Source organism: Euprymna scolopes, chromosome 14, assembly GCF_053919585.1.
Source record: "Euprymna scolopes isolate OS-2025 chromosome 14, ASM5391958v1, whole genome shotgun sequence".
In the NCBI taxonomy this organism is placed as follows: domain Eukaryota; kingdom Metazoa; phylum Mollusca; class Cephalopoda; order Sepiida; family Sepiolidae; genus Euprymna; species Euprymna scolopes.
Window position 1 is genome coordinate 7,520,946 of NC_136495.1, and position 72,089 is coordinate 7,593,034.

Sequence of the window (72,089 nt, forward strand, 5' to 3'; positions counted from 1 at the left end):
GACGAACCGATAACAGCTAGAACACGAGAAGAAAAGGTCTAGAACATAAAGTTCCCTTTCTTTTTGTACGTTCAATTAGGTTGAACACAAATCAGAAACTCGTGAACAAGACACCGAGAATGATATCAACTGAACGATTGATCAAGAGAAAAGTCTTTTTTTGTGTGTGTATAAGTTTATCAGCAATTTTTTTTTATTAGATTATTTTAGTTTTTCAGTTTGAACTAAAATCAACTACTGACAAAAAAAATAAAGAATTATGAAGACGTGTTCATTTATGCGGTTAATGATGAAAAATGCAATTTCAAACGTAAGCAAAGTGATGTTTTACGAGCATATTCATGGATATTGTTACACTTGAAAAAAAAATAAAAATAAAAAATAGAGCAGGAAAATTAGGATAGGTTGATTTTATAATTTTTTCGTTCTTTTGTGACAAACTTTGGACAAGTTAAGATAGTTGGTGTTTAAGGATATAAAAAGTGGCACAAAATCTTAGTCCTAATTTTTACCATCATCTGAGGAAAAGTAATAGCAAAGAAAAAAAACTTTCAATACTGTAAATAATAAAATGTCTTTAAGATCCGTTAGAAAATGGTTTTGCTGCAACCATTTTAACAGAAACTTTTCCATTTCTTCTTTCCTAATCATAATTATGAACCATAATCTAACAAAGTTGTCCTATCACATTTCTAAAGTCAGACCCAAATAACATTTGACCTGACAAATTTGACTAGCCAATTTTCATTTGTTATTCTATCATGTTATAGACAATATAATAGTGTACTTTGCTATTTGTTTTGGAAATTAATCTGATCCAAATGATCATGAACACGAAAAAAAAAAAAGTTTTTTTTAATAATCACCTAAAATTAAAATCAAGGCAAATAATTCATTTTAAATTAAATAACAGTTGTTTGCATTAAATTTAAAAATAAAATAAAAATTCAAACGATTTCATTGCATTTGAGCCATGCACAACTACCAATATATAGATGCTATTTTATTAGTTGAATAACATGTTAATCATAATATACATACACTAATCATAATATACATACATTAATCATAATACAATCTCTAATCTTTCATTACACAGGGAAAAGGATTGCATTTCATTTGTTGCTAAAGACCGTTAGAGATTTTTGATAATTTTTCATTTTCTTTTAAATCAATGATTTTTAGATTACTAACTGTACCTACTCGGCGTTACCCAAAAGTCTTTGTACTTTTTAGTTTTGATTTGGATTAAAAAAAATCTATGTTGTTTTATTTTTTTTTTAATTAAATTTAATTATATTGTTTCATTATGAAATCAACAAAAATGTTATAAAACAATGACTAATTTTATTATGGTTATTATTGTTTTTTTGTTTATGTAACAAATGGTTATTATTGTTTGTTTGTTTATGTAACAAATTGAATTTAACAAACAGTTTCTAAAACTTTCAATCTTTTAATACATAAGGATTTGCTAAGAATTATAAAAGCTTCTAACAGAAGTTAGTCTTTGCGGTAAAAGATTATAATAAACAAAGGGAAAAATGTTTCTCTCTAAAGGTTTTCTTAACTGAAATAAATATTTTCAGAAACTGATGTAAAATAAATTACATATCTGTCAATAACTTAGCGGAAACAAGAAACAAAATAAGCGAGTTTAAATCATTTATTAATATATCAGATGGATTGCTATTATGATCAGACTTAGAAAAATGCACAAGTTCATTTTTATGTAAAATGATATAGTCTGCATGGACCATTGCATATAATTATATATATATATATATATATATATATATATATATATATATATATATATAGAGAGAGAGAGAGAGGGAGAGCAAAAGAAAGCTATCACAATACACAAAATATGTTGGTGTTGAGAAGGCCGAAAACAGAGTGATTTTTTTTCATATCAAATCTTATTTGTTTAGTCAATACTAGTGATATAAGATATTTGTTTAGTCAGTACTGGTGCAGAAAGTGATCCGGACGTAAATAATAACATTATTTAAAAAGCCATTCTTAACATGGGGAGGGGAGGGTGTTTTGTACCTATTCTTTACTTCAACCTTACAATTGAATAAAAAAAACAAAAAAAACTTTAATTAAACTTGGAAATACGATTTAAAAAATAGCGCGGATCACTCTCTGCACTAGCACCGCTTAATCAAAGCTTCTACCCAGTGATACAAGATGTGTGACCACGTTCCATATATTTCAATGTAAAGCCTCTTTATCAAACAGCGTTTCAAATTGTCCAAAACTCATGTAGCCTGATATACTAGATTTATTATTTAACAAAAAAATTCACTTTGTTTTCACCCCCCCCCCCTTTTCAACACTGACACATTTCCATTTTTTTTTTGTGATAGTTTTTTATATCTTTTCTAGATATAATTTTGTTTAAATCAATTCCTGTAAATGATGGTAAAAAGGTGAAAAATATTTAGTGCAAGTGTTTAGCATGTGCCAACAATCAAAACTTGTCACAGCAGGTGTTTCCAAAATCTAACCCATCCTATTGACCTGTCAAGTTTTTAAAATATTAAGATTTCTAAAGAAAAAATAAAATAAAAACAAAATAGTCTATCATAGACGTGAAAATATGCATCGAAAGAATCAATATCAAATGAATGATATGAAAACGAGAGAAAATATCAAGTTGACATATTTTTTGCCTTTTATTTGGTCATCAATTGCCATTTTTTTTTGTTGAGGACTGTGGAGGAGGGAATGGGGTATGATGACGGCACAACCCAATTACTGTACGGGTGCAGGTTTTTGTGCTAAGACCAAAGTTTGTAAGCTGTTCCCTACAGCTTCTAAGTTTGCTTGCCATTGGACCAGGCACTGACGAAGGGTCTGCCATTGAGAACGACCGAATGTCCGGTGGATGGTCGAACTAATCAGAACTTTCTTCTGCATCTGATCTATCTTGGCACGCACAGCTTTGGTCTTAAGAACTGCAAAGAAAAAAAGGAAAGTCATTTTACAAAAATGAAACAATATGTATTTTAAACCAGCAAGGTATTATTTAAAAAAGGGGGGTCATTTCCAATTGGAAAAAGGAGACCCCTACCTCTACCCCATTCACAAATTCTGTAATTTATTAAAAAGACATAATTTTCGATAGTTTTGCAGAATACAGCATATCTCAGGCAGGTTATGTAAATCGTCAAAAAGTGCAGAAACACTTTGCCAATAAAATCGCAGCAGATGCCAATTGGTAAACAATGTCTTTTGTTTATGAAATTGTTAGGTGAAAGTACAGAATAGTAAAAAAGCACTCTCTCCCCATGTTAAGAATGGCTTTTTGAATAACATTCCTACAGGTAAACTGCACAAGTACCTTTTTTCAGTGTTTTATATTATAATTGTTATTTTTCTTTAATTTTTAACTGTTTTTTTAGCATTTTAAACATTGGCCATTACAAAAAAAAACAAAAACAAAAAAAACACAAAGCTTTTGTTCCAACATCTTTCAGCGGTCTACATAACATAACCCATTACATAACCCATTTAGAATATGCCAACAATATCCCTAGTCTACATAAGCACCTAATTTTTAAATAACTATAGTAATTAATGCAAAAGAGAATGTGTCGAAGATAAAGATAAGCAATAACTTCCAAGATGCTTAATTCGTCCAGCTTTGTAGATGAAAATATGTGCACAAAAACCCATCAAAATCAAACCATTTTTAATGTTTATTCAGAAATTTTTCATGACATCGTTTACTCAAGAAATGAAAAAAAAAAAAAAAAAAAAAAAATGAAATAAAAATGGGGAAATTTACCTTCAATGATAAATTCTTCAACTTTCTCGCTATCAAGTTGCAATTCTTGTTGGATTGTGATGAAATCCAATTCTCGTCTGTTTTCACACATTTGCATGAAAGTGAGGAGACGCATTTTACGGATATTGTTTTCATGCGACAAACCTTCAAGAAAAAAGTATTGATCATAATGATTTGAAGATGGTTAAGAATTAAACATGCAATGTTAATGCAAAAAACTGAAATTTTTAAAGGATGGTTACTGTCATCAAAGTGCATCAGATTCATGCATCAAATTTTTTAAAATTGTAAGTTGAAATCTCAAAATTTTAACCATCACTAACTAAAGTTAAAGTCATACAAGATGCGCAACTTATTGGCTACAATATGGGTCAAATAGTAAATCTCTATGATGAACACAATTTAAAGTATGAATCACCTTTTGTGAACTTGATATCCCTAAATTAAATCAGTTTAAGTTAGACCATGACCAATATTTTGATTACAATTGGTTAAATGAGGTGGACGCTAAGCTGTACACAAAGTTACAAACCAACAAATATGACCAAAAACAATGTCCTTGATGAAGGTAAAAGTGAAATTTTAAAATAATTAAAAAGAATTTAAATAATAAAAAAAATCTTAATGGTTATTTTAAATTTAAGCTAATTAAAAAGATTTTTTTTATTAAAACATCACCCAATCTAAAATAGACATTTCTTCTGCTTTAGACACTCCACAAAAAGGGCAATTTTTTTTTACACCTAGTATTATTGAAGGGAAAATAAATATCTACAGAAATATGGTTTTGACAATGTGAAAGTATGCATCCAACTTTACATGGAGGAGGTGCCCAAACAAATATTCATGCCATGATTATATCCACAGGAAACTGTCAAATTTAAGAGGATGTTTAATGAGATAAAGGAAAAATTAAAAGTCAATCAAATTAAAGAAAACAGAAATTTCTAATCAACTCCTTTCCAGAGCAGAGTATTCCAGATAGTGATATTCTAGATTGTGGCAAAAAAAATAATTACTTTCGTATCACTAAATATGGTTAATATGGTGCAAATTTAAAAAAATTAAGGATTATATGTGAAATTTTTGCCTACAATATGTCACAATAGAAACTGGAACCCAAACCAATGATTAAAATAGTATACATGGGTGATAGAAGATTAGGTTGTCAATCTTCAGGTCTTTGCAAAGAGCAAAATAAATTTTCAAAATTTCCACAGCTTTGAAGTGTTAATTATTTATTCAGTATCCTAGAAATTGACAAAATTCTAGCAATTCAGAAGTTTTCGTTTTTGATTTTTTTAAGTAAAAAAAAAAAAAAGTTGGGCCCAAAAAGTAATGCATTTGTGTTTTTTTCTTGGGTGTTAATTTTCAGCAAAGTGCAGAGTTTAAACTTTTCAAAACCCCATTGATTCGTGGAAAACTTAGTAATTTTAGCAAAATTCATTTCAGAAATTTTTGTGAATTGAAATGATTTTACATTTGTCAGAAAAAATGATTTGGATCATGATTTAATGCGAAGATGATTTTAAAGATTACATCATTCCAAGATGAATTTTGAGTAACATGATTGAGAAAGTATAGAATTTTATTCATCAGTCGACGATAATTAGGGAGCAGACTACGTTTGGACAATAAAAATGCTATTTTGAATGTGATTAACCAAAATATTATTTCAATCAATCCATCATTTCCGAGTATATTCGGATCGATTTAACAAAGCATTTTTAGCACGAAATGAAACTGCATGTACTTACCAATTGAGTTAATAAATTCTGTGTTTTTGGCATAAAAAGCTTCATATTTCGTAAGCTTTTCTGTAACAAATATTGTCAGCAACTAAAAAAGAAAACAGATTTAAAAAGCGATTTTTCAAAACTTTCATAAATTTAACTCATTTTTCTTTCTGTCATATTTAAAATATTCCATTATGACGTATGAAATAGAAATATTGTGCATCACATTTCTACCTTCTAATGCTAACAGTAAAACTCCCAATTTTTTAATGTAAAAGAGAAAAATACTCTCCTTTCCAACCAATTAAAAAAAAAAAATCTCTGCATTTGCAGTTTGGTAAGCAATAAATATGAATACAATGTAATTGGTGTTATATTTCCCTTTATTTGCTGAGAAAATAAAATTTAGGTTATTGGATTATTCCCACCCACAACCACTTCAGTTGCTTTTGGCCTTGATGTAGCGATTCGTTAGAAAAAAAAAAAAAAAAAAAAAAAAAAAAAGAAAGCCTTTATCATTTGCAACTGATGAGAGGGCATATAAATAAGAGAGTGTGTGTGTGTGTGTGTGTGTCAAACAGGATACAGTTAGAAAGAAAGAACTTAAAGAGATGAATCACTTTGGAAGTTAATTGCAAATTATAATTACAATTAAGATGGATTTTTTTTTTTCAAAACAATTTAATCTGAAATTCCATTTTCATAGTTCGTTTTCTGATGAACTAACAGATCCATGACCGGGGAGAACAAATTTGTCAACAGAGAATGATGGTAAGAAATCATCGATATGGATGAAGTGATCGAAAGTTGACCATGAAATTTGGTTGAGTCCTATGCAAAGGATGTCTTCCGAAGATCTAAGGAAATTAGTTTCAGTTGATGTAGATGATTCATCAAATGTGGTTGGAAAAGTGCGAACATAAGCAAAAGGCAAAAATGACTTAAAAAGGAGAAAAGATTTTAATGAAACTTCAACTTAATGTGGATTTATTATATCAAATTGGAGTTAATCAACATTTGTTTCTCTAAAATAAGTTTCTGCACATATTTTAATCCCAGAAAAATATTAAAAAATATTTGGAGAAAAAAAAAAAAAAAAAAAAAAAAAAAAAAAAAAAATTTCAATTCGTCGTCATATTTGGTTTAATATCCATTTTAAATGCTGGCATCTGACGGCTTGAAGACTTTTTTTTTTTTTTTTTTTTTCCTCGTATATATGTTTATTTATCTACCGAGTTGATAGCAAAAATTACGAATTATACTCATTTTTAGTTCGTGTGAGGGGAATCTATCACCATACTTTCCCTTAAACACGTCTGTTGGACTTTTATTAAGTACAATACTTAATAGTTTTTTTTTTTTTTTTTTTTTTTTTTTTAATGGAGAGTAGAAAACGCATTGTGGATGCGTTATCGGCAGCTCCTGTTACTCTCGCTTCTTCTTTTTTGTCCCTCAGTCCTCATTTTTTAAATGAGTGATTTTTCGGACAAAGGGAGAAGAAAAAGCTGTTTTCTAGGTTGGCAGTATTTTTGCGAACAGTTTGCTGAGATGGAGGAAATTTTCTGTTTCTATGTCTATCCTTGTAGCCATGTCACTAGTAAGGGTGCTGGAGGTAAACGTTTTGTCTGGGCTGACGTTATCCGCCTGATAGTCAGGGACCCGAACCTTGGATTAACCACTAAGGAGGCCGTCCTATCAGCAGGTGCAAAGTACTGGGGCTGCTGTATTGCCATTTGGTGAATGGATTCTGGACCATGCAGTAGCTTCTGGTGGGGCCTCTCGATGCCATACTAGTGGGTAATTGTTACGGCTTTACCTTATCATTAGCTACAAATAAAAAAAAATTCTTCGTTTCTTTTTCTCTCTTAATTTCCCCTCTCTGCCCTGCTCTAAGTAAATCTGTCGACCTAGTCCACAAATTCCAAAATTTCATCATGACAAGTTTCAAGAAAAAATACACGATTAAACCCGGTTCTCCAACTTCCAACGTAGACCCCTACTACCATGTCTCCTTCTCCAACATCAGGGGTCTACGTTCTAACCTTCCAGAGGTTGAAACCCAATTACAGGAGACTAAACCAGACCTTTTATTTTTAAGTGAAACTGGCATTGGACAGGCTATTTCCCTAGATGAGTTTGCAATTTCAGGATACTCTAACTTAACTTCTAAAACTGACCCCCAAGATCGCCATGGGCATGGAATATGTGCCTATATTAAAGATAGCTTTCCATGTGGGAGGGACATCTCCAGGGAAGATCCTAACTTACCCTATATGTGCTTCCGGGTTGCTTTAGCTCACACTACTGCATTTATATTTACTCTCTATCGCCCCCACAACAGCGGAGTTACTATCTTTCAAAGCATATCTGAGAAAATTGACCAAGTCCTTTCTACTTATCCTTCAGCTAACATTCATATATGTGGAGACTTCAATGTTCACAACGTCGAATGGTTGACCCACTCAAACAAGACCGATGATGAGGGGAGGTTCTGTCATGATTTCTCCATTGCCTATGACCTCACTCAGATTGTTCAGGAACCTACCCGTGTGCCCGATAATGACGGCCAGTATGCGAGCCTACTAGACCTTTTTCTCACAACTTGCCCTGAACTATGTTCAGTTTCTGTTCTGTCGCCTCTTGGATCTTCCGACCACTCTGTTGTATCAATCAAGATAAAAATGAAATGTAATAAGTCCCCAGACGTACCTCTTCATCGTACAGTATATCGATACACTAAGGCTGACTGGGATAGCTTCCGTACATTTATATCTGATCTACCTCTGCATTCCATGTTTAAAAAGGATGTGTCCTCTATAGTATTAGACCTAACTGAATGGTTAATTGTAGGTATTGACCATTTCATACCCTCTAAAAAGTTTCAGCAAAAACCTAACAGCCAGCCATGGTTCTCTCCAGAATGTGCTGCTGCCATTGCGCACAGAAATCACTTTTTCCACTGCTTCAAACGTAATAGATGTATGGAAACTAAAGCCGTTTTCAGGACTGCCAGCAACCATTGTAAGAAAGTAATAAGGAACGCAAGAGTGTTGTATGCTCAATCTGTTAAGTCCAAAGTAGCTGAGCAGCGGCTTGGTTCCCACCAGTTTTGACAAATAGCAAACAGAATCCTGAACAGAAGCGTGTGCTCCATCCCAACTATTATCAATGGACCTGAGGTAATCTCGTCAGCATCAGACAAAGCCAAACTCTTTGTCAAGAACTTTGCAGCTAATTCTACCCTTTGCGACCAAGACCGCCAACCCCCAATATTTCCTCCTGTATCAGAAAACACGCTATGTGATATACGTATATCTGTATGTGATGTTGCGAAGCTAATCAAAAACCTTGATTCGAGTAAAGCAACTGGCCCTGACGGTATTCCAATTATAGTACTCAAAAAACTTCAACCTGAATTAGCGCCCATACTTACAAAACTGTTTAAACGTTGTCTTAAGGAGAATAGTTTCCCATCTCCGTGGAAAATCTCATCAGTATGCCCTGTATTTAAGAATTCAGGTGATCGCTCATCCCCCTCTCAGTACAGGCCAATAAGTCTCCTGTGCGTCATGAGTAAGTTGCTAGAATCTGTGTTAAATACAGAAGTAATCAAACATCTCAACAAAAATAACCTTCTTAGTGACACTCAATATGGTTTCCGTTCTGCTAGATCTACAGCAGATGTCCTTACAGTTATATCGCATAGGATTAGCAAATCTCTCGACGGTGGCAATCTTTCTAGGGCAATTGCTCTTGACATATCTAAAGCCTTTGATAGGGTATGGCATAAAGGTTTACTTCATAAGATCGCTAGCTATGGTATAGCTGGAAAAGTCTTCTCAATTATTAAATCATTTCTTTCTGATAGGTTCATAAGAGTAGTAGTTGAGGGGCAAAAATCAGAAGCTCACAGTATTAATGCCGGTGTCCCTCAGGGATCCATCCTGGGCCCAACTCTTTTCCTGATCTACATTAATGATCTTCCAAATCATATCCTTACATCATTTGTAGACATTTATGCTGACGACACTACCATTTATGGTAGCACATCTAAGACAGTAAATGACCAAGTTCTCTCCAATTCTCTCTCCTCTGATCTTGAGCACGTAGTACAATGGGGAAAGGAGTGGCTGGTTACTTTTAATGCATCTAAAACCAAGCTTCTCTCTTTACATCATCAACATTCTAATTCACATTTGTCATCAATTGAAATGAATGGCTCTCGTCTTCAGGAGGCCTCAAGTTTTGACAAGCTTCTGGGCTTGACCATTACTCCTGATCTTAAATGGAACACGTATATCAAATCTGTTGCCAAGGCCGCTGGAAAAATGGTGGGATCTTTCTATCGATCCAGTAGATATCTCACTGCTGATGCTATTCTCTACCTATATAAGAGCCAGGTACGTCCAAGGATGGAATACTGTTGCCACATCTGGGCAGGAGCTGCTAGAAAGGACTTGTCCTGCCTTGATAGAGTTCAAAATAGACTTCGTAGCCTCGTAGGAGATGTCCTTTTCTCCTCCTTGCAACCTCTATCTCACAGAAGAGATGTTGCGAGTTTGTCTCTGATGTATCGTTATTTTCATGGAAAGTGTTCAACTGAGCTTCAATCTATGGTCCCCCCTCGCCAAACTTTCACAAGAAACACTCGTCTAGCTGTAAACACTATCAATAATTTCCCCCACTCTTTATCTGTGCCTAAACCTAAACGTAGATTCCATGAACAAAGCTTCTTTCTTAGAACTGCACGCCTGTGGAATTGTCTTCCGTTTTCCTGCTTTCCGGCTGACTACAATATGGTTGTGTTCAAGTCTAAAGTAAATAAGTTCTTGATGAGCCGTTCCATATAAGTTATTAAATTTACCAAATTTTCATTACTAATGATTACTATATTGACCAATTTCTACTGTACACTCTTTAACCCTTATCCTTGAGTGGCCTCTGGGCCTTGATAATGTGGTGACGCCTGTGTAAAAAAAAAAAAAAAAAAAAAAAAAAAAAACTAATCTCTGGCCAGGCCGTTATCCTTCAGTTCTATTTTCATCACTTCCTGCCATGTTTTCCTTGTTATTCACCTGTGAACTGAACCTGCTACCTCAACTGTTCTACATCTAAAACAAGAATGCTCATCGATTCAACATGGCCATAACATCAAAGTCTACGCTTCTACACACCTCACTATATGTTCATTATATACTCATATAGTATACTAGCTGGATGCCCGGCGTTGCCCGGTCATAAAATACGCTTAAATCTATATTTTAATTTATGTAGATTGCATATATATTATTATAGAATCTATCTTCTATTGAATATTATATATTACGAGGAATAATTTGCCCGGTGGATTAATTCACAAAAAATTTTTTTTTTTTTTAAACAAAAAAATATAAACAATAATGTTGTTCATAAAATTCCGCCTTTGTTTGTTTATAATACCACGTCAGTTGATATTTGGGTTTGAGGATGAATACCCTGGAAAAGTCACTTCTGATCAATGTTTAGTTTTAAAAAATGCAGACGAAGAAATGATTTGTGGCAATTTAAATGGTACCTCTTATCAATTTGAACTCATTAAAAAAAAAAAAAAAAAAAAAAAAAGGCGAGGTAAACCCGGGCTTGAACAGGGCAGCATTTGATCTGTAGTCGAATACACTACCACTGAGTTATATCTCCAGATGACAATAGTTCTTTTTTTTTAAAGAAATGATTTGCAGAGAATTTAATCTTTGATTTGCTGGGAATTATATCCTTTGGCGATGTAACATACAAAAATTCTGTAAAAATTATTTTTTATCTACAAGAAAGACTATTTTTAGGATCGTTTTTTTTTTTTTTATTTTCAATATTTATCGGATGAATTTCAGTACAAAACATATCTAAGAACACTGCCAGACATATAAATTACTTTTGTGTTAAATTTGCAAAAAATAGGCTCAGCCGTTTCAGAACCTCATACACAAAAAGTGACTTTTATATGATAGTAGAGATACTAAACTATACGTTCACTATATACTGATATAGTATATATACTATGCTAGATGTTCAGCTTTCATCTTCCTCTGGGGTCATCAGAACTAAGCCTGTCTTTAAGATTCACATTACACATCTGTCATATCATTCACATATTTCTCTCCATGCAACACATGTCCTCAACCCTCATTGGCCAGATTTCACTTCCATACATTATCACACTGCATACACATGCTTGATAAACTATCCTTAATTGACTATGGTAATGCTCTGCTGGTTAGTAATGACAGAAGTTTGCTGGATTTAATCTAGTCACTTCTAACTCTTACAATAACACTAGCACCTGCTCCACCCTGTGCTGTAATGGTATCACCAAGTTAATCAACTACATATACTTTTCAACACCTCAATTCTTATCTCCATTATATTCCTTGGACACAAATTGGTCATCTGCTCTCAACTCAATAAGTCTGAATTTACAATTAACTCTTACGACACTCCTATATCTTTTTGATGCTCTCTCATTGTATTTTCTATAGACTTCTTGTCTATATTTCATACAATCTTATTTCTCCCTTTAGTCATGCTATCTGTTTAACAATCAAAGGTAAAGAAAAGAAATAATTTTAAAAATTGGAATAGTCCGTTATAGACAAAAAGGGAATATCACCAAAGGCAGTAATACTATTTAAGCTGTACAAAAATTAACTAAGTTTTGATTTTATCATTTTATTGTGCACATTTAACTGATTTTTTAAAGTTATTATTATATATGTTATTTATGACTTGGTTCCACCTCTCTCTAATAATCAAAGATAATAAAGGAAGAAATTAAAAAATTGGAATTGTCCATTACAAACAAAAGGAAATATCACCATGGTAGCAATACTATTTAAGCTGTAGCTGTAAAGAGAGGTAAAGATAGAGAAATAATGAATAGAAAGATTAACTTTGAATTTTGTTTTCATTTTTAACTGGTTTTGCAAACTGAATATATCAGATCTTTAAAAATGTTGGAAAAATGTAAAGAAAAAAAAAGAAAAAAAAAAAAAAAGAAAAGAAAAAGTTTGTGATCTGCTGGGTCACTGGTTGAGCTTTGAGCAGCTAACAGCTCACTTTTTTTTTCTTCCTAGTATATTTTAAAATGTTTACATTTTTTTTTAGAAAGAATATATTTTAAAAAGCAATTAAAATAGCAATAATTGAATATTTTCTTCATTAATTTCAAAACCATAAAGAGATTCTATGAAATGTAATTTATGATGTATGTTCCCGTAACAAACATGATAAATGTACAAATTTAATAAAAAAAAAAAAAAAATGCAATGTAAAAATAAAAAAATAAAATAAAAAGAATCTTAAAAATAAAAAAAAATCTTACATCATGGATAAGTTCTCCTTCCAAGAATTTAACGGGTTTCAATGTCAGAAGATGATCCATTAGAAAAGTGCCGGGGTCGGCTAAACAAGTAACGATACATCTGAAACAAAAGGAAATGACATTAAAAGATGCATTTTATTTTGGTTGTCATAAATTTATGTTTTTGATCATTTGAACTGCTATTCTTTTCTTGGATGTTATTTTCTAAACATTTCAAAACATTTTGAATTTTGTTAAACTGGAAATGATACAGACTTTTTGAACAAACCCTTATTAACCTATAGGAATAGATCGTTTTTTCTATCAGTCATTACTAGGTAAGAGTTTTAATTTTTATTTTATTATAAATAAATTATCATCAATTAAATCAAAAGTTCTGTTTAAAATTTTGTACAAATTCCTGAGTTTTTTTTTTTTTTACATGGAGTTCACCACTTATCAAGGCCCAATGGCAACTCGGGGATAAGGGTTATTGTGTGTACAGTAATCAATGGGATAGTGTAGCAATAGTATTGGAGAATTGATAAGGTGTCATTACTTAGGGGGGGGTTCATCAAGAATTTGTTTGTGTTGGACTTGAAGACATCCAGGTTGAAGTCGGGAGGGAAACAGGCAAGCAGAACAGAGTTCCACAGGCGTGCAGTTCAAGATGCACGTTAAGGTGGGAGATTACATTGAACCATGAGAAAAACATTCAAGATAAATCTAGTCTGAATAATCCAATTCATCAATTCTGAGCTCAAAAAATCTGAAAATTTGGATATTTTTGTATGGTTAAGTTTATTTTATTTTTTAGTCGTTATTGTTGTATCAGGTTAATAATAATGTAAATGTATACTTATATAGCTACAATTTACCTTTTTTTTTTTTTTTTTTTTCATTACAACCAGACCTAAATGACTGCTTATGTGAAACATTTTTAAATAATTACCTAAAAATCAGCAAGAGAGATAACTTGTATTTTAGATTGAAGTTTTAAAATGTGCAAACAAATAATTAAAAACTAAAATGGCTTCACTGTGTGTTGGGAAAGGCCGGGTAGGTTAGGGTTAGGGTAGGTACAGCAAGTATATCATAATTATTTCATGTATCCAGATAAAATGTTAAGGAGATATATTTTATGTATCAATTTTCAGTATTTACTTCAACAGTGTCCAATACTTGAGTGGAGCTAAGCAGTAAGTTTTGAAAATATATATGGCATTGACTGGGATAGCTTCCATACATTTATATCGCATCTACCTCTGCGTTCCATGTTTAAAAAGGATGTGTCCTCTATAGTATCAGACCTGATGGAATGGTTAATTGTAGGTATAGACCGTTTCATACCCTCGAAAAAGTTTCAGCAAAAACCTAACAGCCAGCCATGGTTCTCCCCAGAATGCGCTGCTGCCATTGCACACAGAAATCACCTTTTCCACTGCTTCCAACGTAATAGATGTATGGAAACTAAAGCCGCTTTCAGGACTGCCAGCAACCATTGTAAGAAAGTAATAAAGAACACAAGAGAGTTGTATGCTCAGTCCGTAAAGTCCAAAGTAGTTGAGCAGCGGCTTGGTTCCCACCAAATAGCAAACAGAATCCTGAACAGAAGCGTGTGCTCTATCCCATCATCAATGGACCTGAGGTAATCTCGTCAGCATCAGACAAAGCCAAACTCTTTGCCAAGAACTTTGTAGCTAATTCTACCTTTTGCGACCAAGGCCACCAACCCCCAACATTTCCTCCTGTATCAGAAAACACGCTATGTGATATACATATATCTGTACGTGATGTTGCCAAGCTAATCAAAAACCTTGATTCGAGTAAAGCAACAGGCCCTGACGGTATTCCAATTATAGTACTTAAAAAACTTCAACCAGAACTAGCGCGCATATTTACAAAACTGTTTAAACGTTATCTTAAAGAGAATAGCTTCCCATCACCCTGGGAAATCTCATCAGTATGCCCTGTATTTAAGAATTCAGGTGATCGCTCATCTCCCTCTCAGTACAGGCCAATAAGTCTCTTGTGCGTCATGAGTAAGTTGCTAGAATCTGTGTTAAATACAGAAGTAATTAACTATCTCAGCAAAAATAACCTTCTTTGACACTCAATATGGTTTCCGTTCTGCTAGATCTACAGCAGATGTGCTTACAGTTATATCTCATAGGATTAGTAAATCTCTCGACGGAGGCAACCTTTCTAGGGCAATTGCTCTTGACATATCTAAGGCCTTTGATAGGGTATGGTATAAAGGTTTACTTCACAAGATCTCTAGCTATGGTATAGCTGGAAATGTCTTCTAAATTATTAAATCATTTCTTTCTGATAGATTCATAAGAGTAGTAGCTGAGGGAGAAAAATCAGAAGCCCACAGTATTAATGCTGGTGTCCCTCAGAGATCCATCCTGGACTCAACTCTATTCCTGATCTACATTAATGATCTTCCAAATTACATCCTTACATCATTTGTAGACATTTATGTTGATGACACTACCATTCATAGTAGCACATATAAGACAGTAAACAACCAAGTTCTCTCCGATTCTCTCTCCTCTGATCTTGAGCATGTGGTACAATGGGGAAAGGAGTGGTTGGTTACTTTTAATGCATCTAAAACCAAGCTTCTCTCTTTACATCATCAACACTCTGATCCACATCTGGCATCAATTGAAATGAATGGCTCTCGTCTTCAGGAGGCCTCAAGTTTTGACAAGTTTCTGGGCTTGACTGTTACTCCTGATCTTAAATGGAACACATACATTAAATCAGTTGCCAAGGCCGCTGGGAAAATGGTGGGATCTTTCTATCGATTCAGTAGATATCTCACTGCTGATGCGATTCTCTATCTATATAAGAGCCAGGTATGTCCAAGGATGGAATACTGTTGCCACATCTGGGCAGGAGCTGCTAGAAAGGACTTGTCCTGCCTTGATAGAGTTCAAAATAGACTTCCTAGTCTCGTAGGAGATATCCTTTTCTCTTTCCTGCAACCTCTATCTCACAGAAGAGATGTTGTGAGTTTGTCTCTGATGTATCGTTATTTTTATGGAACGTGTTCAACTGAGCTTCAGTCTATGGTCCCCCCTCGCCAAACTTTAACAAGAAACACTCGTCTAGCTGAAAACACTATCAATAATTTCCCCCACTCTTTAGCTGTGCCTAAACCTAAACGTAGATTCCATGAACAAAGCTTCTTTCTTAGAACTGCACGCCTGTGGAATTGTCTTCCATTTTCCTGCTGACTACAATATGGTTGTCTTCAAGTCTAACGTAAACAAGTTCTTGATGAGCCGTTCCATATAAGTTAACAAATTTACTGAATTGGTTACTATATTGTCCAATTTCTATTGTACACTCTTTAACCCTTATCCTCGAGTGGCCTCTTGGCCTTGATAATGTGGTGATGCCCGTGTGAAAAAAAAAAAAAAAAAAAAAAAAGCTACAGCATTTCATCATTGTAGAGAATTGTCAGAATGAAGTGCATCCATCAAGATTCCCTAGGAGGATGAAACGTGAAAGATTCTGTGTAGCTGAATTGCACAAATAATTTCACACACACTTCAAAATTGACACCTGAACTTAGCTCTGATCAGGTTTCTTTAAAAGCTATTACCTTAATAGAAGAAAAATTCTGATACTGCTAGATGTGCACTTTCTGACACCAATCTTGTAAGTTGTTGGGGATCAGTGTTTTTATAGAAACATCATCTCCAGGTGATTGCCCACCAGGTATAAAGAAAAAATGATTTTTCTTTTTTCAATGTCCATAACGTTAATCAAAAGTGTTCAAAATGTAAAAGAATTTTTTTGTTTTTCTTATAAAGTTTGCAACGCTAACCAAATAATATTCCTGTTTGAAGTAGAACTCATCATTGTGGAATGAAAAAACAAAATTAATAAAAAATTCCAGCTTCCATTTTTTTCTTTTGGCCAATGATTTGCATGCACAATCCGTGTGACTGTTTAATTTAAATTGAGTATTGGAGAAAGCGTGTGTATGTCTGACAAATATATTGGGGGAGGGGAGGGGATAAATTTTAATCTGTCAGTCTGCCGATGGTCATCTTTGCTAATAACTTGTTCATTTTTTAAAATTTTACTTATTTAATGTATTTTACATTTTTATTGATTTAATTATTTTATTTAATCATCTTAAGTCATTGTTGAACCCCTGATGAAACCACTAACATTTATATATCTGTTTTTCTGAGGTTTATATAATTTCACATATATATATTTGGATAAAATGCCAATATGAAAAATATATAGATACTAGCTGCACCCTGCCACTCGTTGCTGTGGCTCAAATTGCTGCAATGGAAAAAGTTCTAAAATGAGAAAATGCATGTTTCTTATAGGTTTAATTTTCCCATTTAGTAAGGGTACACAGTTTTTGTTGTTCCATTTTCTTAGCTGATATAGTGATTTTCTGGTTTGGTGACTCTTGAATACGTAACAAATTGTCAGTGTGTAGCTGTAAGCCACACAATTGTAAAGATTGTTCCCCAAGCTTTGTTGATGGTTATTGTAAACGACAATAAAATTGCAAAGTGCAATTCCCCAACGTGTAATTGTGTATCCGGTGGAATCATAGGAATGTGTGGAATAAAGATATATTCACCCGTGAAAGGTCTATGATGTTGTTTTTTTAATTTTTTTACTGCAAGCCATGTGCCATTGCAAAACTTAGATTGGTTTATATTTCACAACATGATAATTAGTATGCCAATTTTAAGTTGCAGTACATGCGGTGGCATCCCTGGCAAATTTAGCTGTTGGATAATTAACCACTTTATCTGCTTCCACAACTGTGTCGATGAATTTGTATGTGACTACCTCACTTGGAATTTTACGTTGAATAATAGTGTTAAGTTTATGAACGTCATTGTACTGAGCTGCAAGAATAGCTCATTCAAGTGGAATTCGTATAATTAATTTGAATATCTGGAAAACCCTTTTTAACCAACTCTTCTTTTGATGTTGTAAAATTATAGAAGTTAAGAGTCAAGGAATTTTGCCCTTAACTCGGATCAGCCGGCACTTTTATGTCTCCAATTTCCCAGAAATGATGCAAAAAATTTCTGTGCGAATCGAGCAGTCTGCAACTGGACACACATATTTTGAGTTAAGTTTAATGTCTTCACATAGCACCAAAAAGTAGAGTATTTGAGGCAAGCATTTATTTCATCTGCTGATGTTGATTGAGGAATTGCATTTGTCTAAAATCTCCTGCAAGCAATATTCTATGCAATTATGCAGGATGTAGAAACTATGCATAAAATGAATTCAGCGTTAAATGAAACCAATCATCTAATAAGAAACGGTTAAAAAATGAATTATTATTAATTAACGTTTTCTAAGGAATATGCAAATTAGTTAACCATCATGAAAGTCACTCGCATATCCATGACTGCATATATTTTGTTTTAATAACTTTTTAAGTAGGCTTTTAATATCAATCTCAGAGCGAGAAAAAACTCAGCTTTGTAGGTGTGTGTGTGTGTGTGTGTATATATATATATATATATATAAAGTGAGGATGTGTAGGTGTATGAGAACATTTCTCAACCTATATACTACACATATTTTTGATCTACAGACTTGAAATTAAATATATATAGGGTATTAAAAGTTAATTAGTCTTAGCCAGGAAAAAGGGGCTGCTAAGGCGTCAAAATTGAAATATTAGTACTTAGAGGCCATCAGATTTTTGCGATTTGTCAATTGTTTCATGACTGTGCATGCACAAATGTTTATGATCGCTTATGTTTAGAATAAGTAGATTTTAAAACACCATCTAATGGTCGTGGCAAGCTGGTGTAATGGTTATCGTACTTGGTTCACTGTCTTTAGGTTTTGGTTTCGATCTCAGCTCGAGTATTTTTACTTTTTTTTTTACACTTACAAAATAAGAACTGTTTAGAAAAAACATAATACTTGCATGCACATGTCAGTTTCTTTCCATTTTTTTTAAAGGGATTTAACATTACATTTAATACCTACAGTATTTCTGTTCATAACAAATTTGTATTAAAATATTTATGCAAATTTTACGACCGTCCAAGGCCAGACGGCTTGCTATATATATATATTTTTACTTATTCACTTTTTTTTTTACACTTCTTAATATAATAGACGCTCCATTTCATAAACTTAGCCATTTACTTGTTTCTCTGACTCGTGTTTCTTAATTTCATTCTGGGACTTTCACGTGCATATTTAAGTTGACCTAATTATTAATGCTAACTTTTGCGCTTTTTGTCTGGGCCAGTTTGACCTTGCTTTTCAAATTTAAACTTTCACCGTTTCTCCGGTTTTTTTTTGGTTTTTTTTTTTAAACCTTAATATACTCGATTCCTCCGACTTTGGCAGACGTGTTTTAAATATTCTCTCCAGTGCTTTTTCTGTGCACATTTGAACTTATCTTCTAATGATTTGGAACTCATTCCATTTGTGATTTTTTCCAAGGAATTCTGCCTTTTTTGATCATTTTGGACCATTTGGAACTTACCTGTTGGATTGGGAATTTTTAATTCGACCGTGTTTGGATTTTACCATTCTTGGATTTTTTACCCTTCACCGGACTATCCATTCATGTGAAATCTTTTTATAATTTTTTCTTTTACCTCCTATTCCCCTTACCTCACCCTTTTTTAACCAAGTAAGATCTGTGACTTACTTGTAGTTTCATTAAATACTTTTACATGCAAAATCCCATCCCACATTTTGCTAATTCCTGTCCTCTGATGAGAAGGAGAGTATTTCTTCAAAACTCCGCGGATTAAGGACTATCCACTTATCTTGTGCTTCCTTTTTTAAAATTAAATATGTTTTTAACTCTTTTTCAAGATGTCTTTTAACATGTTTTATTAATCATTTGTTCATATATATATATATATATATATATATATATATATTTTATTACATTTTCGCCCCAAACAAGGCACATATTGCCACTTTGATGTAGGGACACAGGGTACAGGGGTACTAGGTGGGGAGTTGGGTAGCAAGATGTCGGTTCACATTACACTTGAACTTCTGCATGTCAGTACAGTTGGGGAAGCAGGAACCTAGAAGGGAATTCCAAAGTCTAGCAGTTCTGGGGAAGAAACTACTGGCGTAGAAGGCTTTCTTACATCTAGGGATCTCTACTGTGAAGGGGTGGGATTTTACTGCTTGTCGGGGGTATTTACGTAGAAGGGGTACAAGTGCTTGCAGTTCGTCGGAACATTCACCGTTAAAATACTTGTAGAACAGGCAGAGGGATGCTACATTACGTCGATGGGACAGAGGCTGAAGCCTAGATGACAGTTCAGGACCTATTAGGTTGGCAACTCTCTTTTGAACCTTGTCTAGGAGTGAGAGACTAGTAGCAGATGCACTGGCCCAAATATGACAACAATACTCCATACATGGGCGAATAATGGCCTATACTTTTGGGCATTAGTAGCTTTCTAGCATGGTAGAGAGAACCTACCTTTTTCGCAGTGGTCCTGGCAATGCTCTCAATGTAATTGTTTCAACTCATGTTTCCTGTGAATGTTAGGCCGAGGAGTTTAAAAGATGTGCTTTTAGATAAAGAGTCTTTGGCTATTGCTATTGGTGGTAGAGAAGGTTTCTTGTAGTTATTGAAGGAAACAAGTTTAGTCTTGGCAGCATTGAATGTGACCATCTATTTTTGTCCCCATTCCACTATAGATTGGAGGTCATCCTCTAGTGTTTCGGCCATTTCTTTAGATATGTGTTCATTTGTTTTCCTGTTGTGTCTGTTATAGAACATGGTGTCACCAGCATATATACCCACCTCAGAGACAATTCTGTAAGGGAGGTCATTTATGAATATTAGGAATAATAGAGGTCCAAGGATAGACCCCTGAGGCACTCCCGCGTTTATATGTACGACCATCGAGGACAACCTGATTTTTTCTCTTATCTAAGAAGGATTTAATTATGTTAAGTATTCTTCCAGTGATACCGTATGATCTGATTTTCCTGAGAAGACCTTCGTGTCATACCCTGTCAAAAGCCTTAGATATATCTAGAGCTACCGCTCTACCCTCCCCTGCTTTGTCCAGTGAATGGTATATACGCTCGGAAATTACAGTTAGAATGTCTGCTGTGGAGCGGGCTTGCCTAAATCCATATTGTTGGTCGGTCAGAAGTTTAGCATCTGTAAGGTGATGGACTAGAGCTTGGTTAATTATGGACTCAAATATTTTGGCAAAAAGTGGGAGGAGACTAATGGAGGGTAATTTACTGGGTCAGTTCTTTCACCAGAATTCTTGAAAACTGGTACTACAGAAGCAGTTTTCCAGCAGGTAGGAAAGCAAGATTCATTAAGGCATTTGTTGCAAAGTTTGGAGAGGATTGGAGCTACTTCGGCGGACAACTTTTTTAATAGCACACCCGGGATGAGATCAGGTCCACATGCTTTTGAAGTGTCAAGATTTTTTATGATAGCATGCACCTGAGAAGGGATGATTTTCAGATAGTCTAGTGTGGTGTCTGTCCGCAAAGGAAAGTCTGGGAAAGGGTGGTTAGCAGGGTCCAGTGTGGAGTTGGAGGCAAACTGACTAGCAAGCATGTTAGCCTTCACAGTTGCTGAGCATGTTTGTTGGATAGTGGGGGGGATTGTTGATTGCATATTATTTACTACACTGTTGTAGATTTTCCAGAAGTCACGGGTTCCTAATTTCTGTGCTTCGATGCGTTTTTTAGTTGTTTCAGTAAATTCTCTCTTAGCTGTCGCTATTTCTTTCTTACAGTTATTTCTGGCTTCTATATACTTCTGTTTGAACTGGATTTATGTCGGTTAAATCTGCGGTACGCATGCTGCCTTTGTGTAATGGCAGCCGCACATGTGGAAGTCAACCATTGGGGAGAGTGAGGCTTGCTATAAAATAAATGAAATGAAATATATCTACTGATATGCAAATCCAGTGATTTTCGGTCATACAAAATATTATTAGATGTAGTATTTTATATAAAACAATCCCAGTTAAATAAAATTGCTAAATATACAATTGAAATATTGAAAACAATATACAATTGAAAACAAAGAATACAATTTAGCATTTATTCTGGATTTAAATACAATTTAATAAATTTATTTCCTCAACACATGAGTTTTCGATACTTAATCATCTCCTCCAAGGAGATGAATATGTATCGAAAACTCATGGGTTAAGGAAATAAATTTATTAAATTGTATTTTTTGTTTTCAAACAATAAAAAATTCTATATATGAAGATTTATCTTTTCAAATCATAAAATTTAAATACATAAATTTTGAATATATATATACACACAAATTAAATAAAAAAGAGCCTTTTTTTTATTATTTAATTGCAAACATTTCAATATATTTTGTGTCTGCTTCAGATATGTAAAACAAGAGAAAAACATGATTTCATATTTAGCAATAAAGATGAAGGGAAGATAAAGATAAAAAAAATGTGAAAATGATTTCCTATCACCTTATTTGATGGTCAAATATTTGAGAATATGAAAAAAAATCCCAAACCTGTGAGCATCTTCTCTCGCCTGGGAAGCATTGTCCTCTGTATAAGTGCCAAGTAATTCTATCATTACTTTTGTGGAAACCTCACTGAAGAAAAGAAATGAAAAAATATTGAAAAAGACAAAATTAATTCTAGTACAAGACAATTATGAAATAAAATGTTGGGTTTGAAAATTGATTCCATCTTGAAGTTTTCTGAACATAAGTCGTATTGTACACAAATTTCTGTTTGACACAAGTGTCGGCAATGTTTATATCTTTCAAGGGTTTGAATGTTAGATTTTACGAAATTAACTCTTTTTGGGTTCAATCATTTTGCCAAGAGTTTTTCAAATATTTACTCATGATTAGTTTTATTTGATTGTTTTGTAGAGAGAATTTGTTTTTGTAGAACATGATTGAGTTTTGCAAAGGAAAAAAATATTGTTTGATCCATGTTGAAGTTTTTGTTTTGGATATAAATCATGTAATTTTCTGAACATAATTCCTATTGTACACAAATTTCTGCTGTTGGAATCCTCAGACAACCTGATCTTGTTGCACCAGATTCCTCCAAATGGATTAATTTATTTAGAAGACTTGAAATAAGCATATCAATGCAACGTTTTCATATTGGTTGATAAAGATTAAAGCAGATATTTTCCAAATAAGGAGAGCAAATGAAGAAAAAGGAAAGGGTGTTGGTGTACCTCATTTTAGCTTCCAATACCGCGTCATGAAGCATACGCAAAAGATTCTGTGTCTTTTGCACAGGGAGATTCCACATGGCAATCCAAGTTTTCACCTGAAAATAGAAATTGAATTATTTCATCAGTTTTTTTATCAAATATTCGTTTGAAATAGGGATTAACAAGCATTTCAATCAAAATTAAAAACAATTGTATTAAAAAAGTGGGAGGGCGTAATTATCAGGTTCTAATAAAATATTTAGCAATTATTTTTTGATAATATTTTAATAAATGGAAGAGTTATATGAAGAAATCTTTTACTCTCTCACACACAAACTTTTCTGCCTGTTAAAAATGGGAAAAAGTTATAGACTGTTGACTTAGAATTGTATTAAAATGGGGAGGGGGGATTATCAGATTTTAATAAAATTTTCAGCAGTTATTCCTTAGATAATATTGATTTATCTCCATATAAAAAATAATGACTGCAGAAATTCCCGTCTGGACCAAAGTATCGTAGGTTTGCAACAACAGATGCCACATATAAATTTAATACATTTAAGCTAATAGCCATTATCTTATGTAGCTTTTGAACACCATTTCAGACACATTCAGTAGTTATAAGATGCTACATTGCATCCTACAAGCAACGCCATCACATCTTTAGAGGGAGGAGTCCCTATTTTTCTCTAAATATTTAGTCCTACCACTGCTACCAGTTGTCACTGGGACAAATTTTACATGTTCCACAGATTGTGATTACATCGACCTAACATAATCTTTCCAATTTCGAATTCATAAGTAATAAAGGCTTTCTCGCCAAAGTTTATCCATTCTGATTGGCTGAACTCTAAAAAATCTCATATTCCGGAATCCAATTCTTCGCTTTATAAACGAATGCTTACTAACATTAAAATATGGCGTCATAAACAAAAGGGAGCTTGTTGACAACATTTATAGATTTTCCAGTATTATGATAATAAATATTGCATGGAAAATTGTCGCTGACAAATAGTTTTTATGTAATAACGTCATGCTTTCCAACGGCCAGTCAAACTCGTGTATGTGCGTTGTTTGGCTTATGACAAGACTATTTATCAGTGACAATTTTACATGTTATTCATTTACTGATTATCTGAAAACGAATATCGTAAAATTAAGGTGAATGTGAAAGGCAGTGAGAAATAACTAACTTAACTTTTTTTGAACCTTGAACATTACCTTTATTAATGAGATATAAAGAATATGGCTATATTGAAGATGTTAATCGACTAAATTGAAGTTAGGTCCAAATATTTGCGTTTTTTGTTAATTCTTACGTTGAAAAAAAATTAAAAAATAAAATAAAAATAAAGAGGAAATTTATTGAACGAAAGAAAAAACAAACTTGTTTTTGCCAACAATTTTATTTCTGCAACATATTTCTTTTAATAAAATTCCATATTTGTTTTTCAGAACAAATCGTAATAAAAAAGATGCAATTATTTAGGAGCTGAACTCTTCAATATATAAATTGATATGAAATGCATCAGTTTAAAACATCACCAATCTACACAAACACACAAAGAACGTAAAATAAATGCTTATATATTTACGCACACAGTTTTTTCAATTCGGCTTTTCTGTTTATGAAAATCTTGCTATAGTTATCAATTTGGCCTTTTTTTCTGAAAGATTTGGCTTCAAATATTTAGTAGAGTCTGGCAACCCAATTAGGGTCAGCTATTGGACATGTTTACCCTTTCAGAACCTTTAAAATACACACAACTTTCAGATTGCAAAATAATTAAAAAAAAAAAAAATCTGAACAATGCTTTATGCCAAACTTGTAGGGTAAATGTGGTATGAGTGACTAATCCCTATTAACTGTGCATTGAATGGATACCATAATACTTTGTTCACTGCACCTTTTCATAACAGAAGTTCATATAAAATTTCAAGAAAACATGGAATGGTCAACGAAGACAAATATATATTCATTTATTCATTTGTCAAAAAATAAAATGCTTCAGTTGCAATGTAAGGAAAAGGATGATAAAAATCTACACAAAAGAGGATACAGTAGTCGAACACCTGTCCAAATTCACCATTTTTTTTACATGGGGATCACCACTTATCAAGGCCTGAAGGCCACTCAGGGATAAGGGTTATTGCGTGTACAGTAATCAATAAGATAGTATTGTAGTAATCATTAGTATTGGGGGTTTTGATAGAGTGTCTTACTTAAGGGGGCGGTTTGTCAGTAGATTGTTTATGTTGGACTTGAAGACGTCCAAGTTGTAGTCAGGTGGGAAATAGGCAAGCGGCAGAGAGTTACACTGGCGTGCAGTTCTAAGAAAGAAGCTTTGCTCATGGAATCTACGTTTGGATTTAGGCACAGATAAAGAGTGGAGAAAATTATTGACAGTAGTTTCAGCCAGACGAGTGTTTCTCGTGAAAGATTGGCGAGGGGGACGAGGGATTGGAGCTCAGACGAGCACCTGCAATGGAAATAGCGATAAAACAAAGACAGGCTTGCAACATCTCTTCTGTGGGAGAGAGGTTGCAGGGAAGAGAAAAGGGCATCCCTCACTAACCCGAAGTCTATTTTGTACTCTATCAAGGCAGGATAGGCTGTTTTCAGCAGTACTCCATCCTTGGATGTACTTGGCTTTTATACAGATAAAGAATTGCAAGACATGAATTGTTGTTGTTGGTGCATTTATTACTTCTCTTACGATTAAGAAAGCTTCAGTTCAATCGAATATATTATCATGCTAAAGCTGACTTAATCAACATTTGTCTCATTAAGCCTTTTTTCTTTCACGAAGGAGCTTATGTTTTCAGTCGGTTTGTTTGAGACTTGATTTGTTTGAGACTCAATTTGTTTGTGAACAGTTAAGTGTCCACATCACTTGACAAATTAAAATATCAGCCATATTTAACTTGAAACCAATTTCATTTGGAGATATTTTTGTCATGGAAAGATGAAAGTCATTTAGCATTAATTTCAGTTCTGCTAATTGTGGTAATTCATACTGTAGCCAATGAAGTCCCTAATCTTATACAACCTTTGAAAAGTTTTGTCATAGTCAAAATTTTGAGAAAATTTTAATTTCAGATTTTTCCAAATTTGCTGTATGGTTCTAATGTTTTTTGATCACAGTAAGCGCCATGCAAAACATCGGTAAGTTTGGCATACTTATTGTTTGTTAACATTAGAAAGCTGAACCAAAAAATGTAAACAAACAATTCTCATACGTACAATAAATGAGGATTAAATTATTTGCAATTTTTTGCCATTTATTCAAGTGTGTATTGAAGACGGCATTGAAAATTTTGAAACCACTTTGTGTATTTCTAACATTATTCTCAAAGGTTTTTTTTAATTTTCAAAGATCATTGCTTGTTTTCAGATGAGCAAAGATTTTGGCATTTTTACAGAAATCATCTTTTTATACGGATCCTACATATTTACTGATCTAAACAACATCCAGTTTTGAAACTCGTCGGAAATAAACCATGTTGCATAATCTGAAGATCCCGCAATATTACGTTCATTTACTTTTAATCTATTACTTTTTTGGCGTCGATGAATGGAGCATAATTTTTTTCAGCAATATCATTTGACAATGTTTTTGTTGTTTCAAAATTTGTTTTGTTATTCGCAATCTAAAATGGCGGCCAATTTTTTGTTTGAAGTTTTACATTTTGTAGAAACTAATTACAGGAGTGAACTCCTCCAATCAATTTTCACAACCGCAAATTCTAAGTTTTTATTATTATTATTATTTATTTATTTATTTTTATTTTTTTACACTACTGGACTACTTATTTCTTCTAATGGGAAAAGTGTAAATTTTCCAAACTCCACGAATTACAAAATAACTTCTATATATTTCTTATCTTTGAATATTTGATGATATAATAAATAATGAAAATTTTTTTTATCAATCATCAGTAAATTTTCTTATGTATATGTTATATGTTGGATTAGCAGGTGATCCCGGGAGGAGAGGCATTTGATCAGTTGCACGCACACACACACACAGATTGATTCCATTTGAAGAATGCAAGACTTTCCACCGTTGTCTGTTGGAATGCATAATTTGACCAGAAATTTACGAGAGGATATCAAAGTATTTGAGACAATAGACAATGAGAAATATAAAAAATTCCAGGGAGGAAAGAATATTTATATAAATGACATAACAGAAAGTGGAGCAGTTGGTCAAAGAAACAACAAGCTGACACATTCTTAACTGCTGAACATCTGCACCACCCCATACGCTTTCACTGATGTCAAACACCCATCATAACTGTAAATCCAAAACTGCTGTTGGTGTTAAATAAAACAAAATATTGCGTTGTGTTTTCGTCGCTGTCAGTGTGTATATATCGTAGACCAGTGACAAAACTAGATTTAACAATTTTATAGACTGAAAAGCACATTTAAACGAGCGGCCTCAGTAAATATTTTGAGACTATAAGTACAGCAACTTTGTAAATAAACACTTTTTTGTGGGAGACAACAATGAGTAGCGTAATTAATCAGGAGCAAAAAATTGGATCTAATATCTGAAACACTTTTAATTTTACTGTCTTGTTTTTAAATCTCCGTAACAGTGTTTCATATTATGATGATCCTTGAAATAACATTAGAACCATTATGAATTTGCGAATGTATTAATTCATTCAGGAATAGTAGGAAATTAATTGACTTATTAGCAAAATAATTTTCCAACAAACGATTAAATTTGTTTTAATTTTTTTTTTTGATATAACTTTAAAGGTTAAAAACTTAACACACACACACACACACATATATATATATATATATATATATATATATATATTTAAAAGAGATCATTTGAAAACATGAAAATGTTATGAAATGATAAAATCATTTTTATTTACTTTTTTTGTTGTTGAAGTCAAATTTTTTGCCAATAACCTGGCTTTATCAAGGAGAGAATTATACAAGATGTCTTTCTCTTTGAGAGGCTTTGACCTCTTAATGACGACAATTACGAAGAATAAATAAATAAATCGGACTAATCCTCTCCTTGATAAAGTCAGGTTATTGGTGAAAATTCAAAATGTGTGACTCTCCATTTCTTATATATATATATATATATATTATATATATATAATTCTAATCCAACCGGAAACTACCAACAGACAAGGTTACTGATACAGTAAGCCTATTGGGGAGGGTGGGGGGAACAGCCATTTTTGATTGATGAATTTGGCTAAGTGAAAGTAACAAAAACAAATTTGAAAATAATAAAACTTAGTTTCAAAGTTTGATAGAAAATTTAATTTTCTATTGTTTTGTAAAAACCTATTGTATATCTTGCTTATTTTCGATTTTGACTGTTAGCTATCATTGCCAGATATTTTAATTTGGGAGTTTTAGCAGGACACATACAAATATCCTTAGAATAGTTTTGATACTCATGGAATCATTCCAACCCAATTTCACATTTCTAGATTTAATAGTTTAGCTGAGTAAAAAAAAGTATTCACTTACCTTGTTAAGATCAGTGGGTACCATTTGTAACAAATCGGCTTGCTTGCCAAGTCGTAACATGCAGTAATAAATTGTGTAACGGAGATGGCAGTTCTCGTCCAAACCATTGAAAACATTTGTCAATCTGAAAATATTGAAAAATCATTACAGAAAAAATAAAGAGGAAGAGTAAAATTTATATCAGTGGTATATAACAATATCTAGCCACACTGATGACTCTTATTAAGACTCAAGACACACGCATATATACAAACATAAGAATATTTATAATATTTAATTATTTCCCTGAAAAGTAAAGCACCCTGTAGGGAAAATTTCAAGAGATTAAAAATTTCACCTTTTATTGCATTTTCACCCCAAACAAGACTCAGTGTCACTTTGATGTAGGAGATTACTCTCTGGTACATAATTTGCAGGAATACTATGCAGGGAGTTGAGCAACAAGATATCTATTTACACTTGAACTTCTGCAGATCAATACATTTAGGGAAACAGGTAGCAGGAATCGGAATTCTAAAATCTAGCAGTCCTAGGGAAGAAACTATTAGAGCAGAAAGCTTTCTGGCATCTGGGGATCTCTGCTGTGAAGGAGTGGGATTTTGCTGCTTGTCAGGTTTGTCGGGATTATGTTGAGGAGGTGCAAGGGTTCGAAGTTAGGATATCTCCAGTAGAATGGTATTGTTGGTTGGACAGAAGTTTATCAGCTGTGAAATGATGGACTAGAGTTGATTAATTAAGGACTCAAAGATTTTGGTGAAAAGAGGGAGGAGACTAATGGGGTGATAATTTAATGCGTCAGTTCTTTCATCAAAATTCTTGTAAACTGGGACCACAGTAGCAGTTTTCCAGCAGTCAGGAAAGAAAGATTTATTAAAGCATTTGTTAAAAAGTTTGAAGAAAATTGGGGCAACCTCAGCAGAGCATTTTTTTAATAGTATAGCCATATATATAGTAACTAAAAAAAAACACCAACGTTTAGAAGAAATTATTTTTAAAGTGTATGGCTATTTCTTTCCCTCAACTGTATACATATATGTGAGAGAGAGAGAGGCAACTATATATATATATATATATATATATATATACAAGGAAGAGGGTAAGATATATAGAGAGAGTAACAGAATTATGAGATTGTAAAACTTACAATCGAAGTCTCAGGTGACCCCTTTTGTCTCCAGGTGGAGCTTTAGAAACTATTTCAGCAAAAATTGAAATTATCTCCTCCGCTTCATTGACTGGGACCAACATAATAAGGGATACAATCCCATTGAACACCATCTCCACCTCTGAAATTGGAAAAGAAAAACAAATTAGAATTTTGTACAAAATTTGGAAAGATATTTACCATGCATAGAAAATTATCAGTGAAAATGACAAAAAATAAAATAAATTTTTAAAAGTGCAAAAAAACAATAAGGTTTTTGCCAATGAATTTAGAAATCCAAAGGAAATAAGAACAATGGGCTCCACATTTTGGCCAAGTTAAAAAAAAATCTAATGGATGGATCAAAAGTTATGGGGCAAAAATGCGTCAGTTTTGGCCAATTTTGGGGCATTTTTTTTTTTTTTTTTTTACCTCTTTTGAGCCCCTTGGGACACAACGGAAATTTTTGTGAAAAATTTTTTTACTGTGCACACCTATTTAATGAAATACAATTTGTGGCAAAATGTCAGGAAAAACTAATGGACGGTTATCTGATAATAGTCCGGACTAACGGACGCTACTAAAAACATAGGCCCCTCTCCCATAAATCGGGGGACCAAAAAAATGGATCAGAGCAGGCATCAGAAATTGGCAAAAATTAGGGGCAGAAATGAGTAAATATAGTGAAATTCACTTTAATTGCAACTCGCAATATCTCTTTTGTAGGTGTGAGATTATTTTTTATAAAATGTGGACGTAAAGAAAATAGTTTTACTTTTTAAAGATAATTATTTCTTTTGTGGCATTAATAGTTTTTTTTTTTTGCTTATTCCTTTACTAGTTTTTGTAATGAGTACTTTTTTTATGTATAAAAAAAAAAGAAAATGTTTTTTCAAATTTGGCATATGTTTTAATATAATACTATCAATATCCTCCTCTTTAAAAAAATAAAATGTTAGAAATCAAAAGAAAAAAAAAAAAAAAAAAATGGAGTCCATTCTGGGTCCAACTCTTCCTGATCTACATCAATGATCTTCCAAATTATATCCTAAAATCATTTGTAGACATTTATACTGACAACACTACAATCTATGGCAGCACAACCAAGTTCTAATTCTCTCTCCTTTGATCTTGAGCACATGGTACAATGGGGAAAGAAGTGGCTTGTTACTTTTAATGCGTCTAAAACCAAGCTTCTATCTTTACATCAACGCTCTGATCCCCATCTGGCATCAATTGAAATGAATGGCTCTCATCTTGGGGAGACTGTTTTGACAAGCTCCTGGGCTTGACGTTTACTCCTGATCTGAAATGGAACATGTACATCAAATCTGTTGCCAAGGTCGCTGGAAAAATGGTGGGATCCTTCTATCGCTCCAGTAGATATCTCACTGCTGATGCAATTCTCTACCTGTATAAAAGCCAGATAGGTCCAAGGATGGAGTACTGTTGCCACATCTGGGGAGGAGCTGCTAAAAAGAGCTTATCCTGCCATGACAGAGTTTAAAATAGACTTTGTAGCCTCGCAGGGGATGCTCTTTTCTCTTCCCCGCAACCTCTTTCTCACAGAAGAGACTTTGCGAGGCTGTCTATGCTTTATTGTTATTTTCATGGCAAGTGCTCGTCTGAGCTCCAATCTCTGGTCCCCTCTCACCAAACTTTCACGAGAAATACTCATCTAGCTGAAAACACTATCAATAATTTCCCCCACTCTTTATCTATGCCTAAACATAAACATAGATTTCATGACCAAAGCTTCTTTCTAAGAACTGCACACCTGTGGAACTCTTTCATTTGCCTGCTTTCCAACTGACCACAATATGATCATCTTCAAGTCCAACGTAAACAAGTTCTTGAGCCGTTTCCCTTAAGTAATACAATTTACCAAATTTACACTACTAATGATGACTATGATACTGTCCAATTAACTACTATACACGCCTTAACCTCCCCATCCTCGAGTGGCATCCGGGCCTTGAAAAGTGGTGACTCCTATGTAAAAAAAAAGAAAAAAGTTTATTGGCAGAACAAAGGTATAAGGTTAGTAGACAGGAGAAAGTGGTTCACCAAGGTACACAAAAGGAAGCTGAAATAGGATGGTTAATCAAGGTGTGGTATTAATTTGGAACAAAAAAAAAAAAAATGTCCTTTTACGTTACATTTGAACTTCTGCATATCAGTACAGTTTGAGAAGCAGGAAGAGGATTCCAAAGTCTAGGGAAGAAGCTATTTGAGTAGAAAGCTTTCTGACATTTAGCGACCTCAACAGTGAAGGGGTGTGATTTTGTTGCTAAGCAAGTTTGTTGGGGATATGTACTTCAAGGGGGGCACAAGTGCATTGAGTTCATCAGAGCACATTCCATTAAAATTGTGGACAGCCAAATACAAGTTGTTGTTAGGAGCAGATCAAGATGAACTGACATCAACTAATATGGTCTCGGCAGACAAACAAGATGCGGACGTAAATGTTTAGAAGGTCGATGGAGTCACACACAGAGTACAACTGACATCTACAGAATGTGTTGAAGTTTGTGTTTCCTGTATTTTCTCTTGCGTTGTTTATTATTTTATAATTGTGAACCTGTGCTTGCCACCTCGGCAGTTGCCAATATGAGAACCAATGATATGGCAATCAGAAGAGAAGAGGGAGAAGGAAACCACAGCAAACATTGTTATCGAGTGGTGTATCATATGGTTGCACATTGTTTTTCACACACACACACACAAAAAAAAAAAAATTTTTTAAATTTCTAAATTGACGCCGTTTTGTAGAGAAATATTGTCATTATCTATGTTTATAAATGAAGACATTCAACAAATCAAAGTAAACGTATCCAGCATTCCCACAGATTGACAAAATAAAACATTAAATATAACATTGCTGAGTAAAGCTAACAAAACCAAAAAAACAACTAGTCTCACTTTCAAAGTTCTTAGGGGAGTTTAATCTGTTTGGCAAAAACAAAAAAAATGTCAAAGTTATATTACGTACATTGTTTCAAAATAAATTAAATATTTTTTAATTGAAGCTTTGGGCATAAAAAAAAGAAAAGAAAAAATATACAATAAAAAAAAATGTTTTTTTATTTTAATCTAATAATTTTGAGGACTGAGTGGTTCTCTAATATTATTCTGGACATTTAGTTAACCTTGGTGTAAATGTAACTTTCTGTACTATTTATTGAATGTGATCCCTTAGACAATAAAAGATAGGAGTGGCCGATGGAAAAAAAAAAAGCTGAAATTTAAATGATTTCCCAACCCAATTTAATGGGTCCCACATTATCGAGAGAGAAAGAAGGGTCATTCTTTGAGAGAAAGTCTTTTGCTTCCGCTAACCATTTTGAAGTATGAGGCAAACAAATCAAGCAGAGTGCTCTTGTTTGCTTCATACGTCAAAATGATTCTTGATAAGAGGAAGTGAGAAAAAGTAATCAAAGTGAGGAAACAGAAATTTGGTCCAAATGAAAAAACTCTTATGATAGATTATTTTTTGATTTACACATTTTGTAGCTGCAAACGAAGTTAAGGAGTTGAGAAATGAGGCAGTTTTTTAACTCTAACATTACTTTAGAAAAGATTGATAATCATTTGAATGAATCAAATTATTCTCCAATTACAATGAAAAGTTATCAATAAAAAACAAAAAAGGTAAACAAAAATAAAGACAATGAAAAGACAAAAATCTCAAGAAAAAAAGCAGTTTTTAATTCCATTATTCTAAAAAATCCACAAATAAAGTATATTTGAATGATATTTTAATTCAGAAATTTTATGCACAAAAGATTCAAAGTTTTGTTACCTTAGTGACACCATTGGAGCACAGGGAGGAGCAGGTGCTAGTGTGATTGCAAGAGTTATGAATGGACGGAATAAGTTCAGAGAACTTTTGCTATTACTAACCAGCAGAGCATTACTGTCGACTAAGGGAAGAGCTTATCAGGTATGTGTTTTGATGTACGGGAGTGAAACCTGGCTAGTGAGTGTTGAGGACATGCATTGCATGAAGAGAATATGAACATGTAAAACTGGGAAGAGCTAGCAGCAGACCGAAGATGCTGGCGCAGTAGCCTTCACAAAGGAAAGGCAGAAATAGAGGCAAACAAAGGCCAGGTTTGAACAAAAACATTACCAAAGGCAACAACCCTGGTAAATACCCATACTTGTGGGGAAACTTTTCACACTGAGCGTGGAATGCTACAATACCGTAGGATAAAGCACAGAGACCCTGACTAATCATCTTCGGCTATGAAGGACTACATGATGATGATGCATGGAGTGAAACGATATGAGGATGATCCAATGGTTGCGTGTAACGTAACGTTTAAAGAACGATAATCTCAGGAAAATCAAATCTGGGGAGTATAGGGAAATGTGTGCAGAACAGGAGATTTTAATGGTTAGCAACGTTGAAAGAACTGATATGAGTTGTTGGGTTAGTACATATAGAACTGTTGAGGTAGCAAGCAAGTTCAGTTCACAGGGGAAGGTAAAAAACAACAAAAACATGGGAGGAAATGATAAGGATGGAACTGTAAGAAAGGCTAAATAAAAATCTGGTCAGTTAGTTTGGAAGCCAACATGTAAAACAGCCGATATTACAAATCTGTTAATAAAATAATTCGGCCATTACTGAACATCCATTTTCTTTTTAAAAAGTCAAATACTGGAAAAAAAAATCAAAAAACACTCTCTAGTACTATCGACGTCCATCAATATATCAAACAAATGACCCTAATTTTGAAACAGGGAATCAACAATTCAGAGTTGTTTATTGAACTGACTCCGGAGACATTTTGTGGTAAATTCTTTAAGGGAATGTGGCCGTAAATGGATAGCAACATTTGATGCTACTAAGACTATGCTTCTTTCCTTTAACAATTACAAAAAATCTCAACCACGAATTGCCATGACCGATAACAGCCTATTCGCAAGGTTACTGTTCATACTCCTTGGCTTAACATTTATAGGCAACATGAATTGGAACAAATACATTGAGGATATTGCCAAGGCTGCTGCAAAAAAGGTGGGTTCTTTTTACAGTGCTAGAAAATTACTCATATCCGAGAATATCCTGTACCTCTACAAAGCCACCATTCACCAATGCATGGAGTATTGTTGCCACATCTGAGCAAGTGCATACCACTGGTTTCTTCTTAGACAAGATTAAAAGTTTCCAATCTAATGGGTCCCACACTATCGACCAAACTCGAATCTCTGTCTCATCGGCGCACCATTGCATTCCAGTGCCTGTTTAACAAGTACTTTAATATATTCTAATAATTTCTTCCCTAGACTTCTGACACCCCTCCATGTTTTTTTTTTTTCTTCTCTGGTTGAACTAACATGCAAAAAAATGCAACACAAACAGACATCTCGCTGCTCAGCTCTTCAGTCACCTGTAGTCATGATCCCATAGAGTAGCCCTCTCACATCCAACTAGAATATGCGTTGTTTGTGGGATGGTATTAAAAAAAAAAAACAAATGCATGTATTCATCTAAAATCACAACCTGGGTTGGGATTTTTTGCACAAAAGTAATAAGCAGGTTTTTCATTGTCATTAAGATAGAAATTATTTTCAATCACCTTCGCACATGTGGTGTCAACTTTATCGATAAAAATTTATGTGCAAATTCAAAGTGACGATTTGGCATGTTCCAGATATAATTTTTGAAAGCAAAAGTCTATAAAAGAATTAACTAAAAATTACCAATGAGAGGAACCATTAAATCTTCCTAGAACAAAAAAAATATTCATTTCTATTTTTTAAAGTTGATAGCTTTACAACATTTGCTTGCAAAAAAATGTTTTTTTTTTTCAAGAAAACATTGTTAAAAATAAAATTGTTTTGTTTGATTATACTTTTTTTTTTTTTTAATTATCCGAAGGATCTTTTTTTTAGTGTTAAAAAAAGTTTTGCATCACAAACATTTTTAATTCTCCATCAAATCATCTTAAAGTGACAAAAACTGAAAGAAAAAAACAAAAACAAAAAAAACAGTCGAGGATTCACACATCAAAAGAACTTGCATAGTCTAGGATTACAGTAAGCAACAATTAATAACACATATGAACCAACATTTGAAAATGTTTAACATAATATAATTCATCCTGTCACACTAATTCTGGTGATCCGCAATTTAAATTGATGTTTTTCCTGGAACTGTGCTGTTTTGGTATCTTCATGGTAGACTTCATGTGCACACTTTTGAATTTGTATACCAAAAATAGAGCAACATTTTTATTATTACAGACCCCCCCCCCCGCCAATAATAATAAAAAAAATATGGTGGTGGCAGAAAGAAAATATACAAAAAAAAAAGACCCCTACAAAAATGGATCAATTAGTTTAATATATATATATATATATAGATCAACCATTGTTTATATATATATATATATATATAAAAACAATGGTTGATCTCGATATCACTTTTGCAAGACAAAGGAAATAATTTTAAATAATTCAAATTATTGCAAGATTTTAGAAAGCCATTCTGAACATAAAGAGGGGGGGTACTGAAAACTCAGATTTCTGTAAATATGATTTTTCTTTATAAAAATAAAACTTGATCAATTTATGTGATTTTTGGTATATGATATTTTCTTTCTGTCAGAAACATGCAGCAAAAATATTTTTTTTTTAGGAGAGTAGGTGAATTATGTATAAGTGCCATTAACAAAGCAGATTTTTGCTTTTCAAGGCAAAACTGAAAACTCTTCATTTTGCCAATCTTTCAGGCTAGCAGGAGTGGTTTTAAATTGTTTTTACAGAAACTGAAGTGAAATGTTTTTTTTATTACAAAGAAAATAGTAGAACAATAATCAATGAAAGTTGGTTGGACAGAATCAAACATTGATTTGCGAGATGCATTGCTATATAAGTCTAACTTGTAAAACCCGATGATGCTAATTTTATGTCTTTGATATTGATCAAAAAAAGAAAAAAAACAAAAAAAAAAACAAAACAAATGAAGATTCAAAGAACAATTGGGGTATTCACCTGCATCGACTGGCTCTTTGAAACAAACAATGGAACTTTGCACAATTTCTTTCAAGTCCTGTCTTAGGTCATCATGGTTCTCCTCTTGAATGTCCGCTCCAAGCGATTTTAAATGAGCCCGCAATTCAGCAGTCTTAAACGAGACAAAGTTTTCATTGAAGCAAAAAGAAAGCAAAAGTGTCTGAAAAACGTTAACTACATTAATTGCAAAATGTTTAACCTTTCCACTGTTTAATTATTAAAATATATCTACAAATTATGATCTTGGTTAAAAAAAGAAAAAAAATAGTCAAACATCACATGTTTATTTGTTGTTCTTTTCTACAATAACAAGCCGAATGATGTTATCCATCTGATAGTCAGGGACCTGAACCTTGGATTAACCACTAAGGAGGCTTTCCTATCAGCAGGCGCAAAGTACTGGGATTGCTCTATTGCCATTTGGTGAATGGATTCTGGACCATGCAGCAGCTTCTGGTGGGGCTTCTCGATGCCATATTAGTGGGTAATTGTTTCATGAGTGAAAAATTTACTTCTACCATGACTTATGTTTGTGCAAAATTAAAAAAAAAATCCAAGGCATGGTTTTTAAGAAAAGTACGAATGGAGGAACAATTTTGGGGCAATTTTACTCCTATAATAATAATATAATTATAATTCCATGTTTTTTTTTTTTTACTTTTGACGAATTAATAATTTGAATCTTTATTCTCATGTAAATGCTCTATTTTTAATATCGAGCAGTTCCTTATAAAGATAAGATCTGATATAAAAAACACACACACAAATAAAAGCGACCATGTCTGTCTGAGGAATAGTCTCTACAAAATTTCTCAATTTTTTGGTCTAGAGACTTGATATATATAAGGGATTTGGACTTGTGGAACAAATTCAATTTAGTTTTTAATAGGTGAAAATAGCTGCTACAGGGAACAAAACTGAAAAATACATGGCAGGCGTAAGTAGACTTAAAGTGCTCTTGTGTGCATGTGCAAATATATATTTATACCTTTTATTTTTAAATTTTTTATGCATACAGACATAGTATAGGCAGTAACAGATAAGGCTGGAGAACGGTTTTGATTCTAGCTGAAAAAGACACCAAGTCATACATTTTTTTAGTTTTGAAATCACGACTATACATTGCAAACAATGAAGAATTGGCTCTATAATAATAAAAATCAAATCTATATGAATTAAATTATCATATTTAAGCGTATTTTACCACCAGCAATACTGGGTGGCCTGCTAGTATGAGTATGTGTGTGTATATTTCAGTAGCTTGGCAAGGCAACAGGGGGATACAATCGAAGCAGGAAAACTGAAGCTGCCTGCCAGGACACTATATATACAAATGTAGGCTAAATTGGGCATATTTTATTGGTTTGAAAATATAGGTTCTTTCTTACCAACGGTCATGAAATTTTAACCATAGAATAGTATTATAATCTTCAAAAAACCTGCAAATTTTCATGTAGTTTTGTCCCATAGAACTAAACATGAGCATTTCAATATTTAATTTGGCTACGAATATAGATATATCCATATATAGATATACCACCTGTTTTGGCAATTTTATAAGTTCCAAATCTCAGTGATTATTGATCAGAATTTAAATGAAGGCTCATTGGAAGGGTAATGACCTAAATTGTGTTGTGGGCTACGTGACATTTGCCCTTATGGTTATACATTAAGGGGATCATCCATCATTCAGAGCCTATTTTTGGGACTTTTTTTACAGCCATAAAATGTTTCGGTAAATGTTACAGCCATAAAATGTTTCCACCCTAAAAGAATTCTTTAAAATTACCTCTATCCAAGGAACAAGTAGTTTCCAAGATATGAAGAAATAGTTTTTAGAAAGTGGGGGATCACCTTTCTATATTAATTTAATGTAAAATGAGTACCCACTTTATGGCCACCTTTCTGTTATTTTTTTTAGGGGTGGTGTTGATTGTGGCCTGGTAGACCAACACAAAACCTACCCGAAAAAACTTGCTTTCTATAGGTTGTTGGGTGTGCTGAAAATGAATATCGCATTTAAATTTTCTGCAAATAAGTATTTTTCCAGGTATTAAGTAAAAATATGCGCGATTGCACATACAACAGTGGAACTACAGAATTACATTGCTAAATTGCCGGAAAAATACTTAGCAGAAAATTTAAATGCGATATTCATTTTCATAACACCCAAAAACCTATAGAAAACAAGTTTTTTAAGGTAGGTTTTGTATTGGTCTACCATGCCACAATTACCAAATAAACACCACCTCTAAAAAATAACAGACACTCTCCCTCCCAAAAAGGTGACTATAAAATGTGTGTTCATTTTACATTAATTATTATAGAAAAGTGATATCCCATTTTTTGAAACTATAATTTCTTCATAACTTGGAAACTACTTGTTTCCTGGGATTTTTACTGTTATTTTCGTTTTCAGCATCCTCAAAAACCTAGTGGTAATTTTTAAAGGATTTTTTGACGGTGGAAAAATACTGCACCTTTACCCAGTCATAGTCATTTGTTTTCCTAGTTTTGCATATGAATTACAAAATATCTGATATGTCCCCAAAACCTCTTCATGGAGGAGGAGACTAAAATTTGCTGCTATGGTTTCAAATGATCTGAAATAACAGCAAGGAGAAACTGGATTCCAAATATTTCTCATATGTTATATCTCCCCTCTTTGGTTTTCATACATAAAGTAAATTTCACAGTGTATAAGGATTATTTGATACTGGAGATATTCATAATGGTACCCTATTTCCAGAAGAGGGGAGATATAGCATATGAGAAATATTTGGAATCAAGTCTCCACTTGCTGTTATTTCAGATTATTTGAAACCATAGCAGCAAGTCTTAATTCCCCCATCACGGCCAGAGGTTTTAGGGATATATATATAGTCTTCCAGGTGTGTTTTCAAGCTTTTTAGATTTCTGTGTGTGTGTGTGTGTGTGTATATATATATATATATATATATATATATATATATATATAGAGAGAGAGAGAGAGAGAGAGAGAGAAATCTAAAAAGCTTGAAAACACACCTGGAAGACTCGCCCTTTCTAAATTGATAAAAAACATGTAATGTTATCTCATACAAGACCACCAAAAAATGTTTTCATAAATATTTGAAAATGAAAAATTATTGCAGTTATTCCTGCTGTATGTTATATGTTAATAGTTTGAAAATATTTTAAAACCATTTCTGTTGAATAAGATTTTTGAATAGTCATTTTATACACAATTTATAAACCATTTTTGTTCCAATTTTTTTCATTGATAAATTATATATTTACAATAATATTTAACAAAATTCCCATTCAATAAGTCATCAATGGTACAAAAATAAAGTTCATCAGTATTTTAATTTTCAATTATTAAGCAATCATAGAGGCTCAACATGACTATAATGAAACTGCCATTTTTTGTTTTAAACAGACTTGACACTTTTTGTTTCAAAACACATTTTAAAATAAATCAAAACACAAAACGTATCCATGTAGGTAGAAAGTAACTCATCTTATCTTTGGAAATAATTTTTGTTACATAAATATTTTTTTGTGACAAATATTTTTTTCACACATTTTTTGTTTTGTTGTAAAACATGCCAAAAAACATTCTTGGCATTAAAATTAGATTTGCAGCCATGTTGATTACTGTGACACCTTTGCACGGATGTTACTAAATGCTAACATCTTTCTCGTTGTCAGTGTGAAGTCATTAAAAAAGGGTACTATGCACTTATGTTACCGTGCTGAAATAACGTTATTTAGAAAGCTATTTTTAACATGGAAAGGGTGTTTTCTAACTATCTTATACTTTCACCTAACAATTTAATAAATAAAAATAAAACGTATGTAATGTTAAAGTAGTTGGAGAGGATTGAAGAGTGTAAGTTTATTTCACTTAATGCTAAGATAGCCGGGGAGTTTACTAAAAGGTAAGAATTTACATTATCTATATTACCTTTAAACCCACGGATATTTGTGAAAGTGAACCTCAAGAGCGGAGTCGAATTGGTTTTCTTTTTCTTTTTTATCATGGTGGTCACCACTTATCAAGGCCCGGAAGCTACTCGGGGATAAGGGTTATTGCGTGTACAATAATCAATGGGATAGTATCGTAGTAATCGTTAGTATTTGAGATTTGATAAGGTGTCTTACTTAAGGGGGCGGTTAATCAGGAATTTGTTTATGTTGGACTTGAAGACATCCAAGTTGTAGTCAGGTGGGAAACAGGCAAACGTAAGAAAGTTCCACAGGCGTGCACTTCTCGGAAAGAAGCTTTGTTCATGGAATCTACGTTTGGATTTAGGAACAGATAAAGAGTGGGGAAAATTATAGACAGTGGTTTCAGCTAGACGGGTGTTTATAGTGAAAGATTGGCAAGGGGGGACTAGAGATTGGAGCTCAGACGAGCACTTGCCATGCAAGTAACGATAAAACAAAGGCTCACAACGTCTCTTCTGTGGGAGAGAGGTTGCAGGGAAAAGAAAAGGGTATCCCCCACTAAGCCACGAAGTCTATTTTGTACTCTGTCAAAGCAGGATAGGCTGTTTTAGCAGCTCCTGCCCAGATCTGGCAACAGTATTCCATCCTTGGACGTATTTGGCTTTTATATAGATAGAGAATTGCATCAGCATTAAAATATCTTCTGGAGTGGTAGAAGGATCCCACAATCTTTCCAGCAACCTTGGCAACAGACTTGATGTACGTATTCCATTTCAGATCAGGAGTAAAGGTCAAACCCAGAAGCTTATCAAAGCATGTAGACTCCCCTAGACAAGAGCCATCCATTTCAATTGATGCCAGATGGGGATCAGAGCATTGATGGTGTAAAGATAGGAGCTTGGTTTTAGATGCATTAAAGGTAACTAGCCACCTCTTCTCCCACTGTACCACGCGCACAAGATCAGAGAAGAGAGAATCAGAGAGAACTTTGTCATTTACAGCCTTTGATGTGTTGCCATAGATGGTCGTGTCATCAGCATAGATGTCAACGAATGATTTAAGTATGTGTTTTGAGAGATCATTGATGTAGATCAGGAAGAGAGCTGGGCCCAGGATGGACCCCTGAAGGACTACAGCATTAATACTGTGGGCCTCTGATTTCTGCCCATTAATCACTACTCATGAGCCTATCAGAGAGAAATGATTTAATAATTGAGAAAACATTTCCAGTTATACCGTAGCTGGAAATCTTCTGAAGTAAGTCTTTATGCCATACCTTATCAAAGGTCTTTGATATGTCAAGAGCAATTGCCCTAGAAAGGAAGCCTTTGTCAAGAGATTCGCTAATCCTGTGAGATATAACCGTTAGCACATCTGCTGTAGATCTAGCAGAACGGAAACCATATTGCATGTCACTAAGAAGGTTATTTCTGCTGAAGTGGTTGACTACTTCTCTATTTAATATGGATTCCAGCAGCTTATAAGTCTCCTGTGGTTCATGACACACAGGAGACTTATTGGTCTGTACTGAAAGGGAGATGACTTATCACCTGAATTCTTAAATACAGGGCATACTGATGAGGTTTTCCAGGGTGTTGCGAAGCACTTCTCTTTAAGGCAATGCTCAAACAGTTTTGTAAGTATAGGAGCAATTCTGGTTGAAGCTTTTTCAACACTATAATTCGAATGCCGTCAGGGCCAGTTGCTTTACTGGAATCAAGGTTCTTGATTAGCTTGTATGTTGCATAGCGTGTATTTGTATGTTGCATAGCGTGTTGTCTGTTATAGGAGGAAATACGGGGGGGGGGGGGGGGTTGATGGCCTTCGTCGCATAGAGTAGAATTAATGGCAAATTTCTTGGCAAATGTTTTGGCCTTGTCTGATGCTGACGAGATGATCTCGGGTCCATTGATGATAGTTGGGATGGAACGCATGCTTCTGTTCAGGATCCTGTTTACTATTTGCCAAAAAACTGGTGGGGACCAAGCCGCTGCTCAGCTACTTTGGATTAAACGGACTGAGCATATAGCTGTCTTGCATTTTTATTACTCTTTTACAGTGGTTGCTGGCAGTCCTGAAAGCAGCTTTAGTCTCAGTACATCTATTATATTGGTAGCTATGGAAAAAGTGATGGCAGCAGCACATTCTGGGGAGGACCATGGCTGGCTGTTAGGTTTTTGTTGGAATTTTTTTAGATGGCATGAATCGGTCTATGCCTACAATTAACCATTCGGTCAGGTCTGGTATTATGGAGGACACATCTTTTTTAAACATAGAATGCAGTGGTAGATCGGATATAAGTTTACGGAAGCTATCCCAATCAGTCATACAGTATCGATATACAGTACGGTAGAGAGGTACGTCTGAAGACTTATTACATTTCATTTTTATCTTAACTGATATAACCGAGTGGCCAGAGGAGATAGAATGTAACATGAACATAGCTCAGGGGAAGTTGTGAGAAAAAGGTCTAGAAGACTTGCATACTGACCGGTAGTATCGGGCACATGGATGGGTTTGTGAACAATCTGAGTGAAGTCATAGGCAATGGCAAAATCTCTCCTCATCATGTCTTGTTCGAGTGGGTCAGCCATTCCACATTATGGACATTGAAGTCACCACAAATGTGAATGTTAGCTGAATGATGAGCAGACAGGATGTGGTCAATTTTCTCAGATATACTCTTAAAGATAGTAACTCTGCTGTTGTGAGGGCGATAGAGGCCAAATATAAATGCGGTGGTGTAAGCAAGTGCAACCCAGAAGCACATATGAGGTAAATTAGGGTCTTCTCTGGAGATATCCCTACCACAACGCTCTGATCTCCTATCTGGCATCAATTGAAATGAATGGCTCTCATCTTGGGTAGTCTCCATGTTTTGACAAGCTTCTGGGCTGGATAAATGGTGGGATCCTTTTCGCGCTCTAGTAGATATCTTACTGCTGATGCAATTCTCTACCTGAGTAAGAGTCAGGTACATCCAGAGATGGAGTACTGTTGTCACACCTGGGCAGGAACTGCTGGAAACCTTTTATCATACTTCGATAAAGTTCAAAATCGACTTCGTAACCTGATGGGGGTGCCCTTTTCTCTTCTCTGCAACCTCTTCGCACAGAAGAGACATTACGAGCCTGTCTTTATTCTATCACTATTTTCATGGCAGGTGCCTGTCTGAGCTCCAATCTATGCCTCCCTTCGCTAAACTTTCATGAAAAACACTCGTCTAGCTGAAACCACTATCAATAATTTCCCCCACTCTTTTTCTGTGCCTAATCCTAAATGTAGATTCCATGAACAAAGATTCTTTCTTAGAACTGCACGCCTGTGGAACTCTCTTCCATTTCCCTGCTTTCCAGCTGACTACAATATGGTCATATTCAAGTCCAACATAAACAAATTCTTGATGAGCCATCCCCTTAAGTAATCCAAATTACCAAATTTCCACTACTAACGATTACTAGGATATTGTGCCATTGACTTCTGTACACTCATTAACCATTAACCTCGAGTGACTTTTGGGCCTTGATAAGTGGTGACCCCTTTGTAAACAAAAAAAGGAAGAAGCTATAAAGGGCTATAATGCCATGGGTTGCTTCTTATTGATTTATGCCAGTTACTTTTTTTTTTGGGGGGGGGGGAAGATAAGATTGTAATTCCAGATTGATCCTGAACTAATCCATTTGGCAATTCCATTGGATAACTTTCAGATTACAATCTGATTGTTATCCAATGTAATCTACAGTGATCCCACTCAAAGACAGAACTTTCATTGATCTGGTGACATCACAACCAAAACGAAAAGAGCTGTTCAGACTGGATTTGCAGTGATCTGACAGACCGAAATATCTTGATGAAGTGGAAGCATTACAGTACAGTACAAAATATGAGATATCTCCAAAAATAAAAGCAAAACTATACAAAAACTGCTAAATTGTGCAAACCACTTGTTAGGAAGCAATTAAGTTATTGCTATTCACCAAACGTGTTTTCCTGCTCTTATTTACTTATACTGCTTCCCTCTTTTTGGAAATCATAATTTCTCATTCTATGACTAAGTGTAATGTTTAAATATAAGGCCTAAACTGGCCTATTGTTACTGATATATGTTACTAAAATAACTGGCACAAATGTTATTTCTAAATGTCTGCTTTATATGAATAATACTTTGCTACCAAGACGCCTTCCTGTCTGTTTTGCATGATAAACATTAAAAATCCTTATACCCTTAAATCCTCCCCAAATCCATGTATATCTATATTGTATATTAATGCTGTATTCTTGTAAATTATATCATCTTTCCGGTTTCAACTGGACAAAAAAACAATTGCTCTTCTCCCCAAGCTGATATAAAATCACACACTTTGCATGTACCTTGAAGGAGGGTTTAGCTTCCGGTCCTAAACTTTAGTAGGCTGACCCTTTCAAAATCGATAAATACTCAACATCTATAGATTTCTATTGCTAAGGAATGCATTAGCTTAACCTATATTTATACTCTAAAGAATATCTATAAAATAGATAACTAATAGTCACAGTTTGTGCCCAGATTATAAGTGATCTGTATTAACTAGCAACTATATATTTCTTTCATTAGATGGGATACAATACTGGTGATTACCTTTACTTGAAAACTAACACCTAAAGCACATTTTGAAATGCACCCTAACCCTTATACTATAATTTTCCAATTAGTCACTAATCCATAAACCACACAATCTTTTCTTAACCCTAGTAGACATTCACCTTTAATCTACACCCCACACTCATACATACCTCCTTTAAAAACGTAACCAATCTTAATCCTATTCTGAGGAGTATAACTTCAAAGTAGATATTAATTCTTTGATACTAACTATCAATCCTCATTATCCATGCAACTAGGTGCAGGAAAAACCCTCTCAGTGCTGATGGACCAGTAGATCTGGTTAGGTCATCCGTCTAGAATAAGGAAAACCAATTTGTAAACCTGTGCCACTGACCTCATACGTCTTGGCACCAAACAGGGGAGGGAGGCCTCCTAATTCCTGGATGACAACCTCCCTAAAACTGGTGACTTGATCAAATCACTGGTTTGCAAACCTAAACTGCTTAAGGAGTAGATAGGCTCTGCCTATCTATACCCCATATTCCTTTTTTGCCTATTAGCCAGGAGCAGAGGTGCGGCGACAAGGACTCATTAGAGACGCCCAATGCTTAGCCTTGTTTCCTGACTAGGGCAATGAATGCGGTCCCCTACATTTGCCTTATTCCCTTCTCCTATAACTGGGCATCTTGGGGGTGCTTATTTACCATATATGCTAACATGATTGAACTGGGCCACTCCTGTCGGACAAGTTTGAGGGTACTGGTTTGACAGTTACTGGTTGCTGTTTCCAACTGACAGTACAGAAGCCCTTTGATAGCACTTAAGAGTGGCTGTTCTATCATCAGTTGTGTAATATCGGGATATTTGTAGTGCCATGTCCCGCATGGAAAGGCACCCTGCACTCATCTCTGGTGGGCGTTCCCGAGACCACGTTCTTGTGGATAAGGATCCGGCTGATGATCTACTTGTGTTGCATGATGGTGTCTATGTACATGCATTTTGCCTAGCACCTCAATCCAGATCTGAAACTACTAAATAGAATGAAATGATAGCTAAATCCCCCAAAAATGTTCAAACCAGACACACACTCACACCTCCTCCCTTGGGGCTTGCATTTACACATATCCGAGGACTTAGAACTATCTTAGAGGATGTAGAATCATTTCTCCTAGCAACATCCCCAGATATCTTAGCACTAAGTGAAACTAACTTGCACTTCTCCATCCCCTCTAACATCTTTAACATGTCTGGTTATCTTCAATATACTAAAATAAGGCTGACTGGAATACCATTAGCGATCGCATGGGGAAATATTTTTTCTCTTCCTGCAGAATAGTGTGCAAATGAGACTACTGAATAGTTCTAAGCAGCAATTGAAGCATATGTTCCTACACAGAAGTTCTATAGCAAACCCCACCCCACCCAATGGTTAACTTCTACTTGCCCAGAGGCAACATGCATACCGTAGATTTATCCAGCATAAATCCTGTACAAAAAGACAAAGTATATAGAAGCTAGAAGTAATTGTAAGAAAGAAGTAGCAACAGCTAAGAGTGAATATACTGAAATCACCAGGAAATGCATTGAAGCGCAGAAATTAGAAACTCATGATTTCTGGAAAATCTACAATAGTGTAGTAAATAATGGACAATCAATAATTCTCCCACTATCCAACAATCATGAGGTTGTTTGTACAGCAACTGAGAAAGCTAACATGTTTGCCCATTATTTTCCCTCAAACTCTACCTTGGACCCAGCAAACCATTCCCTCCCTGATTTTCCTCTGTGGACAGAAACCACACAAGATGATCTGAAAATCACCCCTTCTCAAGTACATGATATTATAAAAAACATAGACACCTCAAAAGCATGTGGACCTGATCTCATGCCGGCTGTGCTATTAAAAAAAAAAAAAAAAAAAAAAAAAAAAAAAAATGCTCCGCTGAGGTTGCTCTAGTTCTCTCTAAACTCTTTAACAAATGTCTTACCGAATCTTGCTTTCCTGACAGCTGGAATATTGCTTCTGTGGTACCAGTTTACAAAATCTCTGGCAAACGAACTGACTCATTAAATTATTGCGCAATTAATCCCCTCCCGCTTTTCGCCAAAATACTTGAGTCTTTAATTAATCAAGCTCTAGTCCACTATCTTACACCTGCTAAACTTTTGTTTCACCATCAATATGGATTTAGGCAAGCTTGTTCTACTGCAGATATTCTAACTGTAATCTCTGAACATATATACCAAGCACTGAATAAGACAGGGGCGGGAGGGGAGGGCAGTAGCCCTATATATATCTAAGGCTTTTGACAGGGTATGACACGATGGTCTTATGAAAATAAAATCTATGGTATTACTGGACGAATACTTAACATAATTAAATCCTTCTTAAAATAGAGAAGAATCCAGGTTGTCCTTGATGGGCGTACGTCGAAACAATATAATATAAATGCAGGTGTACCTCAGGGATCGATCCTTACCATATAAAATTGTCTCTGACATGGGTATATTTGCTGATGATATCACGCTCTATAGCAGGCATGTGTTTACTGATGTATTGGAAAATTCAAGATGGCGTCTGACTCCCTCTTTAACACGGTAAGTTTGGGAAAAGGTGTTATAAATAAAAAACTGTTAGAAACTCGCTCAATATACGTTACCGTGACATAGCTTGACATATATTTGGCAGGTTTTTAATAGTATTTTTTCTAGTTTTTTATTTATAACACCTTTTCCCATACTTACCGTATTAAAGAGGGAGTGAGGCGCCATCTTGAATTTTCCAATACATCGGTAAACACTATGTTTTTCGAGCTGAATAAACATGTTACATTGAATAAAAACCCGAAAAATATATCCAGTTTGGTAGAAAAGTAACTTATCTTGCCTTTGATAACATTTATTTGTTATATATTTGTTTTTTGACAACTTTTTCGAATCTATGTGTACAGTAATACAAACCCAAAAAAACTATACCAGTTCTATAATTGAATCTCCCTCCAAAAAATGAACGATAAACAAACCGGCAGCCGTGACCATAAAGTGAGTGCATTTCTTCATATCTTGGAAACTACTTGTTCCTTGGAATTTTAAAGGATTTTCCGAGGGTGGAAAGAAAGCCCCCCCCCCCAATTCGTGGCCACAAAGTGGGTGATTATTTTACGCTGTATTATTATAGAAAAGTGATCCCCCACTTTTTTAGAACTAACATTTCTTCATATCTTGGAAACTACTCGTTTGCCGTAATTTTAAACGTTATTTTCGTTTTCAGCGGCCCCGAAAACCTATAAGAGTGATACTTTTAAAGAAATTCTCGAGGGTGGAGTAATTCTTCATATTTACCTTTTTTTTTAATTGAATTGTTAGGTGAAAGTACAGAGTAGTTAGTTACAATACACCCTCCCTTCCCCATATTAAATAATAGGTTTCTAAATAATAGCGTTAAAAAATAGCTCGGGTCGTAAAGTGCAGGAGGACTGCAGGGCAGGAGTAGGTGGCAGGAGTACCTATAAAACTTAAAAGGTAACGCCGGATCGGAAAAAGAGCTCAAAATGAAAATAAATTCTCCGTTCAAAATAAGAAATGGGAGAAAAAAAAAAAAAAAGTTAAACGGGAGAAATTAATTAAATTGCATAAGCACCTGTTAAAAAACTATACAAGTAAAACAAATTATTTTTTTGCTTGTAAACTGGTTTATTAATTGTAGAAAACAAAAACAAACGGGAGAAAAAAGGAGCTCAAAATGAAAGAAAAATAAAACAAATTATTTTTACAATTGTAGCCATCCCATCCGTATTATAAGATTTGTGTGACGTCACTTCCAAGTAAACAAAGAAGTGCGGAGCGTCAGGATAACCACATACAGTGTTTACTGATGTATTGGAAAGTTCAAAATGGCGGCCGACTCTCTCTCTGAGACGGTAAGTTTGGGAAAAGAAATTATAAATAAAAAAACAGTCAAAATACTGTTAAAAACCCGCTGAATATATGTTGGCCTATGTCACGGTAACATATATTAAGCGAGTTTCTAACAGTATTTTGTCTGGTTTTTTATTTATAACTCATTTTCACAAACTTACCGCCTCAAAGAGAGAGTCGGCTGCCATTTTAGATTTTCCAATACATCGGTAAACACTATGTTTTTTGAGCTGAATAAACATGTTACATTAAATATAAACACTAAAAACATATCCAGTTGGGTAGAAAAGTAATTTATCTTGCCTTTGATGACATTTATTTGTTCTATATTTGTTTTGTGACAACTTTTTCGAATCTATGTGTACAGTAAAACAAACCCTAACTCACAAATCAACACGATAAAAACAGTTTCCGTTTCCCGTTTTAAAACTATTTTCCAGCTGTATTGACTTATGTCGCTAATAGTAACCATTGTCCTGGACAAATATAACATTTTTACTCTTAAACAAAATAAGAGACAAATGCCAGACATTTGGTATTTATGCAGAATATGAACGTGCTATTTATTCATTTATATTTTTTTAAGATAGGATTTTTAATTAATGGCAGACATGACTACTATCGTGACTCTTCGAAATTAAACTTAATTGTCGAAGAGAAAGTAATTTACGGCTAGAATTTAAGCTTAGACATATGTCGAGTATTAAGATTTGAGTGACTTAATCAAATGAAATGCACACTTTTCTCACGTGCTTTTGAAAAATTTGTATAAAATAAATATGGTACAAAAAAAAGTGACAATATTGTCAAAATAGAAATTACATTTTAAATTCTTGAACGATCCAAAAACATCGCTGTGGAATCTCCCCCATGAAAAGACACAAATTTTACGAAATAAACTCGAAGAGAAATTAAATCTTGCGAAAATAAAAGCATTAGAATGTGTTTTTTGTTGGGACAAAATGGCTACTTATTAGGGAGAAAACACATGTTTCGCTCCAACAATGAAAAGCCGACATCTGTGATTAAAACAAAATCAAGGTCAAAGTTTTCAGGTGAATCAGTTTAAGAAAATAACCTTAATCAACAAGAAAAATCATGAATTTAAAATTAAAACAAACACATTAACAAAAAAAAAAAAAAAATATATATAAGCAATTTTATGATTATCTGAAATTACTAAAACGGCTGCTGCTACTACTACTACTTCATTCAATGAAACCGGCATTTGGAATCCACGAGGAAGCGCTTCACACGATGGAGAAACAAAAAACCCCAGAAATATTGCAATTATCAAAGTTGTTTTTAGTTCAATATAATTATATATAAAATTGTTTTCGTTTATTTACCTGTTCAGGAACAGCTAAATCGATGAAGACGGGTATACTCATGATTTTAACTTTGGGAGAACCCAACTCAGAAAGGCCGCTTACGAAATTGAGTCACATTTTGTGTCATAAGGCCCCCTACGAAAATGTAAAACCAAACAAAAAGGTTACTAAATGTTACTAAAATTTGGATGAACGAATTATAACTTCTTCACAAAAATTATACATCATTGATATAAATATAAATATGTGCATAAAATAAACTGAAAAATATTTTCAAACACAGTAAAAAAATAAAAAAGTAGACGAGTTATCTACCCTTGCCAAACACAGTATTTGAAATTTTTGGTAAACTAATTTGGAGAGGAAACCATTATGACAACTTGAGTACTTTACGATGCTAAAATCCTTACGATATAAAAATACTTACGTGTGTCAAACCCACAACATGAATATATATATATATATATATATATATATATATATATATATATATATAGGGAATTATGACAGTTTTGTTTGTGAATGAAGGAGGAAAGTACAGTATCTGTTCTAATATTGTACTAACTTCATCTTTTCTATCCTCAGTTAGTGAAAGAAATATTTTTTTAGACTGAGACAATTTTAATTTTTACTCAATCTTTCCACCTTGTGTCACAATTTTTTTTTTTTTTTTAACTTTTTAAGTTGAAACAGATCATTTAGAGCAGGACAACAACAACAAATTGTTCACACGGTACTATTTGTAAGAAATGGATACCCAAAGAATGTCAGTTCTTATGAGGTTAGTTCCGGAAAAGGCCGAAACAGTTTACGATTTGAAAGCCACCTTCTTTTCTTTTTGTTTCTTCTTTTAGAAAGTTTTTATTAAAATTATTTAAATTTTTTTTTGAAATAGCCTCATATGCTAAGTATCATTAAAAAAAATTTTTTTTTTGGGGGGGGGGGGCTTTTAAATCGTAAAATTGCTTTGTACTGACTTGGAATTCTCCACCAATGAAAGGGCACTATAAGAACTGTGGAAGCCCTTTGACCCAAGCAGCAGAAACAGCAACAGAGGAAAAAGAACAGACCCAACAGCAGAAGGAGTAATCCACAATACTCGTAATGTGACATCAACTGCTGCTACTACTGGTTGAACTCTCTCTTCCCTCGTCAACCTATGATGAGCAGCAAAACCTTTTTTGTTTCTTTATAAACATTACTAAATAAATCTATTAGTGCTACAAACGTTTATTGTCTTCTGACAATGATTAAGATCTACAAAAAAAAAAAAAGAAAAAAAAAACAGAACCGCAACAGTTAACCAAGAACAGTAAACATATTAATCTTATATTCCCCCCCCCCCCAATATCTTTGTGTGCATATAAGTGTGAGTGGTAGGTCCAACACTCACAAAGACTGATACCAAAAATATCAATAATGAGGTGAACGTTAGTGAGACATATAGATCCAAATGCCAAATCAAAAGTCCGTTGAGGTCTCGATCATCATTATGCAATATTCTAATCACTTTGGTACCTTCTTATGGCGACCTGATCTGAACTCACAAGGGAAATTATCACTGGATCACTGGACAACCGTTTTAGTTCAGCTTGGTGATACAGCAGGTTCATCAACAGTTAATTGTTCTCTGGTCAGATGGGATAGTTCCCAGTACTAGCAAGTTACTTGGAAGGGTATTTGTTTCCTTTAGTGGAATCACCGACTGAGTGGGAGAGTTGAGATTGATAGGGGTCTTAGGTTTTTTAGTTGTGGTGATCGTGTTACTAGGTCATTCAAAGTAGGTTTTGGTGTTGAAGCGGCAGTTTGATAATGGAGCTTCATGTCAACATCAATCGTCAGGTTTGGGGCTGGCAGCTACACGGGGATATACTTGCGTAAGAATTTCCTGTTGTGGAGGATTACTCTTCTTGACCTGTCGGTCCTTACTGCGTATTGGTCAAATTGATGGACTTCGATGACAACACCAGTTCTATCTCATTTTAGTGCATGAGGTCCAACCTGGTTTTGGATGTGCACATAGTCCCCAACGATGAGTAGTGGTAGTTGCTGTGTATACTCTGATAGCCTCTCGGCACACCTCGTGTCTATTGTGCAGAACCTCTTCACGTGCTGTCCATGGATTATGCCAGGTTTCATGCGGTCTGTAGTAACCTGAGATGATGGATATGAAATTCGAAATGGGGTGACCAAAGATGCAAACGCCGGGGGAGAGTTTTGTGTCCCTGTCTGATGTATTTTTATACTGCAGCATTGCCTGTTGGAATGCGTCTGTATCAATGGTTCCAGTGTTATCCATAAGGAGATGTTTTGTTGTTTTAACACCAACTTACACTCTGCAGTTGCTGTGTGGGAATGCTACAGGCGATAATCTGTGGTGGACACCCCAATCAGTCAGGAACTGTCGAGTAGTGGTGGTGGTAAATTTGGGGCCCCCATCAGAAGCTAGCTTGGCTGGTATACCATAGGTCACAAAGGTACACATGAGGCAGGTGTTGTGGTTTTCACATTGTATGAGGGTGATTCCGAAAGTAAAGCTTCCTATTTTTTAACTAAAAAAGTTGAGTAGCTATGAAGACAGGAATAGTACTATTAAAATGAGCTCCAGAATTTATTTTTCTACATAGTCACCAGCATTCTTGATGCATTTTTCTCAGGAATTCAATGATGCATCTCTACTTCTGATGCCCATCCATAACAAGAGTTGTTTTCTTAGAGTATCACACTGTCAATATCTGTAACAGAGAGATGAAACTTTCAGGTCATGAATGCATAAGTTCAGTCATCATAACAATGACTGAGCACTTGGCACATTTGTCCAAACAAAACAGTAGGACGGTGGAGTCCCTAATGACAGGCCTTTTGGCCTGGCGCTAGGTAGAACAGAAAAGAAATAGGAATAGAACTGAAAAGCGTCCAGTCTTACAATATAGAAAGCATCCATCAAATAAAAAAACAACCAATGTTACTAGTTGATTCTTTAAAAGGATCTTCAATTTCAACTTGGCCAATTCACCGAATAAGCCACAAACTCTGTAGGCAAGATAATAACCCTAAGATTGTGTCTTGTTCCTATTTGTGTATTAAAATGTTATGTGTTGGACTGTATTGTATGTCACACACACACACACACACACACACGCACACGCACACACACATGCACGCACCCACACATGCACACACACGCACACACACACACAAAGAACAATTAAAAACCACAAGACGACAGCGAGAAAAAACAAGAAATAAACACACTTAATTACATGCACACAATATATATGTAAACATTGAATATACATTGTTACACTCTCCCACTACGTAACATATTCATTCTGGTGCCGTAATATCATACAGAAAACTGCTCCACCATGATATAATGTGTATCTTGTATAAAAATCAAGTGTTTTCTGAGAATTTCAACTGAAGTCAAATGAGAATGAGAGAAAATTTCACACAAATGTACTTTATGTGTCTGGAAGTGTTCTTAGATTGGTTTTCTATTGGAATGCTTCTGATAAGTATTGAAAATTTATAATAAAAAATGTTTGAGAATTTCAACAAATGAAAATGAAGGAAGAAAATAAAAATTGAAGTTGCCTCCGTTGATTCAAATGAGTCATTTTGCTGACCAATTAATTATATTTTGGGTTTGACAGAAGTAGACATATTATTCAGTCAGAGTTTGGTGACTAGCCCTACATTTAGTTATGGTCGACTTCCATTATCAGGTCTCTATCTGTAGCAATCACCATAACAAACTATTTTCTTTTGTGGATTAATGACCCCTTGCTGACTGATGTGGGCACACACTGACCAGTGAGCTACTAGGGCGCATTAATCCTATACGTCCCTTAAGGAACTGACTACCCCTGTCAGGAACTATCCAGCAGCCGACAGAGAGGAGCTTGGACCACCAAAGAAGACAGACCTCTCTCCTCTCACTCTCTGTCCACTGTATATATGTATACTGAAACTCGACCAACATGTAGTAATGTCTACCCACAAGTTACTATTTTTCTCTTTGACTGCAAAATTATTTTTCTTTAGTTACTTAGTATCCCTATTGATATTAGTAGATGTGACAGTCCTTTTTCTTATTTTTACCCATTAGGAGATTTCCTGCCTAAATATAAGATTTGTAGTATAAGTAGAAATAAAATATAAATACACATAAAAGAGTTACTAGCTTGTATAAGCTACTCTCTTTCTTTCTCCATTTGTTTACCTTATTTTTTTTTCTTTGTTTCTTTGACTTCTTTCTCTGTCTGTACTTAGTGAAAAGAGGATGCACTCAAATCAATGACTTGAACGCCCACACAAACATAAATAAAAATAATCACTGACACCAATGGATGTGTAGCAGCAGTTATTACAGGCAGCAACGTTGTGGTTTATGAGTTTGAATATCTTTGGTTTATAACCCCAGTGCTGAAAAGCATTCAACTTTTCTTCCAGCTTGACCAATCAGAGTCCATTTCTCAGGTGAGTTGAGCACGTGACAGCGTTAATAAAAAGGTTAAACGCTCGTTCCCCTTCTACTTAACTGATTGTGACTTTGATATTCCCATGAAACTTCCTCCTTCGATTCAACCCGCCTTGGGTGAGTGCCACTGGTTATATATATTAAAAACACAGCAACTTCCTCTTTCTTGGTTAGGATGCGGTACTAGCAACTACTCCACGTGACTCGGACCAATCCTGAACTTCTCTCTTGGGATGCAACAGAATTTTCCCAGGCTTTTGGCCCTGAGTTCAACTTTGTCAAGGAGAATCTATCAGTGTACATGAACTCTTTTCTCTTCCAAAAGAACTTTCTTTTTGTTTTCGTCCATATTCATGGTTATTCCTGTTATGAACACTCTTCTTATTCCCGTTCCTCTTCTACTTAATAAAGATAACCAACAAAGTTGTTTTTAAATGTTAGAATGAGACTTTTTCTCTTTCTATTCGACAGATGTGCTAGGTCTTCTAATTTTTAACAATCAAGAGATTTCCTACATAAATATAAAATTCATAGCAAAAGTAGGTACAATACGAACGGACGTCTCTACTTATAAATAAAAGGCACTTTTGTATGTATATGTGTGTGTACGTGTGTGTGTAAGTTCATTCCCTATGGACGCCAAAACAGCTGGGCCGATTTTTTAAAAATTTCACACAAATATACTTCATGTGTCTGGAAGCGTTCTTAAATTGGTTTTCTATTGGAATGCTTCTGATAAGTATTGAAAATTTATAATAAAAAAATAGGAACAGAACATGTACAAACATTCTCGCTAATTTCTTTGAGCCCCACCCCACAATTTGTTGCATGTTTTCCAAGCATAATTTAGAAAAAAAATATATACTGAAAAATCTTCCATAACTAAACAGTTTTTTACTGTTTTTATTATGTACATTACAAACAATTTATTTCATAGTATTTGGTAGGTCTTCTATTTTGATGAGGTTAAGGGGCCATGTGGTTTTGAAGGGTCTCAAGTTCAACTTGCACATTCAAGAGTGGAGAGAACTTGAATACCTACTAGACATTATCTATCTGTACAGGACAACCTGGGATGAAGATGTGTTTCATTACAAGTAAATCCTGACTAAATATTCAAATTCGCGACCCAAATAAAGATCCGCATTGGAATTCAGGAATGAGTAATGGTTATATTCAATCTGCTCTTTGAAAGCTTTGCCAAGACATAATCAAATCTTGTCCAAAATAATAGATAAGGGGTAAGCGGAAGGAAAAGTGGTGTGGCTACCGCCAGATTCATCTATAAATATAAAAGCGAAAATGTGTGTGTGTGTGCCTATGTGTGCGTATGTTGACTTTTTCTGTATGTCTGCAAAAGGCTTTTTTCAGGGGAGAGCTCGGTCGGCTCACTTATTCTTAAAACTTCTTATATGCTGTCTAGATGATAATATGTATGTGTATTTAATTTGCCTGACTTTTAAATGCTATTTTTTCCAGATTTTTAGATCGCCACGTGTTTCTTTTGCTATTTGGTATAAAAAAAGCGAAACTGGATTTGAATTGGTCAGGTGGTCTCCAGAAAGTGATGTAAACGTTTGGTCAATGTCGGCTTTTCACCGTCATCAGACGATTTCAATTGGACAACATTCCCCTAATAAACGGGGGAGCTGCTTTTCTTCCACAAAGTTGGGTTTTCATCTCATTAAAAACTGTACCGCAGAAAATGTTAACTGCTGAATAGCCATTGCTTACGTTGTTGTAAATCTTAACTCCGCAACTTCTTTTTGACCTCATTAAGCGGGCACCTGTCAATTCTACTTAAATAACTTCAAACATCTTTCACTTACTCTTTCTTGCTTGCTGAGCGGTTAACATCTCATGTTTTTTTTTCAAACTTCGCCTCAGGGCTTCGGGTTTGATCCTAACTACCTACCAAAACCTTTTTTTTTTATTATTTAAGAGCACACACACCTCGAAACATCCGGGCAACGTCGGGTACCCCCCGCTAGTCTATATATATAAAAGCGAAAATGTGTGTTTGGGTGTATGTGCGTGTGTGTGCATTTTTCTGTATGTCCACAAAAGGCTTTTTTCGTTGGCCTTCTCGGTTAGCTCACTCCTTCTTAAAACTTTTTATAACACGTCTAAATCATAATATCTACGACTTAAGAATGGGGGTCACAGCTATCTTAAATTTGCCCAACTTTTACCAGCTATTTTCGAGATATTTTTCGATCGCCACATCTTTGAAAAGCGAATGATGGAGTGGGGGGAAAACAGAAACTGGCTTGCAGCGCAAAACTAGGTCAAACATCACGCGACTTAACTTCCGCGCACCTGTCAATTTCAATTTATAAGCCTTAACTTAAGACACTTATCAATTCCTCTTCCCTCGTGGTCGAGATGGTTAGGTATCTGGCTTATTTTCCCTTTTGTTTCCACCTTGGCGGCAAGACTTCAGAGTTCAAGCCTACATTCCTACCAAAATTTTTTTTTTCTTTTACACCTCCAAACACCCGGCCATGTTTTGATCTAACCCCGCCAACACACACACCACCAAACCCCCCCCCCCCGCTAGTCTATTATATAAATCTCACCTGTCTGTTTAAATGTATGTATGTTTGTTTGTATGTCTGCCTAAAACTTTTGATAGAGGTGATGGATTTACACAAGATCAGTCAGTATCGTTTTGAAGCTTGACCCTTTGGACGACAAAAAATTGGCTAAAAACATTAATTCCTTCACCATCAACTGGGCACTTTTCTACAAGGAGGGTCGGGGTTTTTTTTGTGCTGCCATTTTTGCAAGTCATCGTATCAGTTGGAATGACTTTGCTAATTTCAAGGTTCCGAACTTCCAGTTGTGTCATGGAATAGTGGTAAGACGTCAGGTTTCCTTTCATTTTCTTTTCCGTCTTCGAGCCTGCCTGCTAGCACTTTTTTCTTTTGCTCAGCACACACCTCCAAACACCCAGACTAGTCTTTTTATATATCATAGAATATGTTTGCAGTACAATACGAAATAAAAAAAAACTAATAGTTGCTTGTTAAAATAGATCCTAAATAAAAAAAAAAAAATGTAATGATAATCTATATATCTATAAAAGTGAGAATGTGTGTGTGAGGACACTTCTCAACCTATATACTCAATGAATTTTTGATCTACAGACTTGAAATTTGGTATATAGGGTATTCACACACGTGGAAAACTTTTTAATCAGTTTCCATCCCCAAAAAAAGCTGTTTAGGGGGTCAAAATTGAAAAATTGTTACGTGGGGGGGGTCATCGGATTTTTTTCTGTTTGTCAACTGCTTCATGAATGCACATGAGAGATTACTTATGTTAAGAATAAGTAGATTTGAAAACACTTTTTATAGATTGTGTCAAACTGGCCTAATAGTTATCATACCTAACTCACTGTCTTTAAGTTTTGGTTTCGATCTCAATTCGAGTATTTTCTCTTTTTTTAATTACAAGAAAGGAACTGCTTAAAAAAAAAACATAATACTTGCATGCATGTCTTAGTTGCTGTATGAATTAAAATATAATATTTATGTGCATTTTTGATCGGGCAACACCGAGTGGCCTGCTGGTAAACATATAAATAGGATGATAAATAATTTTGGTTGTATTCGAAGACAGAAGTTTTGAGGTTGGTCAAAGCAACGTTGATGGGTTGTTGTCAATCCTGAGATATCGGAAAGAAAGAGGAAGTAAACACTGTTATGAATTCTGTTTGTGTGCTCAGCTCACCTAACATCTGACATGTTTTGCATTGCTTGGAAAGTAAAACAAAGTAAAAGTCCTATACCCGGTCCGTGATTCGGTCAGTGAGCAGACCAGTTCTTTAGACAAAGAGTAGAGTAAAAAACAATATTTTTTTTAGGATGAATAGAACAGGTCACTTCGTTGTTACGCCACTCACCGGTCAATGTAGTAATAGTTTTTTTTCTTTAGTTCCTAAAAATGCTAGGTAAAAAGCTAACATTTTTTACATATCTAAATTGAATGTAAAATTTAAATTTAAAATAGCTGTTAATAATTGTTTTTTTTTTTTTTACTTGTGAATCACCACTTTTTAAAGCCCAAAGGCCACTCAAGGATAAAGGTTAATGAATGTTAGGTGGTAGTGTAGTAATTGTTAATGGTGTAGATTGGGTAAGAATTTGATTATTTATGTGAACGGCTCAACAAAAACTTGTTTACATTGGATTTGTTGTATTCAACCAGGAAGCAGGTCAGCGGAACAAAGTTCCACAGATGAGCAGTTCTGGGGAAGAAGCTTTGTTCATGGAATTTGTGTTTAAATTTAAGCAAAGATAGAGAGTGGGGAAAATCCTCTATAGTGGTTGTAGCTAGATGGGTGTTTTTTGTAGAAGTTTGGCTAAGGGAACCATAGATTGGAGTTCAGTCGAGCTCTTGCTATGAATATAATGATAGAGCAGAGAGAGGCTCGCAATGTTTCTTCTGTGCGAAAGTGGTTGTAAGGAAGAGAAAAAAAGCATCAACTACTAGGTTTTGAAGCAGATCTTGAACTCTATCATAATTGGATAGGGCGCACCGAACAGCTCCTACCCAGATGTGACAACAACACTCCATTTTAGAGCATATCTGGCTCCTATACAGATAGAGATTGCATCAACAGTGAGATACCTACTGCATCGGTAGAGTGATCCAACCATTTTCCCAGCAATCTTAGTAACAGATTTGATGTATATGTTCCATTTCAGATCAAGAGTGAAGGTCAGTCCAACAAGCTTGTGAAGACATAAAGCTTTCCGAAGGCGAGATCCATTCATTTCAATTTTAATGAAATTTGATATTTCTTGATGTTTTATTTGTATATTTTAGCAGTTACATTTGTAGCAGCAGCGAATACTCGCAGCTTGAGATTTCAAATATCTTTAGTTTATGACATCACTATTGTTTGGTGCTAGCAGTCAACTTCCCTTCTGGTTTGTCCAATCAGAGGCCATCTTACATGGTAAGCTGAGCACATGACAGAGTTTATAAAAAGGTTAAACCCACGCTAACACTTGCTCTTTCTTGGTCTTGACAACAACCTCACGTGGCTTAGATGCAACAGAACTAAAGACAAAAGAGATAAAGAATCTATCATGACTAGGGATACTAACTTCAGCACACATGAACTCTTTTCTCTTTCAACAGGTTTGTCTAATCTTTTGCACATGGACTCACGTTTCTACTACTAACATTTTTTCGAAACACATCCTAATGAACGTGATCAATAAAGTTGTCCTAAAATGATACACTTGTCTTTCTATTCTACAAATCCCTCATGCCATCTCTTTTTTTTTTTTTGAATGTACATTTTATCCAGTGATGTTAATCTTTTTCTTGATTGCACTTTTCACAGCAGCAATTGAAACACATTGGAAATAAACTTTCCCTAAAACATAATTCACACAATTTGTTACTTCTCTTGTTCTCTTCTCGTTTGAGCTTCAATCTATGCCCCACCCCCCACGAACTAGTCAAACTTTCACAAAGAACATCATCTAGCTGCAACCACTATCAACAATTTCCCCCCTCTCTCTGTGCCTAAATCTAAATGCAAATTCCATGAACAAAGCTTCTTTCCTAGAACTGTCCACCTGTGGAACTCTGTTCTACTGGCCTGCTTTCTAGCTGACTACAATATGGTCATTTCCAAGTCCAATGCAAACAAGTTCTTATGGATTCATCTTTTTAAATAATCAAATTATAGCAAACTTCTACAATTAACGATTACTATTCTGTTGTCCTGGTGACTACCGTACATTCCTTAACCTTATCCTCAAGTGGCCTTTGAGCCTTGATAAGTGGTGACTCCCTTGTAAAAAAAACATAATAAGACAAAGTCTCATTCTTACATTGAAAACAACTGTATCGTTTTTTTTTGTTTTTGAAAGGAGAAGGTGAGAGAAGGATGTTAATATGGATAGAAACAGAAGGATAGAAAGTCCATGTGTTGTTAAATAAATGTCCTGTACGTAAGGAATAGAACAAAGTCCACATATGAAGGATCGAATGAATGTCCTGTTTGTAAGGAAATAAAAAATGGGTTCATATATAAAGAATGTATCCATATGTTATGTTGTTTTTCAGTCTATATGATTTCAAAAAAATCAAAATTTGTCATTGGCAGCAAAATAAAAACACACACAGCTGGTTATAAAAATATTTTGTTTATTCAAAATAACTTTTTCGGTTTCAGAGTGACAGTTTTGACATTAGTGATGGTGTTCGTGGTGGGGATGGTATGTTTTTTTTTCTAGTGGAGAAGAATGTGTTGTTAGCTTGTCATCATGGTCACTCTCTCTCTCCTGTTGCACATCTATTTTATTAGCACAGATGATGCCAATATTCCACCATGCATTGTCCTGAAAAATCTTGCTGACTTAATCTGTGAGGATTCTACGCGCCTCATTTTAACTTCTTTGATGGCATTCCCGGAAGTACCAGTATCCAGGCTTCTGACCAACTTTCCTTTGATATAATTTCCAGGGATTTGGATTATCGAATGCATACACAGATGACGAAGTCAGGCCATGTGTAAATAATTGTGTGTGTGTGTGTGTGTGTGTGTGTGTGTGTGTGTGTGAAATCCATGTGAGTGCGGCAGTTATAGCCAAGTTGGATCCCTGGAGCTTCTTGTTGGGTCAGAGAGAAGTTTGGGAGTTGGCACTGTACGAGCCTTTTTCAAGTCTCACACAAAAACACACATTCATATTTCAAGCTATGTCATATACATACGCGCACACAAACATACGCGTCCACGTCACACATGTACACATATCCACGTTCGTGTACATACACTCACATTCACGTGTATAGACACACATGCTAACGCACACGTATGTACTCACACATGCGCACACGAACACACACATGGACGACGTCACTTCCGCTTTCTAAGGAATTATACACATGCGCAAATGACCACCGGAATAAAACAAAGAGCAACAACCGGCTTCTTCCTTTTTCGAGACTAGCCTCCTAGGTGGCTGGTCAGCGCGCTAGCCACCACCGTTTCGGCGCGCGCACACGCGTACCTCACGCCCACTTACTACTATGTATGGGGCACGAGCTAACAGACCGTATGTACACATTCCCACTCTTTCTCTCTCTATCTACTACTGGTCCCTGAGAACACCTTCGCGTAGCTGACTACTAACTGATGTCAATTCTCATATCCTCTTCTTTGTCTACATGCTGGACTATCATTCTTATTTTCATTATAACACTCATTTCTCTTCCCACGCGCGAACAAACGATAGTGACCCGAACTTGAGATGAAAACACATTTCCTATTCTTGCTACAACACCAGTCCCGCAACGAACATTGGTTACACACGCGCGCGGACATGAACACGTGTTATAACTAAAACGTTCATTCTTTCAACAGCAAATAAATGACGTTTATCTTATCCATCAATTGAGTCTTTGTTTCCTTCAATTCTATTCGTTTCATTATTTTCTTGTGGTGAGCTAGGGTATTATACACTGGTCCGCTACAACACAAACAACGTCGAGTTGTTGGCAGTGCTGTGTTCTGGCTAAAAAAAGAGGAAGAGACTAGCTGGTTCTCCCTTTTATCAACCTTGGTTGTGGACTCAGCTTGCCTGAGAGATGGCCTCTGATTTAATGAGTCAGAAAATTAAATACTTGCACCAAACAGCACTGACCTTAAAAATTAAGTATACATTCAAAATTATAATAGCGGCTCATTGTAGCTGTGTTGCATGATATGACTACACACTCATGCAAAACTGAGGGACTATGTCTAAAAATCCAGTACGCAAGGTTAAGACGCTGGAAGTGGACTCGGTTTAGTTAAATACGGAATGGAAGTCACTAAGCAATAAATGAAAAACAAAACCATGTGGAACCACTTCTTATTTTATCACGAAATGATAAAAAAAAAAATTCAGGTTTTTTTTTTTTTACATTTCTATAAATATTTTTTTAATATTTAAAATATATTCATATAGAAATATTTTATAATGCAAGAAGTGTTAATAAAAAACTTTCATACATTATTTATGACAAAATTCCATTTATTCATCTTAAGAAACTGTTTTTTATACAAACGTTTAAATTAAGTTATTTTTTTATAACATACATTATTTATAACAAAAATAAAACTTGTGAAAAACCTAAATATATTATTTCAAAACGACACACTTTATAGAAATGTAAATAAAATAATAAAAATTCTTAGTAGTTTTTTTCGTGATAACACAGGTGTTAAAACAAAACAAAACAAAACTATTTATAGAAATGTAAAAAATGAAAGTTTATCATTTTTTCATGATAGCACAAAGAGTGTTAAAACTAAAATATTTTTAAATAAATTATTTCCATACGGTTTCGTATTTCGTTTCATGTTTAGTGACTCCCATTCCATATTTATATAAACCAGGTCCACTTCTGGTGTCTTAACTTTGCGTACTGAAGTTTTAAATATCAGGGATCAATTTTTGTCCTGCTGGGGTTGAAAAGAGACCAGAACTCAGTGTGTAAGGGTTTTTGGAGGGTGGTTCCCATGATCCCTAAAGGAACAGTGATCGAGTTATCTATTGGCCAATCCAAAAAGTCTTAAAAGACAAGAAAGACAAGCAATGAATGAGGGTGATTGAAGATCAATTCCAGTATTTAAAGTAGAATAGATAGTGGTAGTAGTTGTCATTCAACGTGTCACAACTGTGTCTAGTAGACAGACAGACAGACAAACAGACAAGCAGATAGATGACTTTTTTTTTACATAGGCATAATCACTTATCAAGGCTCAGAGACCACTCAAGGATAAGGGTTACGTGTGTACAGTAGTCAATTGGACAATATAGTAATCGTTAGTAATGGAAATTCGGTAAATTTGTGAACTTAAGTGGAACGGCTCATCAAGAACTTGTTTACATTGGACTTGAAGACAACCATATTGTAGTAAGCTGAAAAACGGAAGACAATTCCACAGGCGTGCAGTTCTAAGAAAGAAGCTTTTTTCATGGAATCTACGTTTATGTTTAGGCACAAATAAAGAGTGGGGGGGATTATTGGTAGTGTTTTCAGCTAGACGAGTGTTTTTTGTGAAAGTTTGGCAAGGGGGGGACCATAGATTGAAGCTCAGTCGAGCACTTGCCCTGAAAATAATGATAAAGCAGAGACAAACTCGCAACATCTCTTCTGTGAGATAGAGGTTGCAGGGAAGAGAAAAGGACATCTCCTACGAGGCTACAAAGTCTATTTTGAACTCTATCAAGGCAGGACAATTCATTTCTAGTAGTTCCTGCCCAGATGTGGCAACAGTACTCCATCCTCGGACGTACCTGGCTCTTATATAGATAGAGAATTGCATCAGCAGTGAGATATCTTCTGGATCGATAGAAGGATCCCACCATGGCAACAGATTTGATGTACGTGTTTCATTTCAGATCAGGAGTAAAGGTCAAGCCCAGAAGCTTGTCAAAACATGGAGTCTCCCCAAGACGAGAGCCATTCATTTCAATTGATGCCAGATAGAGATCAGAACGTTGATGATGTAAAGACAGAAGCTTGGTTTTAGATGCATTATACTTATAATAAATATATAAACCAGCCACTCCTTTCCCCATTGTACCACGTGCTCAAGATCAGATGAGAGAGAATCAGAGAGAACTTGGTCGTTTATGGTCTTAGATGTGCTACCATAGATGGTAGTGTCATCAGCATAAATGTCTATGAATGATGTAAGGATGTGATTTGGAAGATCATTAATGTAGATCAGGAAAAAAGTTGGGCCCAGAATGGACCCCTGAGGGATTCCAGCATTAATACTATGAGCTTCTGATTTCTGCCCATCAACCATTACTCTTATGAACCTATCAGAGAGAAATGATTTAATAATTTAGAAGACATTTCCAGCTATACCGTAGCTGGAGATCTTGTAAAGTAAATCTCTATGCCAGACCCTATCAAAGGCCTTTGATATGTCAAGAGCAATTGTCCTAAAAAGATAGCCTCCATCGAGAGATTCGCTAATCCTATGATATAACTGTAAGCACATCTGCTGTAGATCTAGCAGAACGAAAACCATATTGCATGCCACTAAGCAGGTTATTTCTGCTGAGGTGGTTGATTACTTGTCTATTTAACACAGATTTCAACAACTTACTCATGACACACAGGAGACTTATTGGCCTGTACTGAGCGATCACCTGAATTCTTAAATACTGATGAGAATTTACTTTAACAATTTGATCTTTGGAGAAAGAAGTAATCATTACGATTGTCAGCATAAATTATATTAAAGAAAACTCTTGAATTGAAAGCCATGTCAGTCAGAAGAGTTTCCAATGGGTGGCAATTCTGTACAAGTCCTGAAGCTGATAATTTTCAGTGGGTAGAACATAAACTTTATAATTTTGCAGACAAACAGCAAAAGGTCTTTTTGTGTTGATACGAAAAAAAACAAAAAAACTTATGTGCTGGAATGCTAAATATTCAATATTTTTATGGAGCAATTCTGGTTTCTGATTGGTTGCTCCATTTTGCAGTAATTCTGGTTTCTGATTGGTTGCTAGCAGAACGTGGCTCCATTTTATTCGTCAGTTCCTATCACCAGTGTTTATAAGTAGAATCTTTCAACTTTCGGTGACCATACATTTCTCATTATTTTTAATGTTGAATGAGGAGTCTCCTTGCTGCTTCGGTTGCTTGGTAGTCTGCTAATCAGTCTGACATGTGTGGGGCCAGGAATTGGCTGAGTACCTGTCATACTGAGGTACGCTGCCTGGGTATAACCTAGCAGGTTCACCCTCTGAGGCCTTGCCACCCGACTTTTGGGTGGAGTAAGTTTTTTGCTTTCTGCCTGAGGTGTCCTAAGCTGGGAATACAAACGGGAATGCCCAGGAAATTTTTTGCTAGCAAGTGCTTCTCCTTTAAAGGAAATGGCTTGACATTCCCACTTTCCAGACCTTGTGTCACATCATGTTGAGGTGGGAAGTATGTAAATATCTACACTACTCATTGTATCAAAAATATTCTAAGAGACACATAGTTGGGAAATTAGTAAGAAACCATTTAATTGTATTAAAATAAATAATATTAAAATATACAATATTAAAATATATATTGCTAAAAATAAAATTAAAATATATAATGTTTGAATATATAATATTAAAATATACAATATTAAAATGTATAATATTTAAAAAATATGATATTAAAATATATAATATTAAAATAAATAATGTTAAAATATATAATGTTAAACCATAAAATATTGAAATATCTAATATAAAGAATATACAATATTTAAATATATAATATTTAAATATATAGTATTACAACAGTTATTATCCATTATATAAATCTTTATCAATGGATCAGAGATCATCTCGTCAGCATCAGACAAGGCCAAACTATTTGCCAAGAACTTTGCAGCTAATTCTACCCTATGCGACGAAGGTTATCAACTCCCCATATTTCCTCCTATAACACAGAACACGCTAGGTAACATACAAATATCTGTGCATGAGGTCGCCAAGCTAATCAAGAACCTTGATTCTAATAAAGCAACTTTGGTGGAACGATAAAAGTGATGCTCTAAAGAAAACAATACTACAGCTTTTTTTAAAAAACTTTTATTGAAAAAAAATCATTTCTGGTAACATTATTATGTAATAAAGATGGCAGCGATCAGTCTGGCTTTGATGTTGTGGGAGGTCATGTTAGTTATATTCTTGATGTATGATTAAACGCAGTGTTCCAGTGGGCTCAGGTCAGGGTGGGGAGGGGGTGCCAGTGAGAGAAAGGTACAAAGTTGTAACATTCCTTCTGAAGCCAAGCTTGGGTCTCTTTGGACTCGTGGGCTAGCGTCGAGTCCTGTTGCCACACCCAGGGTTTGCACTAGTGGATCAATACACTCTTCAACACATCCACGTACAATTTGGTGTTGACTTTCAAGCCAACTTCGAAGATGTGAGGTGGCATGATGTGGCCCTAACTTTAAATCACTCTAAAAACCATAATCGTGGCTGGAAACTTTTTCATCACCTTGGGCACGTCCCTGTTATTCGTGGCAATCCAGCGATGCATTTTGAGGGTGTTGGCAATGGTCCTGTTGTCATAACTTGAATCGGTAGAGAACATGTCGCTTGTTGAACATTGTGTCACTTTCAGGCATGATAGAAAGCTCCTATTGCTTTTGGCATTTGTGCACAACTGGCCAACTAGTAGATGGTCTGTAACAGAAAAAACGAAAATCAGTTTTAATTAAACTGAAATGGAATCATCTTTTTAGGGCGACAATTTTATTATTCCACCCTGTACAGTGTACATGCGAAGCTTAAAATTTCTCTTTAATGATATTTTTTAATGCAAATAATCACAAATGAATAAATAAACCAAAATAAATAGTTTTCCAACAGCATTTCTTGTAACGTGCATCCAGGAGATAAGCGCCCGCGTGTTTGCGTGTTGTGTGGGTACGTGGGAGAGACGGATGAGGGGAAAAAGACTTACCTCGAGACCAGCTCAGCGTTACCGACCAAAAATAGAAAAGAAGGACCAAGATGGCGACCGCCGTCTTTTGTAAAGTATGATGTCTCGCAAAGTCACACGAATTCTCGGAATATGCAAATTTAGCCGGCCTAGAACGACGATAAAAGCGGGTGAGGGGAAAGACGTGGGGGGAGTGACGATTGAGTTGGCTGGGGAATCGTGTGGCTGTTGCTTCTTGTGCCGTGTTGAGGATATCTTACCGTGTTAAAGAGAGAGTCGGGCGCCATCTTGAATTTTTCCTTACATTTTTTTCGTTACAAGCTATTTCGGCCATTTGGCCTCTAGGACTATGACCGAGTCGAAATTTGACTTAAAGCTCATACCCGAGTTTGACGGGTCCACGTCCATCGTCGACTGGGTTGAAAGGGTCGAGCTGACGTGCGACCTTTGTGAGGTGAAAAGGGTACACACTGTAATTCCCCTGAGATTGGCTGGGGGTGCCTTGAGTGTATATCAGCAACTCAGTGCTGCCGAAAAGGGAGATGTCACCGCAATTAAAGCTGCGCTGTACAAGGCATTTGCCATGGATCCTTGTACGGCCTATGAAAAATTTGCTTCCCGAAAACTTCTACCGGAGGAAAGCGTGGACGTTTTCTTCGCTGAGTTAAAGAAACTCGCAGTTCTGTTCGGTGGAGGGGTGTCGGGGCGGACGCTCGCGTACGCGTTTGTGGCGGGCCTTCCCACTCGGATGAAGCAGCTACTGAGAGCCTCAACCAGCGTTTCAACAACGACCATGGAACACTTGATGGAACGTGCTCGAGCCATCATCAAAGATGAGGAGGACCTGGGGGAACCAGTTGTGATGGCGACACAGACAGGCCAGATTGGCGCTCGGGAGATTCCGAATCAGAACCCTGCAAGCAATGGGAAATGTTTTCGCTGCGGCCGACGCGGACATTTTGCAAGGAATTGCACCAACAGGGGGCATGTGCGCTGTTTTAAGTGTGGCGGTTTGGGGCATCTAGCCCAAAACTGTGCGGGAAACGTATCAGGGGAGAGGACGTCAGCGCCGCCCTGCTCCCCGAGCAAAATTTGAACAAGGCGCAACCAGTAATGACCGTCTACGTAAACAGGATACCCTGCTCAGCACTTCTCGACTCAGGCTGTTCGCATACTATAGTGAGCACCAGGCTGTGTCCAAGTTGGACTAAGAGGAAGATCAAAGTCACCACGATAGGAGGCGAGACCCAGACATGCTGTGGAGCTGGAACTGTCAAGATCTACACGGACACTGGTGCAGCCACTAAGATCAATGTGCTCGTGACCCAAGGAAATCTCCTGGGGTTTGACCTGTTGCTCGGATACGATGCCATCAAGGCGCTGGGGGGAGTCACAATTCATCGGGATGGAAAGGTGCGATTCTTAGAGGCCCCAGTGTGTGCAGCGCTCCATATCGATCGGCCGGATTTTACAGTGGACTACGACTCGCGCAAGAGGGCCTGGATTGCATCTTGGAAGTGGACCGAGGGAATGGCACCGACTAAACTCAAGAATGGGGTTGCAGAGTACCCTATACCCAGTGAGGCCCGAGCAGAATACGAAAGGGAACTAAAGGCGTGGATCCAAGATGGCTGGTTAATCCCCTACCCTGAGGACAAGCTTGGGCCTCCGAAGGGTCTAATACCCTTGATGGCAGTAGTCCAGCATAACAAGTCGAAAGTACGGCCCGTGCTGGACTATAGGGAGCTTAACAAGCATATTGAAGCCTACACTGCCGATGCTGACGTATGCGCCAGTAAGTTGAGGGAATGGCGTCAGAAAGGCACTAATGTCTCAATATTGGATTTGCGAAAAGCCTATTTACAGGTGCGAGTTGATGAGACGTTGTGGCCGTTTCAGACAGTTTGGTTCCAGGGGCAGAGGTACTGCCTTACAAGCCTTGGCTTTGGCCTAAATGTGGCACCACAGATCATGAAGACTATTGTCAACACAGTATTGTCCCAAGAAAAGCCCATGAGGGACTCAACGTCAGCTTACATTGATGACGTATACGTCAATGAAGATGTACAGTCTGCGTCGTGTGTCAAAGAAAAGTTGGCTCAGTTTGGTCTGGAATGCAAGAATCCCGAACGTTTAAGGGAAGGAGCACGTGTATTGGGATTGGATGTTTATGAAGAAGATGGCACCCTACAATGGAGGCGTGGCAGTGAAATTCCAAGCATCTCCAACCTCGTTACAAGGTGGACCGTTTTTTCTTGGTGTGGAAAACTTGTTGGTCACTTACCGGTCTGTGGCTGGCTCCGCGCAGCTGTTGGTGTGATTAAACGCAGAGCAAATTTAACAACCACGGGTTGGGATGACATATCCGATGATGTCCTACTAACTCTGATGATTAAAGAGACACTGGAGAGAGTGAACAAGAAGGACCCTGCCTGTGGGCGGTGGTGTGTTAACGGAGACAACGTAGGTGTGTGGGTTGATGCCAGTTCTTTGGCGTTGGGAGTATCGTTGGAGCAAGGAGGAAACGTGTTCGAGGATGCGTGTTGGCTGCGGCCCGTAACAGATTCTCAGCATATCAACCTGGCAGAGCTGGACGCTGTTGTAAAGGGGGTAAATCTGGCCCTGCAGTGGCAGTCTAAGAAGTTGACCTTGTACACAGATTCTCTCTGTGTCTACCACTGGGTGTCTGACACACTTTCAGGACGGACACGAATCCGTACCAAGGCAGCAAGCGAAATGTTAATACGGAGAAGGCTAGACACGCTAAAAAACCTGGTATCTGAGTATGGGCTATCACTGAGCGTCACTCTGGTGCCATCACATTGTAATCGTGCTGACCAACTGACCCGTGTACCTCACAAATGGTATGAAGCCGCGAAGATGGGAATGGAGATTACTGCTCGATCTTGTGCAGTTGCAATCGACCCATGTCAAATACAAAAAATTCATGCACAGAGCGGACATCCGGGTATCAAGAGGACCCTTTATTTTGTGAGGCGTGCATACCCAGCAGTGACCAAGATGGATGTCAGACAGATCGTCAGAAATTGTGAGGCTTGCCAGTCTATTGATCCTGCACCAGAGCGATGGCAGAAGGGTCGCTTGGAAGTTGAGAGTGTGTGGCAGCGGCTGGCCATGGATATTACCCATTACAGTGGCAAGCCCTTTCTAACTCTCATTGATTGCGGGCCTACGAGATTTGCGGTGTGGCGGCAGATGACCAGACAGGATTCAGCAAATGTTGTTCGCCACCTATCATCCATTTTTTTTTGAGCGAGGTGCGCCGGAAGAGCTCCTGACTGACAATGATGCAGCGTTTTGTAGCCAGCAAGTCCGGCAGTTGTTAGATGAGTGGGGCGTCCGTCTACGGTTGCGATGTGCACATGTGCCGTCAGGAAATGGCATTGCTGAAAGAAGCCATCGCAGCATCAAGAGAATTGCTGCCAGGAAGCGATGTACTATTGCGGAAGCAACATATTGGTACAACATTACGCCAAAGGACGGGACGTCCCCTTCAACCGCACCTGCGAATGCTATTTACACGTACCGAGTCGGAGTGAAGGGAATCAACATTACGCAGCCAACCGACAAGGGAACATATAACAGATATGAAGTGGGAGATCCAGTGTGGGTGCGGCCTCCAGGAAATCGGTGCACCGACAAGTTTAAGCGAGGACACATATCTGGAGTGATTAGCCAGCAGTCTGTTTTGGTCGATGGAACCCCACGACATGTGCGAGATCTTCGCCCAGCTACCGAGGTGCGTCATACAACTACAGAAGAAAGCAGTGAAGCGTCTAGCGATGAGCTGCCGATGCACGGATTCAGTGAGCCCCTTCCAGAGACTGATAGCGATTCTTCATCTGATGAGGCGGAACCAGATCCAGAGCCCGAATCTGAAACAGTGAATGTACCTCTTCGCAGAAGCACACGCACTAAAAGGCCACCCCCCCAGTGCTCTCTATGTGATCATCAGATCAGGGGGGAGTGTAACGTGCATCCAGGAGATAAGCGCCCGCGTGTTTGCGTGTTGTGTGGGTACGTGGGAGAGACGGATGAGGGGAAAAAGACTTACCTCGAGACCAGCTCAGCGTTACCGACCAAAAATAGAAAAGAAGGACCAAGATGGCGACCGCCGTCTTTTGTAAAGTATGATGTCTCGCAAAGTCACACGAATTCTCGGAATATGCAAATTTAGCCGGCCTAGAACGACGATAAAAGCGGGTGAGAGGAAAGACGTGGGGGGAGTGACGATTGAGTTGGCTGGGGAATTGTGTGGCTGTTGCTTCTTGTGCCGTGTTGAGGATATCTTACCGTGTTAAAGAGAGAGTCGGGCGCCATCTTGAATTTTTCCTTACATTTTTTTCGTTACATTTCTTTTAAAATATTTTATCTCGGTATAATAATGATTATTAAATGTTATTCATTCAATTGTGTGAAAAGGGAAATGTTTTTGAAGCAATGCAAGGGAGATAACCTTGTCAAGAAGAATTTTTTTTTTTTAGATTTTGATTATTTTTACATTCAATATGAGGTATGAGCTTCTGCTCAGGACTGTGATAGGTTTTAAAGCCGAACTCCCTGCCTACTGATGTATGTATCGATGGTGAAGAAAAAACGGGCCCAGCAC

The 72,089-nt window shown here is 35.7% G+C and overlaps 1 protein-coding gene across 1 annotated transcript; it reads right to left on the reverse strand.

Moving 5' to 3' along the window:
• Positions 1-2,660: 2,660 nt before the first annotated feature.
• LOC145292863 (eukaryotic translation initiation factor 3 subunit M-like) lies at positions 2,661-50,687 on the reverse strand. Its single transcript, XM_080138972.1, has 10 exons — positions 50,530-50,687; positions 36,724-36,856; positions 29,719-29,860; positions 28,575-28,698; positions 23,084-23,178; positions 22,398-22,481; positions 12,890-12,989; positions 5,557-5,638; positions 3,800-3,943; positions 2,661-2,966 (listed from the first exon to the last, which is right to left on the reverse strand). The coding sequence occupies exons 1-10, from the start codon at positions 50,569-50,571 to the stop codon at positions 2,764-2,766; spliced, it is 1,149 nt and encodes a 382-aa protein (XP_079995098.1). The 5' UTR covers positions 50,572-50,687; the 3' UTR covers positions 2,661-2,763.
• Between the last annotated feature and the right edge of the window lie 21,402 nt (positions 50,688-72,089).

Coding starts and splice junctions, on each gene's coding strand:
- LOC145292863 (XM_080138972.1), bottom strand. CDS start 50,571: ATGAGTATACCCGTCTTCATCGATTTAGCTGTTCCTGAACAG. Junction 23,179..28,574: donor TACCCACTGATCTTAACAAG/GTAAGTGAATAC, acceptor TTCTATTTTCAG/GTGAAAACTTGGATTGCCAT. Junction 3,944..5,556: donor AGAATTTATTAACTCAATTG/GTAAGTACATGC, acceptor TTTTTCTTGAAG/GTTTGTCGCATGAAAACAAT.